Consider the following 72,089-nt stretch of genomic DNA (forward strand, 5'->3'; position numbering starts at 1 on the left):
CCATCTCTTATGAATGTATATATGTACCTATTTACTTCTAAAGGAAGTAAATAATAAATTTAAAAATAAGCTGATACCTCCTGCTCCCTCACATTCTCTCACATTCATACACACATGCACATATGCACCTATATGATATTTTAAGTGGAGAATCAATTATTCATATATTTATGTGCATATTATGTTCATGTTCATAATAAGATTTTCATATTTCTTATGTATATACCAGCCCAATTTGGCAGGCGAGAATTCTACTACTGAATCACCATGCATACCAGCCCAATTTGAAGTAACCAAGAAAAACACAGCCTAACACATGGGGAACAAATGTACAATGTATTTTTTTTAAGAATATGAAAATCCAGAGACTATAGATAAAGAGTATGGAGGCGTGATATTTGGTCTTGTGTCTGTTGTTAGGAAGAACTAAAGTGATAAGAAATCACTTGACAGTAACAGGAATGAAAGACTCCCCAACTCTCCTTGGCACAGATCAGGGGCAGCAGCAGCTTCTGCCTCCAGTTTCATGTTCTAGGACAGCCCTCCTTATACTCCTTACTTGCTGCAGCACTCAGAGCTTTCTTAAGTTCCAAACAAACTACACTGGTTCACACACACACAAAACATGTCTACATTTTTTATTACATGAATTATGGAATTCAGGAAAAGCATTTATTTAGAACAAATTAATAAAAATTAGACAGGCTATATAAATTTTTTATGTTTTTGCACTTATTATAAAGATGTTGGTATATTAATTTTTCCCCATCATGAAGTTATGCACCATAAATAATAGACTCATTGCAATGAAGAATTTTTCACTCTTTCTATACAGAATATTTTCCAGTAATTTTACTCATCAGATATCTGATTAAAACTAGCAAGATTATAATCAGCCAGAATCTGAATCAATTACATGTGGCAACTTTGCTATATTCTCCCAGTGCATGCATAAAACTGCCATTTAACATTGAACATTTGAAGTGTTTGGAAAAGCAAGTTGCTTTTAAAAGTTAAAAAAGAAAGAAAGAAAGAAAGAAATTGCCTCTACTATTCTTCCTAGTAATTTGTGTATAATCAAATTCATGTAACTTAAGCATGTGCATTTTTCTGACAACATAATTAAATTATTATGAGATTAAATACTAATAGAAACAAATGTAACTCTAAGAGACATTTCCAATAAGACACATAGACACACTTGACTCTGTCATTCATAACATATTTCTTGGTTGAAATGAATTATAGAAGTTTATCATGGCATGGTACACATTTTCATAATACTCATTGATCTAAATAGGGTTTGTACATTTCAGATAATTTAAAACTTGAGAAATTTCATCTTGAACCACATACGTCTCAATGAAGTTTAAGATTCTGGGGACATTAACCAATAAATTCTTTTAAATTTCTACTAATTAGTTTAAATTCTAAGGACCTAAAAATAATAATCTGAGAAATCAGAATCACTTATTTGGTATTTTTTTTAACTATTTGTGATACTAAGATAAATACATAAAATATGTTAACCTACTATTTCTTTGGGAAAAAATGATACTAAATTCTGATACTGCTTTTATTTTTTTCTTTCCCGAGTCAGCTCAATTCAATACAACAAATATTTATTTAGTATGTTAGCATATTTATAACCCAGGGACTTTTACTTCAAGGAGGAGTTCATAAAACTCTTGAGATGACACGCTTACATGTGAGTCAGAAATTACAAGGCTGCGCACAATATCACACTGTCAATGTCAGGTTGACATGCAGCTGTACCTGCATGCAGATGGGTACACACCACGCACACACACACACACACACACACACACACACAGGCATCCTCTGTAACAAATCTCTACAAGTATCTAACTCCAGAAATAACATTATGTCATTTATTCTGTAAGTTATTTTAAGCTAAGCTACTGCCAGGGCCACAAATTAGATATTTATTATCTTTACACATTTTTATCTTTTTCAAACTTCAATCTTCTTCTGGAACATGGTATAGTATTAATAAATCAATAAATACATGATGCATAAATAATATTATGTTTTCTCATCAGATTTTTTAAACTCACGATTCTGTGTTTTTGAGAGTATCTGATATTTCCATCTGTCACTGCATGTTTTTACAGTGACTCTAATGAAAGACAACTCAGAAATTAGCTCTCTCTTTTTTAAACTAATTCATAACGTATTGGTAGTTTCACATTTTTAAAAAAAGATGTTACCTGTGAGAAATGAAAGTATACAATTTAAAATCAAAACTTAGAAACTGTGAATATCTATTGAATTATCATACTGGCACATGGAGAATCTGTTCTCTCATTTTGTAAAAGTTGTATGAACAGAAAAAAAAAAATAATTACCAACCCTGAATGACCAATAGATTCAGTTGTACTCCTTTTATCAAATACCCTGAACAGAAGGTCTTTTGTCAATACTTCACTTTTATATGGAAATAGTACTCTCTGTTTCTGGAGAGTTCTGAATTTGTATCCCTAACTCACCAACTAGCTTGCTGTCTTGGCATAATTTTTGAGAGCAACCCCTTTCACTCTGAAGTGTGTCCTGATTTATATGATGAAGTACACAGTCACCTTACAGACATAGAATGTATGAATAGTAGTGCATGATTATTGCTCTGGTATAGACTTGGGGAAGATAAGAGCAAGCCTGGAGAAGGGATTCTTAAGATTTTAGCGGTCCTGGAAAATTTCAGAGAGTTGATGTTACCTTGCTGTTTCTTAAATCAAAAGAATATTGAGAGAAGAGGAAATAAGTAATAAGTGACTTAGGAATTAAGTGAGAAAAAGCACTTGTGTTCAAATGACCACTTGGCAAGAAATAAGAATAACGTTGGGAACAGGGCAAAAAGAAGCTTGAAATTTCATGAGGCCAGTTAGTAAAGTATGCTTATCTAAGCAATATGTCCTGCATTCTGAAAGTTACAAGAAACCATTGGAAGATTTTAGTTAGTGTTGCAGTGCAGACAGTATATCCTATGGGTTCCATTCCCCAAACCTCTCTGATTATGTCTCTCTATCATGTGCTAATAAAACCTCGGTGCCAGCCACGCTATCACTGTCACCCAGACCACTGCAGCAGCCTATAAAGGGGCCCTTTCCCCTCCGCTCCTGGCCTACAGAGAAGCCTGAGTCCCGATTGTAACATGCAAAACAGTCATTCCCCTGCTACAACATTCTGATAGATGACTATTAACAGTTAAAATGTTAACTCTTTACTGTGTGATCTGCTTCTTGTCAACCTCTCCAACTTCATTTCCCTCCCTTTCTCTACCTCTTTTATTTTCCTCACAGCTCTTAGTACTACATGATAACCTCAGTTTTAAAGTGTGTTTAGTAATTCCTTCTCACAAAAAAACTAAGAGAAGAATCTTTTGTCATTCATCATGGTAGCCCTAATGTGTAAAATTCTGTAATGTCATAAAAATCCAAAAAAACAGAAGATACTGGATTCGCTATTTAAGTTTCACCATATCATTGCCACTTTAATGATGAAAGAAGATTGCTAAACATACTTTAAAGACTTTCTATATATTTTTAACATTTATAAATTTCCATAAACATGGCTTATGCGTTTAATGATAAATCAGATCTAAGACTCTTACATGGATCAAACTTTATCCATTTCTGCTAGTATTTCTTGTCCTACCATTGAATGATATGTGTGTGTTTGTGCTTCTATTTGAGAAACAGACCGAAGATCAAATTTGAAAATTTTGTAATGAAAACTATATATAAATATGATTTTTAATAATTTCAGGAATGCAGGTAAAAAGAAAACACTACGTTATTCTATATTTTAAATATGCAATACAGTGTATTTTTATAATGATGAATACTTAGTTTTACATTAGTACATCTATAATGAATACACACACAGAAATTTATTCCTGAATTTGTTGTTTAGACATGATGATCTATGTCTCAATTCATAGTATTTTTAAGAAAAACAAAGGAATTTATATAAAAAATCATAAACTATTTTTGTCTTTTATCCAATAATTCTCATTCCAATAATTCATTTTTAAATCACTGAAAATGTACAAAAACATTTTGCTCAATAAGTATAATTTTAATTTTATTAAATGATGAAAGACAAAATCTTTAAATTTCTTAAAATAGCAGAAAGGAAAAAAAACCAGAAAGGTTAAATGTACTATAATACACCTAAAATTAAATATTACAGATATGTAATACAAGGACTTAGGAAGTTTTTTAATGAATAGGAAAATATACACATGTGTATATGTGCATATGTTTATATTTTAATATGTGTTTATATATATCCATTTTTATGTCTATCAGGAGAGCAAGAAAAATGAAACCGGAAAATAAATCTACCAAGATGTCTATAATATGCATGTTTTAACCTCTCTGGAACATGGATTCCTTTCACATTCAATGAGTTTCTACAATCGCTGACAGCTAGTTGGAATCATGTCATAGACGTGTGAAAATCTCCCTTAGCACCTTCTGGGGTAAAATCACAAAACCGTCAACATCAAAGCTGCTAAATTTTCATGGAGTATGACTTTATGATTAGAGCAAGGGTAATTTTTTTTCCTTTCATACATTTACACAAATTTTTCAAACAATTTGCATGCTTTTTATAAAGAGAAGAAATATTAATAAACCCTATGAAAAAGAACATAATCACAGAAATCACATAAACATAACAGTAAGTTAAATTTTCAAAAATAAAAAGGGTAGGAAAGAACTATACTAAAATATTATCTTCTTTAATGTTTTTGAGAAAATTAATTATAGATCATAAATAGGATTTTAAGTGAAAATATCAATAAACTTGACGTCAGGTTCAAGTCCTAAGCAACCCTTAACTATCTACGACCCTGGTCACACCACCAGTACTCTCTATTCATTTTTTTCTTCTGTGAAATAGAGAGATACTCACCTAGTTAGTTTTGAGGAAGTCTGTAATTTGAGGAAGTTTGTAAATTCAATCTCAGATATGAAGGTTTTTCAAAATCCCGATTTTATAGACAACTAGGTATTTTTTTGTCTTATACAACATTTGTGGTATATATATATACCACATGTGTGTGTATATATATACTATATGTGTGTGTGTGTATGTGTGTGTGTACACACACACACACACATATACCACATTTGTGATATATACATACCACAAATGTTGTATAAGACAAAAGAAATTACCTGGGTATCTATAAAATAAATATAATATTTGAAAATGTTATAATACCTGTTTGAAAAGAATTCCTAGGTCATCCAGATTCTGGCAGTTATTAGTGCCGTGTGGTCCTTACCTCAGGAAAACCCAGGTTTCCTTACAGATTTTTGTGGGATAACTTAAGTAACATAAAATTTACCCATTATAAATGTATACTTAAATGATTTTTACTGAATTTGAAGAGTTATACAAATATCACCACATTTTTTTGTGTGTGGTTTAAATGTGTTTTAAATATCTTAGAACATTTCCTTCACTACAAAAATCTCCCCCCTGTCTCTGTGCAGTTAATCTCCACTCCTTCTCTAAGATCAGGGCAACCATTGATCTGCCTTCTAGCTCTGTAAATGTGCTTTTCCTGCATATTTCATACATAGAAAGAATCAAACAATATGTGTCTTCTTTCACTAGATAATATTTTTTTACTGTGTTCCTTTCTAGATGTTTTATAGTTTCAGGCTTTATATTTAAGTCTATGGTAATTTTTAAAAATTTTTGTTTATAATGTGAGGAAATGGTCTGACATTATTATTATTATTAGTTATTATCATTTGCATGTGAGTATCTTATTCTGGGGGCAATTTTATTGAGAACCAATTAGTCATAAGGGTGTAGTTTATTTTCGGACTCTCAATCTTATTGCATTAACCTATTTGGTAATCTTGCATCAATACAACACTATAATGATTACTATGGTTTTATAGTAAGTTTTAAAATCAGGTACTATATGTCCTCAACTTTGTTATTTCTGCCCCTCCAAAAAAATTTGGATGCTTTGGTCCTTTGCATTTTCACTTAACTTTTAGTAAAATTTTGAGAGAATGTATACAAGTACGCACTGAAAATGAACATCAGTTGCTTTCACTAGTTCTCATCAGGTAGTATAGTTTTGTTTCTATTTTCTCTCAGAATTAGCTGTAATCTGACTTCTGTATCTGTCATTTCAGTGAGCCTACTCTTGTAAGACAATTAACTAAAATGTAAATAAATTTTATGGTGTTTTATGACTATTCATATTTTTTAATCTTTAATCAAAATGTACACATATAATTCTCTACTTTTTCTAGGAATTAAATATCTTCTTAAGTTTATGGACCCTACCCTGATAGAAATCTCCATAATTCTGAGAAAAAGATTGTCTTCTTTCTAGACTCCCATTTCTAGACCTCCTCCCAACCCAAAAAGTGCATGCTCTAAAACTTAGTTCTTGAAATGCTTCTTTTGGCTTTACTGAAGAGTTGTGCTGAATGTGTATTTTAGCTAAATGGTAAACAGCTGAGGGTGAGAGGGGTAAAAAGCTGAGGCCAAGGCTTATTCTGTCATCGCTATGAAGTCCTGCAATTATATTTTAAAAATTATTGATGGAATATTATTATTTAAAAAAATTTATTAAAGTAATTTTAAAATGTGACATTATAGTATAAAAACAAAAAGAAGATAATTATTGGGGTTCCCAACTGCTAGATAATTCCTGTCATCATTATATTACATAATTTCAATGCTAAATAGAATTGAATTTTTTTTAACTTTTTTAAATTTATTTGAGAGAGAGAGAGAGATAAATTTAAGCAGACTCTACACTGAGCACAGACTTGAATGCAGGGCTTGATCTCAGAACCCTGAGATCCCAAGGGTGAGATCACAACCTGAGCCAAAACCAGGATTTGGACGCTCAACCAACTGAGCCACCCAGGCAATCCAGAGTTCTTTTTTTTTTTTTTAAGATTTTATTTAAGATTTTATTTATTCATTTATTTATCAGAGAGAAAGAGAGAGAGAGCGAGAGCACACAAGCAGGAAAAGTGGCAGGCAGAGGCAAAGAGAGAAGCAGGCTCCCTGCTGAGCAAGGAGCCCCCCCGCCCCACCAATGCAGGACTCAATCCCAGGACCCTGGGATCATGACCTGAACCAAAGGCATACATTTAACCGACTGAGCCACCCAGGCGTCCCTAGAGTTTACTTTTAATTGAGATTGGTGAAGAAGTAAGATTTGGAGGCTAACTCTGTCAAGATACAGTACTGCTCATGAGTTTCCAACAAATTGAGAAACTTTCTTCCTCTTTAATGCTATATACTAAGTATTTTAAGAAGCAGATTCAAGAGAACTTCTTAAGACATTTTATTGTATTATATTGTCAGTATTGTATATTATAAAATGAAATACTATAGGGCTTAAAATAATTTTAAGCTACCTTAAAATTTAATATTACCTTATTCAACTGGGCACAAAACATGTTTTTAAAACTTGGATCAAGAATGTGCTAATTGAACAATGTATTTGGCTTTGAGATGATATAACATGGAATTTCCAGCTCTACCTCAAATGTTATTTCATAGATGTCAATTTCAGTGTATTTTGAAAAAAGTTAAAAAAAAAAAAACACCTGATTTTTCACTGGAGGCTCCAAAAGGAACACAATATGGACTAGACCTTAACCTTGGCCTAGGAAGACCTGTCAAACTTCTGATCTACAGAGTTGTAAGATAATACATTTATGTTGTTTTAAGCCACTAGGTTTGCGGTAATTTGTTCCAGCATCAATGGAGAAATAAAACAGATTTTGGTATCTAGAAGTCAGATACTACTGTAACAGATATAAATAAACACATTCAAGTGGCTTTGAAAGTGGGGAATGAGAATAGGCCGGAAGAATACTGACGAGTATGAGAGGATAAGCCTTGATTGCCTTGAATACAACATTAGTAAAAATATGACCGTTAACTCTGCTGGTAACATAGTTCGAAATGAGGTATGTTACAAAGTACATATCCTCTTAAAGAACACCTACATTATCATGACTAGACTGTTAGTAGAAATATGAACTTTAAAGACACTGGTGGTGATGGTGCATATGGAAATGAGCTAGATGTCAATGGAAACTAGAAGAAAGAAAATTCTTGTTTTATAATAGCAGAAAGCTAAGCTGAACTGTGACTTCTAGTTATATGAAATGCAAATTTTGTAAACAGTGAACCTGTAAATCGAGTGGAAGAATTTTCCTAGCAGATTGTTTAAGGTTTCTTGGTTCAAATAAGATATGAAGGAAAATAAATATATATGTGTGTGTGTATATATATATATATATATATATATATATATATTTATATATATTTATATTTATATTAGAGGACAGAGAACAAGGCAATAATTGTTAGGCAAAAATGGAACTGGTGCTTGATGTTGATTTAATAAATTCTTACTCTTATCCAGATTTAAAAACTTGCTATAATTAAGAGATTCACTGTCAGACAAGCATGATTTGGAGACTAGGCCAAGGATGTGGACAAGCAACCTTTAGCTAGTTTCTCAGAAAGACCAAAAGACCAAAAGAGCAAAGCAATCAGTCATACACAGGGCTTTTTGAATAAATTAGTCATGTGATTCAAGGATCCTTTCAGCCATCCCAGCAGAGTCAGGAACAGAGAAGGGATTATCCAGGAAACATCTGTAGGCAAGCCTGATGTCTAGTGGAGTGAATCTTTGTGAGAGAATCAGGGGTTCTTGAGAAAAGAACGTGTCAGTCTCTCAAAATTCTATTGGCTGGAAGTAGGCTGATAAAACTACTCAACTTAAATCACTTTCGACCCTTCAAAAAAAAGGAAGGATGACTGTGAGGGTGGAACTGTAGCCCACTGGAAGGAGCCATGAACCTAGAGGTTATGAAGTATAAAGGATTATTTCCAGGTCTCGAAGATTGGTTGGAGATTGACAGAATGAAATAAAAAATTTCTTATGGCTTTTTTATTTTAAAACAATTTATCTTTGTTAAATTTTCTAATTCATCACATTATATTGTTGTTGTTTTTTTTTTTTTTTTTTTTTTTTTTAAGGATTTTATTTATTTGACAGAGAGCACAAGTAGGCAGAGAAGCAGGCAGGGAGAGAGAGGAGGAAGCAGGTTCCCTGCCAAGCAGAGAGCCTGATGTGGGACTCAATCCCAGGATCATGAGATCATGACCTGACCCAAAGGCAGAGGCTTAACCCACTGAGCCACCCAGGCACCCATATTGTTAAAATATGTTTGGATGTATTTAATGTGAATAATTGGAGGGTTTTATTTTTATTTTTTATTTTTTTAATTAATTTATTTATTTTTTAAATTTTTTATAAACATATATTTTTATCCCCAGGGGTACAGGTCTGTGAATTGCCAGGTTTACACACTTCACAGCACTCACCATAGCACATACCCTCCTCAATGTCCATAACCCCACCCCCCTTCTCCCAACCTCCCTACCCCCAGCAACCCTCAGTTTGTTTTGTGAGATTAAGAGTCACTTATGGTTTGTCTCCCTCCCAATCCCATCTTGTTTCATTTATTCTTCTTCTATCCCCTTAACCCCCCATGTTGCATCTCCACTTCCTCATATCAGGGAGATCATATGATAGTTGTCTTTCTCTGATTGACTTATTTCGCTAAGCATGATACCCTCTAGTTCCATCCACGTCATTGCAAATGGCAAGATTTCATTTCTTTTGATGGCTGCATAGTATTCCTTTGTGTATATATACTACATCTTCTTTATCCATTCATCTGTTGATGGACATCTAGGTTCTTTCCATAGTTTGGCTATTGCAGTAAGGAGATTGAAACAGTCATCAAAAATCTCCAAACAAACAAAAGCCCAGGGCCAGACAGCTTCCCAGGGGAATTCTACCAAACATTTAAAGAAGAACTAATTCCTATTCTCCTGAAACTGTTCCAAAAATTAGAAATGGAAAGAAAACTTCCAAACTCATTTTATGAGGCCAGCATCACCTTGATCCCAAAACCAGACAAGGATCCCATCAAAAAAGAGAACTACAGACCAATATCCTTAATGAACACAGATGCGAGAATTCTCACCAAAATACTATCCAATAGGATTCAACAGTACATTAAAAGGATTATTCACCATGACCAAGTGGGATTTATTCCAGGGCTGCAAATTTGGTTCAACATCCACAAATCAATCAATGTGATACAACACATTAATAAAAGAAAGAACAAGAACCATATGATACTCTCAATAGATGCTGGAGGGTTTAATTCAAATACATGTGTTTAGATTTTTCAACTTGGTAGTAATAATAATTGTTTACGGTTTTAAAGTAATCTTAATGTTTCTGATTCTTAATGATGTAAATATATTAAAAATCTTCATTCCCCTTTACACTTAGCATTCTCCAAACTTTGTCAACAAACACATAAATACAAATTAAATACTTTTGGAACCACCAAGAAATTAGATGTCATTTTAATAATCAAACCACCAATGGATAAGAGCAGCCATTCTCAGTGAGTAGTCCGTATACCATTATGGATCTAAAAAACAATTTAAGAGGTTCTGTAAGGATGAAACTTGTTTCCTGAAAATGGTAAGATGAAATTTGCCATTTTCAGTGTGGTAACATTTGCATTAATTTTTCAAAATCTGTGATAGTTAATACTGCTGTCATTTCAGCATGAGTCTAGTCAGTGGCATCAAACTGCACATATATAGATATATAGAACAGACCATCAATCCCACCCACTTCCACCCCAATTCTTCCTTAACTCTTGTGTCCAATACTTCATCACTCTCAACTCCTAGCAACAACTGATCTATTTCCAGCTCATATAGTTTTGCCTTGTCCAGAATGTCATATAAATTCTATTATATAATAAAATCTGATCACATGCTCAGATTTTGTAGTCTTTAGTGTTTGTTCTCTTTCATTTAACATAATGGGTTTGAGATTTATCTAGGTTCCTATGTATATCAAGAGTAACTTATTTTTGTTACCAACTAGCATTCAATTTTGTGGAGGTACTTCAATTTATTCATCTGTTCCCCAGTTGAAAGAAACTTGGGTTAGATCCAGCTGGGGGTAGCGCAAATAACAACACTGTAAACATCTCATATAGGATTTTCCGTGATCAAAAGTATTCATTTAATTTTGTAAAAAACTTCTGAGTGAGAGTGGTTAATCTTATGCTAAACCTTATGAAATCTTCAAAATATTTTCCAAAGTAGCTGTACTGTTATGCATTTCCCCCAAGCATTATATGGGTGCTCTGATTGCTATGTATCTTTGCTAATATAGAATTATAAGTTTTATTTTTCTATTAACATTTTAACCATTCAAATATTTGTGTAAAATATCTTACTGTCTTTTTGATATTGAGCATCTTTTTTCTTAACCGTACATCTTCTTTGTTAAGAATTTATTCAATTTATTTGTAAATTTTTAACTGGACTGTCTTTTCTTATACTTAAGTCTTGAAAGTTCTTTATATATCCTCTGTCAGTCTGTGGCTTGGCTTTTCATGTCTTTAATGGCATTAATCAAAGAGCATTTAAATTTAATGAAATTGAACTTATTACTTTTTTGTTTTTCTTTTGAAGATAGTACTATTGGTACTGGTTCTAAGAAATCTTTTCATAAATAAGAATAAAAAAAATACCTCCTACATTTTCTTCTAAACTATTTATACTTTTAGGCTTAATATCTATTCCTCGGTCCATTTTTAGTTATTTTTTGTGATTTGGGTATGACAAAGATTTCTTATATGCAATACCAAAAACATGATCCATAAAAGAAAAATTGAAAAATTTGACCACACAAAAGTTAAAACATGCTGTTTTTTGATAGACAGTTTAAAAAGAAAAATCAGGGCACCTGGGTGACTCAGTTAAGCGACTATCTTCGGCTCAGGTCATGATCCCGGGGTCCTGGGATGGAGTCCCACATCAAGCTCTCCCTGCTCTGCAGGGAACCTGCTTCTCCCTCTCCTCTACCTGCCACCCCCTCTGCTTGTGCACTCTCTTTCTCTCTCTCTGTCAAATAAATAAATAAATATTTTTTAAAAAAATTAAATAAATAAAAAGAAAAATCAAACATTGCTCGGACTTGGAGAAAATATTTGCATATTATACATCTGATAAAAGACTTGTAATCAGACTATGTAAAAAAGAACAATAAGAAAATGAACAGCCCAATTTAAAAAAAAATACGTGTTTGAACAGGCCAGTCACCAAAGACATACCAACGGCAAATAAGCACATGAAAAGATTCTCAATATTATCAGTCATTAGTGACATTCAAATGAAAACATGACCAGATACCACTAACACTTTTTAGAATACCTAAAATTAAAATTATGTAAAATTAAAACTGAACATACCAAATGTTGGTGAGGATGTAGAATAACTCAACCGTTGTATAGAGCTAGTAGGAATGTAAGATGGTAACACCACCTTGAAAAACTGGCTGTTTCTCAAAGAATTAAAAATGCATTACCATACTCTCTAGGCATTTGCAAATTAAAAAGAAAACTTATGTGCACAAAAGGACTTGACCATTAATATTCATAGCAGCTCTGTTTTTAACAGCCAGTTTGAGAAACAATCTCATTGTCCATCAACAGGAAAATGTATACGCAAGCTGTGGTATAGACATACAATGAAGTACTATACAGAAAGTCAGAAACAGTACATATTATGTGACCCCATTTATATAAATTTCTAGAATATGCAAACTCTATAGTAACATAAAACAGATCTGTAGTTACTTGATAATGCTGATTCAAGGCATAGGAAGGTCCAGTATGGAGGGATTGCAAAGACTTACACATAACATTTTCAGGATGAGAAATATGTTCACATCTCAATTGTGATGGTCTCAAAACTTATCAAATTATACACTTTTAATATATGTTTATTGTTTGACAATTAAACCTCAGTAAATGTGATTTAAAATGGAATACAAACAATAAATCACACTTACTATGTCTTTGTTGTCCACTCTTAAACAACTCTTACTACAACAGGCTAGAAATCCTATTAAAAATAAGTCAGATGATATATAAATTTGTTTAATCACCTCCAGCTATTTCTCATATTATTCAAAGTCCTTCAATGGTCTAAATGTGCTGTATCATTGGTTCTTAATGTACTGACCACTAGAGAAATTTGTGGGGATATTTTTGTTTTACCAGTGATTGTGGAGATCAACTGGCCCTAGTAGGATACTACCTGTTCTACAATGTTTAGGGAAGTCCCACAAAATGATTTATCTTATTTTACCCATATTTGAATTTTTCTACTAGGCATTCATTAAGATAAAAGATTTTGAACCTAAAACTAAACTCTATTTTTGGATAACCACTAAGTTTTCTCAAATGGTTTTAACATAAAATAAATGCTCTAAGAATGCAGACTTCATGAAAATATAAGAAGGTTGTGTATTTGTTTTGTTTAGAATTTTCCCAGGTTTTTAATCATTTCAAAAAAATTACATCACAGAAAATAACTCTAGATATCTGAAGTATTTCAATCACCAATGCAAAAGACCTGTATCAGTTCTGTATTTATATCTGTCACATTTACACTTATTTTGCCTAGAGGTGTACATATCTGATTCTAGCACCACATCTCTTTTCTTTAAGCATAGGCTACACAGAGTGACTTCTTTCCAAAAGGTGCAGTATACAAATGGAGAAAAAATAGTAACTTTACAGTGGATAAACATGAGAACACTAGGTCATCCAGATGATAAAAATTAATATCAACAGTGATAAGTGGTATTGATTGCATGTACCTTTGATATGGTATAACTGAGAATGGCATTTTACCTCTGTGATTTTCCTTCCCTAAACCCATAAGCCCTCACACTGAGAAAAACAAACAAAAAAACAACAGGCAAACCCAAATTTAAGGAAAGTCTATAAAATACCTTATAAGTGTTCCTTCAAACTGTCAAGGTCATCAAAAAGTCTAACAAAATGTCAGAGTCTATAAGACCCTACAGAAACATGATGACTGCAGTGAAAAAAAAAAAAAAAAAAACTATTGAATGTTGAGTGGGATCACAGAACAAAGAAAGGATTTAATATTACTAAGATAAGTTTTTGAAGTTATCAGAAATTTATTTGCTTATTTTTTCCTCAAGTCTTGATCAAAATATGTCATTTTATTCTTTGGCAGAACATAATGTATTTAGGGGTGCCTGGGTGGCTCAGTTGGTTAAGCAACTGCCTTCCACTTAGGTCATGATCCTGGAGGCCAGGGCTCAAGTCCCACATCAGGCTCCCTGGTCAGTGGGGAGTCTGCTTCTCCCTCTGACCCTTCCCCCTTTCATTCATGCTCTCTCTCTCATCCTCTCTGTTAAAAAAAATATTGTATTTTTAGTCCAAAATACTTTTTTTTTTTTGCTATTATGATGTACACAATTCACCCTTGATGCTGACTTTCTTCTGTAGTGGACATATTATAGGAAGACTATTATTTCTCTTGCAATACAAATACTTCACAGCTAAAATATTTAAAATAAACCAAACAATTACATATTTCAAATACACCAAAGTAAAAACTGAACATACCAAATTTGGGACATCATTTTATTCTATTTTGGATAATTCTGAAGTGTTCTTATATTTCTTCATAAATTAAAAATCCTTTGTTAAAATTTATACATTGATTTGTTGTTGTTTTCAGCAAAGGCACAAAGAAATTTGGGGTACAAGAATAAATAGGTTATTTACATATGTAGGTTCAACACTACATATGTAAAATAATCTTATACCTTTCTGTGGGATAATTGAGGAAAGTTGTCACACAGGCACACAGGCAAGCATACCAACACGTATAAACATACACAATTTTAATCTGAATAATAATCTGATGCTGACTACAAGATTACATGAGTTTGTTCCTTTGTGTGTATGTGTTTGTGTTTTGGATATCCCCAAATGCTAGGAGTTGGGACAATTATAACCTGTGGAACCACAAGAATATATCTACACCCTACCTTGATTTCTATTGTGGAGAGCAGGTGAACCAGTTTTCCTGATCTGCATGTAAAGAAAACTTGAATAATGGCACTTAAATATAGAGGAGTTTATGGTTACAATGTCCAGGAGTCAATCCAACAAAAGAAAGAGGGAAATAATAAATTACCAGTATCAAAAAAGAATGGTGCTGGAGGGGTGTCTGGGTGGCTCAGTGGGTTAAGCCTCTGCCTTCGGATCAGGTCATGATCCCAGGGTCCTGGGATCGAGCCCCACATCGTGCTCTCTGCTCAGCAGGGGGCCTGCTTCTCCCCCCTCTCTCTCTGCCTGCCTCTCGCCTACTTGTGATCTCTCTGTCAAATAAATAAATAAAATCTTAAAAAAAAGAGTGGTGCTGGAGATCTTTACAGATCCAGAGACTTTAAATGACAATAAGGAATATTATGATCGGCTTTACACACATAAATTCAACCACCTGAAACAATGAAAGGATTTCTTGAAAAGAAACTACCAAAACTCTCCCAAAATGAAACGGAAAATAATTATACAGTAATCATTAAGCATGTTAAATTCATCACTAAAAACCATTTTGAGACATAAATCTCTGGACTGAGAGGGTATCACCAAAGAACTCTAATAAATGTTTAAGAAAGAAACCATTAATTCTATAGAGTATCTTCTAGAAGTTTGAGGTTTTTCAAGAACACAGATGCAAAACTTCTCAACAAAGTATTATAAGCAAATCCAATCTATTAATATGACAATGAATAATGTGCTACAACTTTTAACAAGAAATGAATGGTTCAATATTCAAGATTCATACATGCAATCAACACTATTACTAGCATTTAGAAAAAAATATAAAATCATATCAACTTTGATAAAAGAGGAAAAAGCATTTATCTGACTAAACATACATTTATGGTAAAATGTTTCCAAAAATAGATATAGAAAGGAACTTTTTTTAACCTGAAAAAGTGTGTTCACAGAAAACTTATAGCTAACATTACATTAAACAGTGAAAGGTTAAATTATTTCATCTTAAGTTTGGGAAAAAGTATTGATATCCTTTTACTACTTATATCCAACACCATACAAAAAAAGTCCTATCTAGTATAAAAAGGAAGAAAAATAAGTAAAAATTATCCATATAAGAAAGGAAGAAATAAAACTGCTCTTATTTACAGACAATGATTGTATATTGTGAAAATATTAAGTAATTTAACAAACATTTTAGAACTAATAAGTGAGTTGAGCATCACCTCAAAAAGACTTACATAAATAAAACAATCAGGGGTGTCTCGGTGGCTCATTTGGTTAAATGCCTTCGGGCCAAATCATGATCCCATGCTCCCGGGATTGAGTCCCACATTGGGTTTCCTGCTCAGGGGGAAACCTGATTCTCCCTCTCCCTGCTTCTCTCCACATTCATGCTCTCTCTCTGTGTCTCCCTCAAATAAATAAATACAATCTTAAAAAAACAAAAACACTAAAAAAAGAAACAATCATATATCATGTTCATGAAAGATTCCATATAGTTAAGATGTTAATTCTCAAATTGTCCAGTAGATTTAATGAGTTTTCAATCCAAATTCTAAAAGGTTTTGTAGATTTTAACAAGCTGATCCTAAAATCTATATTTAAGGGCAAAGAAAATAGTTAAAACAATTTTGAAAAAGAAAAATAAAATCACACTAACCAATTTTAAGTGTTACTATAATGCCACAGTGATAAAGATCTTAAAATATTGGCCAGGGACACCTGGGTGGCTCAGTGGGTTAAGCCTCTGCCTTAGGCTTAGGTCATGATCTCAGGGTCCTGTGATCGAGCCCTGCGTAGGGCTCTCTGCTCAGCAGGGAGCCTGCTTCCTCCTCTCTCTCTGCCTGCGTCTCTGCCTACTTGTGATTCTCTCTGTCAAATAAATAAATAAAACCTTTAAAAAAATAAATAAAATTAAAAAATTAAAAAAAAATATTGGCCAAAAAAAAGAACGGAAAATAGAGTCCTGAAATAGACCTATACAAATATAGTAATTTAGTTTTACAAAGATGCAAATCAAATAAATAGAAAATGATAATATTTAAATAATACTTAGCTATGAAAATTATTAAAGTATTGATATTTACAATAACAGATGAATCTGAAATGCATCATGCTGAGTAAAAGGAATCATTCTCAATGTGTTACGTACTATATGATTCTATTTTTATGACTTTCTCTATAAATACTGTGATGGAGAACAGATTAGTGGTTGACATGAGTTAAGCATGAGAATAGGGTTTAACAATAAAAGGATACATTAGGGAGATTTGGGGATTAATGGACCTAGTTTGTATCATCACTTGATGGCAGTTACATGAATTTAAATATGTGTTAAGTTTATAGGCCTGTACACACACACAACAACAACAACAACAACAAAATCCAACTTTATGATAATTAAAAAAATTAAAATAAAAAGATTGTTTCAATGGGAGAAGTAGATAGGGCTAAAATATGTAATTGAAAGTAAGGATATTATTTTTACTATAGTAATTTCTACACTATGTTTTTGTTATAGTAGTAAACTCAATAGAGTTTACAGAACCTATAACAACAAAGCTTAATTTATCTTTGTTTGCATTTCAACCATGCACTGACAAGGAGCTCAATCTCTTCTCTTACTCATGACAATATATTCTCCTTGGCTACCATTCACATTTGTCAAAGATAAAAACAAGAGACTTTGCAGAAAACTGATCAGCTAGCCACCAGATGAAGTATCTGGAATTTCCTATGCTATATGTGAAGTTGCTTTGTATATCTGCAGTGGTAGAAGTCAAACTCTATCATATTACTACCAATTTAGTTGTATGTACAGTACATATGTCTCTGCATTATCTCTTTAATTTACATTTGTTATAAAGCTTTTACCTTTGGCGACGTTGAGGGGGAGGATTTGGTGTGTTTTTCTACCTTCTAATTTGCTTTTGTTCCTTTAGGATCCCTTAATTTCAAAATTCTTCTTTTTTTCCATTCACTTCTACATGTCTATACATTATTGTTCCTTTTCTATTTTCTGCCTAGTCTCCCAGAAGCAATTGATACTTATGACTTCCAACTCAATTATTATAGTTGTTCCAATGTTTTCTCTCTATATCCTGCTGAGATCTACCGGGTCTCAAACTTGTTTTCAATGGGCTTTTTCATGTTGAAAACAAATTTTTCATTCTGGGATGATTTTACCTAAGCCCCATCTACCCGAAGCCCTTGTACCCACTCCCCTTTTCTTTTATCATGCAGTCTCCGGATTCCATGCCATCTTGACTCAGGGCTTTGGTATAAGCCATCCACTGAAATATCATGTTTATTTCTCTCCCTATACATAAATTGAGGATTACAGTAATCTCTATCTCCTGATATGTTGAGATATTGGCTATGTTTTGTTTTATTTGCTTTCCTCACTAATCTGTATAGTTTTATGAATGATATGCAGAGAAACTAAGATACAGCAAATTTTAGAATGACCTAGAAGGCAAAGGCATAACATTTTTATTGGAGCCGAATTCTTGTTCATTTTAAGAAGTTTAAAAAATATAAAAATGAAAAGTAAAATCAACTATAGAGATAAATGTGAATATTTTTATGCTTAGTGTTTTATGGCAAAATGCACAGATGTAAATATATATATGTAAATATATTTTTCATAGCTTTTATCATGTCATGTAACTTTTGTGTATTTTTCTCTTAACGCTAGATTTTTATAATATTCCTATGTTGTAATATTTTTCAGCATGCTTTTCCATAGTTATTTTACCAAATGTATCCTAGAAATATTACTCATCATACATTGCTCCACATCAATAAGTTTTGCACACTATCTAAAAGTATTTTTAATGTTATTATAAAACAAACACAGAATACCACAATGTGTAAAGATTTATGCTCAAGTTCAATTCTACTTTTCTTAGTAGCCAAAGTAGCTATTTTTTTTTTAAGATTTTTATTTGTTTATTTGACACAGAGAGAGAGATCACAAGTAGGCTGAGAGACAGGCAGAGAGAGAGAAGGGGAAGCAGGCTCCATGCTGAACAGTAAGCCTGATGAAGTGTTCGATCCCAGGACCTGAGATCATGACCTGAGCCAAAGGCAGAGGCTTAACCCACTGAGCCACCCAGGAGCCCCCAAAGTAGCTATTTTTATTATTAAGAGATGGTTACTTATCTTGTTGGTCATTAACAAGTTATGGCCATGGAATGGTTTATTTTACAAAAAACATTTTTAAATACCTTTGAAAAATCTAGGAGAAAGCCCATAAAACTGCAACAATTAACATTGCTGTGAAATTTTAAGAATGGATAAATTCTGCTCAGTTGCTAGTTTCATTATGCCATCTGTTCAATCTATTTTTCAAACAATCTGTTTTAATACATTACTAAATATGTCTCCAAAACTCATATCCTATCCTCAGTGAGATAAAGGAGATTTCTTAGTATGAAAACAATTTTGTTACAACTTTATTAATTTAAATTCAGAATATAACAATTAGCTCGGGCCTGGGAAGATTCATATTCTTACTACCTTTAAGTAAGTAGCCAACAGTGTTTATTTACCACTTTGTTTTCACTGTTTGAAGAATCTTTTTCTGTTATGTTTCATCTGCTGTGAGTATTCTATTTTTTGCACTAAGCAATAATATCTAAGTCACAGTTCTGCTTTCCAAATTTCACTGCAGAGGATGTTTTCAGAAAAGCTCTGACACTGGTACAATGGAACATGGGACATAGAGATAAATCATGTTCCTTTCCTACTTGAATCTGTGCCTAACGGAAATCCTGGGCAGCATATATCTTGAATTACTAGGGTATGATCTCTCTCAAGAAACTCCCTCTGCTTTTATTTTCTGAGACAGGACTTAAGAAAATTAGTATCATTTCTTCCTTAAATGTTTGGTAAAATTCATCAGGGACTCTATCTGGCCCTGATGTTTTCTTTTTTAGGAGGTTATTACTTACTGATTCAATTGCTTTAAAAATATAGTCCTATTCATATTTTTTACTTATCATTGTGTGAATTTTGGCAGTTTCTGTCCTTCAAAGAATTGGCCCTTTTAATTTAAGGTATCTAGTTTGTGGACATGGAGTGTCCATGATATCCCTTTTTTTAAATCTTTCTAGTGTCCACTGAATCTGTAGTAACAGCCTCTCTTTCATTTCTGATATCAGCAATTTGTGTCTTATCTCTTTCTACTTGGAAAACCTGGTGGAAGTTCAAATTTCCTCACATATGATAGTCTGCTGACTCCAATCTTAGACCCTTGAGGGCAAAGGTTTAGAAATATATTTTTGTAGAAATGTTTTGGAATTATATGGTTTAAATGAAATATAAATATTAGTACTTAACAAATTTTCTGTCCCTTCCTTTTCCTCCCTTTCTTTTCCACTCATTACTTTCCCAGCTCCTTATAATTAGTTTTATTTATGCTTCCTCACTGAAGACACAATTCATTCCATTTTCTAAGATATTCATGGCTGACAATGCTTGTGCTCAAACTCCTCTAGACCCTCCATTCAGTGGGGTTGGGAATTAGTCACACTTCCAGAGACTGGTTTTCTTGCTTCCTGTCAGACTTCTTTTGTCATGAAATAATAAAATATGTTCTGCTATTTTAATATCAATTCCAAGCATCACTGTAAGCAGCAATTTCAATAGCTCAAATACTTTCAATAGCCTAGTCCAGGGTTACCTTTTATGAGTTCAACAAAGGAGAAATATGTACTTTTAGTGGGGTTTTATATTTATTCATCAATAGTGGGAGTGTACAGGGGATTATGCTTCCTTTGCTTGTCTATGTGATTTAACCAAAACTAAAGCCACCTACTAGAATTCATAAGTCCCTTCAGGCCAGGGTAGTGTGGGCATTATAGGGACACTGGACTCACTTCTGCAATTTAAACTTAACACAATACCTTTCATTTTACCCATTCTATTTGGCATCTTGTAAATACAGAGTTTTTATTCTTTTGTTTTTGTTTTAGGATTTTTCCTCCCCTACTTCTTTCCAAATTAACACCTGCCTCCACTGCAAATTTCCTGCCTCCACTGCAAAGAGAAAGGCTTTAGATCCATGTATCTGTCCTTTTTCTGTTCTAATGGTCTTTGGTAATTTCTGTAACAAAGTGTCATATTAAATACTAGGCCCCCTGCCAGCTTTAACTGGCTAGCTCTTGCTCAGAGGCACTGCTGGTCTACTGTGATACAGTCACAATCTCTATTGTATTTATGGCTTGGGTCATCCCATCCCTACATTTTCAGTCACTTTGCTCATTCCTGCAGGAAAGGACCCTTACAATGGCAGGTCCACTGACTCTCTCTGTCTCCTAGAGGGAGCACACAGGAAAAGCTCTAATCTAAATTACAGGGGCTTAGAAAATAGTGGGCATAATCCCTGGTGGCCAATGTCTCTGTTGTGTCTGCTCCAGATTAACGTAAAAACATATTAAAAACCAGTTTTCTCACAGAATCCAAAATGACAATTGGGAAAATATCTACTGTTCTATTTCATTCAGACAGCCATAGCAAAATATCACAGGTTGTGTGTCTTAAGTAACAATGTATTTCCTCACCATTCTGAGACTGGAAGTCCAAGATCAGGGTATCAGCAAGGTTGATTTCTCCTGAAGCCTCTTTCCTTAACTTATAAATGGTCTCCCTTTTGCTGCCTCTAGATTGTTGTGGATGGTTTTTCCCTCGTGTAAGTGCACACCTGGTGTCTCTTTGTGTGTCCAAATTTTCTCTTCTTATAAAGTCACCAGTGAGATTGGTGCCACCTTAATGGTCTCATTTTAATTTAATTGTCTCTTTAAAGGTCTCATGTTCAGATAGGTTGCATACTGAAGTACTGATTAGGAAAAAAAAGACTTCACCCAAGGGGTGCCTGGGTGGCTCAGTGGGTTAAAGCCTCTGCCTTCGGCTCAGGTCATGATCCCAGGGTCCTGAGATCGAGCCCCACATCGGGCTCTCTGCTCAGCAGGGAGCCTGCTTCCCTTCCTCTCTCTCTGGCTGCCTCTCTACCTACCTGTGATCTCTGTCTGTCAAATAAATAAATAAAATCTTAAAAAAAAAAAAAAGACTTCACCCAAGAAGACAGATTGAAGACACAGCAATCATCCAAATCGCAGTAATAATTTCTGTGTAAAACATTTTTATTATCATATTATCAAACATTCCTAGAATTTACATAACAATTTAAATGTACCTAAACCAGAAAAGATGCAAAATCATACAGATTATTTATTCTTTACCCATTTCTAAAGTACAGAGTTGTCATAATTGGGTAGTGGAACTCAAATAAGTTGATCACAGTAGGTAGTTTAACAAAAGATAAGAGTTTTCAGCATCTTATAAATAACCAACAAGGAATCCTTTGTGCTAAGGTGTGCCATATGCAACTCTTATTACAGCAGAGATTTATATCAATAGATAGATAGATAAATAGGTAGATAATGGATAAGTAGGTAAGTAGGCAGTAAAACGTAGGTAGGTAACAAATGGTTGAATAGATAAATATGTAAGAAAAAACTGAAGAAATATATTCTTTGAAGATGTCTTAGGAATTCAGTATTTAAAAATCCTAAATATTTAAATGTGTGAAAGGGGTAAGAGGAAATAGCCAGGTACTGATTTTTGTTCCCCCATGTTTGGAAATTAGAATAGTTTTCACTGAAAAGTAGAAAGATTAGAATGAGTATATAAAGACTAAAATTGGCTACAATAACATTTACAGAGACCTGTTTCTCAAGTCCTTAGTTCTGTTAAGAATACTTTCTTTCAAGTAATTTTTTTTCAAATAATGTGAGGGCTATTAATTTATATATGACCATTTTCCCCTAAATTTATCATTTCTTTTTTCACTGAACTACCAGTAGTTTCCTTAATCACATAGCACTTCCTTACTAGTGAAATAAATGGGTTTTATATTTTCTGATGGAATAGCTAGCATCCATAAAAAAGGCAGGAAGGAATGTCTGTCTACCTTTCCTTTGGGGCAAATACATAGATTGTCGCTAGCAAACATGTGCTCTCCAGGCTTCCTGAAATATTGATTGCAGTAATGGGTTTTTAACTGATGTGTAATTTTTCCACAAGACAAATTAAAGATCTCAAGAACAAGACTGACTAATCTCTGTATAGGTGTTCTGGAGACTACTGTTGGGAGGAGTCTTATGGCAAGAAGAAAACTTCAGAGGAGTATAGAGGTCTTCCAAATCTTATTAAAACAGGGACTTTGACAATCAGTTGTACTCCTCAACACCATATCCTGGGAAATTCCCTGGTTGCTGCCTCCTCTACTTTCAAGCTAAATCCATCAATTCACACTCCTCTTTATCTCTTTCCCAATCCTGCATTTATTTAGTATAGCCTACATGCCCAGCATGAGTTTTTTCCCCCTCCCCTTCATCTCTTAAAACTACTTTCCATTTTCTCTTGTATCTTTGTGTTGTTATATTAAGACTTTATTTTATTTGGAGTAGTTTTAGGTTCCCCCAAATTGAGGAGAATGTACAGAGGTTTCCCATACAATCCCAGCCCCACACATGTGCAGCCTCTCCCGTTATCAATATCCCTCATGTGTGGCACATTTGTTATAACTGGTGAACTACATTGACACATCATAATCACCCAAAGCTCTTAACTTACATTTTGATTCACTCTTGGTCTTGTATATGCTAGCTACGGATTTGGGTAAGTGTATAATACCATGTATCCATTATTATGCTATGAAACAGAGCATTTTCACTGCCCTAAAATCCTTTCTGCTCCACCTATTCATCCGTCTCTTTCCTCTGCCCACCTGCAACCCCTAATCTTTTTTACTGTCCCCATTGTATTTGCCTTTTCCAGAATTTCAGAGTCGGAATCATGCAGTATATAGGCTTTTCAGATGGTCTTTTTTCACTTGTTATATGATTCTAAGGTTTCTCCATGTTTTTTCATGTCTCATAGCTCATTTCTTTTCAGCACTCTGTAATATTCCATTGTTAGATATAATAGTTTATTTATCCGTTCACCTTATGAGGACATCCTCGTTACTTCCAAGTTTTGGTAGTTATTAATAAAGCTGTTTTACAGATCCATGTGCAGGCTTTTGTGTGGACACAGTAACTTTTCAAATCTTGCAGGTGAATGCCAGGGGGTGTGATTGCTGGATCACATAGTTAAGAGTAAACCTCCAAGCCATCTTTCCAAGTAGCTGCACCACTTTGCATTGTCACTAGCAATGAATTAGAGTTCATGTTGCTCCATGTTCTCACCAGTATTTGGTGTTCAGTGTTCTGCATTTTGGTCATCTAATAGGTTTGTAGTGGTATTTCATTTTAATTTTCATTTCCTTGATGACTTGATATGGATCATTTTTCATATGCTCTCTTGTCATCTGTATATCTTTTTTAGGGAGTATATGATAAGGCCTTTGGCCCATTTTTTAATGAGGTTGTCTGTTGAATTACTGTTGAGTGTTCCTTGTGTGTTTTGGGTAATAGTCTTTTATCAGATGGTTTTTAAAAACATCTGCTCCCAGTCTACAGCTTTGTTTTCTTGTTCTCTTGACATGATCTCTCACAGAGCAGAAGTTTATTAAGTTTAATGATGTACAGTGTATCAGTTATGTTTTTCATGGATTAAGCCACATCTAAAAATTATCAACATATTCAAGGTAAACTAACTTTTCTCTTATGTTATCCTATACTTAGATATGTGATGTGTTTGAGTTAGTTTTTGTGAAGGGTGTAAGGTCTGTGTCTAGATGCTCTCTCTTTTTTTTTTTTGCATATGGATGTCCAGTTGTTCCAGCGCCATTTGTTGAAGAGATGATCTTTGCTCCATAGAAATGCCTTTGCTCCTTTATAAAAAAATCAATCAACTATATTATGTGGGTCTCCTTCTGTGCTTTCTATTTTATTCCAATGATCAATTTCCTGTTTTTTTTTTTTTTCCACCAATTTCATGCTTCTTTAGGTTCTGCAGATTATAGAGAGCCTTGAAGTCAGGTAGTGTCATTCTTTAACTTTGTTCTTCAGTATGTTGTTGGCTATTCTGAGTCTTTGACTCCCCATATGAACTTTAGAACATATGAATTAGAATTTCGTCCATATCCACAAAATTACTTGCTGAGATTTTTGACTGGTATTGAATTGAAACTATAGATCACGACAGGAAGAGTGAACATACCAACAATATGGAGTCTTCCTGTACAAAACATAAACCATCTCTGCATTTATTTACTTTTTCTTTTATACTGTTCACCAGCGCTTTATTAGTTTTCCTCATATAGATCTTATACAAATTTTGTTAGATTTATAACTACTTCATTTTTTGAGTGCAAATGTAAATGGCATTTTGTTTTTATTTTCAAATTATACTCATTCAACTACCTGTTCTAACTGGTAGTTAAACTGTTGTTTAACTACTACTACTATGTATCTACTTGCTGATAGATAGGAAAGTAATTGCCTTTTGTATAGTAATGTCTACTCTCCAACATTATTATAATCACTTTTTAGTTTTAGGAATTTTTTGCCAATTATTTCAGATTTTTTACCAGATTACCATGTCATCTACAAAAATAATTTCATTTTTTCCTTTCTAATCTGTATATCCTGTATTTCCTTTTCCTGTCTTACTGAATTAGCTAGAACTTCCAGAATAAGATTTTAAAAGAAAGGTGAAAGGAGACATCCTTACCTTGTTCTGACCTTAGTGGTACATTTTTGAATTTTTCATTAAGTATGATGTTAGCTGCAGTGTTTTTTTTTAAGATTTTATTTATTTATTTGTCAGAGAGAGAGAGTACAGGCAGGTAGAGTGGCAGGCAGAGGCAGAGGGAGAAGCAGGCTCCCTGTGGAGCAAGAAACCCGATGTGGGACTCCATCCCAGGACCCTGGGATCATGACTTGAGCCAAAGGCAGTCGCTTAACTGACTGAGCCACCCAGGCATCCCAGCTGCAGTGTTTTTGTAGATACTCCTTACTAAGCTGAGGATGTTTGGCTCTATTTCTAGTTTACCAAGAATTTTTTGTTGTTGTTATTGTTGTTTTGTTTTGTTTTTTAAATAAATGGTGGTTGAATTTTAGCAAATACTTCTTCTACATCTATTGATATGATCATGTGATTTTGCTTTATTGGCTCACTGACGGATTGAATTAGTTGGCTTTTGAATTTGTAAACTTGCCTTGCATACCTGGGATAAATCCCACTTGGTTGTGGCATATAATTATTTATATACATTGTTAGATACAACTTGCTAATATTTTGTTGAGGTGTCTTGATCGAAAGAGATATTGGTCTGTAGTTCTCTTGTAGTAACTTTGTTCGGTTTTGTTATAGGTGATGCTGGTCACAAAGAATGATTTAGGAAGTATTCTCTTTACTTCCATCCTCCAAAAAACATTGTGTAGAATTGATATGACTTGTTCCTTAAGTTTATTTTAAAAAAATTATTTATTTATTTGAGACACAGAGAGCACAAGCAGAGGAAGCAGCAGGCGGAGGAAGAGGGAGAAACAGGCTCCCTGCTCAGCTCAGTGTAGGCCTTGATCCCAGGACCCTGGGATCATGACTTGAGTTGCAGGCTGACATTTAACCTACTGAGTCACACAGGTGCCCCATTCCTTGAGTTTTTGGTGTAATTCATCAGTGAAACCATGTAGGCTTGGTGCCTCCATTTTAGAAGGTTGTTAAATATTAATTCAATTTCTTCAACAGATACAGGGCTATTCAGATCGTCTATTTTTCTTGTGCAAGTTTTGGCAAATTATATATCTTTAAAGGGATTGGCCAAAGGAGCCTGTGTGGCTGAGTTGGTTAATTTTCTGCCTCCAGCTCAGATCATGATCCTGGAGTCCCAGGACCAAGTCCCACATGAGGCTCTCTGCTCGGGGGGAGTCTGTTTCTCCCTCTGACCCTCTCCCTTGTCATGATCGCTCTCTTTCTCAAATAAATAAATAAAATCTTAAAAAAAAATAAAGACATTGGCTCATTCATCTAGGTTGCCAAATTTCTAGATGTAGTGTTGTTGTTCATAGTATCCCTTTATTATACTTTCAATGTCTATGGGGTCTGTAGTAATGTCCCTTCTTTCTTTCTTATATTTACAATTTGTGTGCTTCCTTTTTCTTCTAGTCTGGCTAAAGACTTATCAATTTATTTTATTTTTCAAAGAAACAGTTTTGGGGTTTGTTAATTTAATCTACTGATTTCCTGTTTTAAATTCCATTGATTTCTGTTCTAATTATTAGCATTTCTTTTTTTCTGCTTACTTTGGATTTAGCTTGCTGTTCTCTTTCTAGTTTTATAATATGGGGATTCAGATTATTTTAGATTTTTTCTGTTTTTTTTTATATATACAGCGCTATAAATTTCCCTATAAATACTGCTATAGCTGCATCCCACAAGCTAAATAAGTAAAGCTGATAAATTCTTTATTCATTTTTATTTAGAAAAAAAAAAAACTTTTTTCATTTTGCTTGAGATTTCTTCTTTGAGCTATATATTAAAGGGACACTTGGCTGATATTGCAGGTTCACTTCCAGATCATTGCAATAAAGCAAATCTCACAACAAAGTGAGCCAAATGAAGTTTTTAGTTTCCCAGTGCATATAAAAGCTGTGTTTATACCATATTATAGTCTATTAAGTGTGCAGCAACAGTATGTCTAAAAAAATGTACATACCTTAATTAAAAAATACTTTTTTGCTAAAAAGTGCTAACTGTCTGAACCTTCAATGAGTCATAATCACTGAAAACAGATCATCATAACAAATATAATAATAATGAAAAAGTTTAAAATACTGTAAAAATTATGTAAATTGGATAGAGAGACATGTAGTAAGCAAATGGTGTTGGAAAAATAACACCCATAGACTTGCTTGATGGAGAGTCGTCACACACCTTCATTTTGTAAAAAAAAAAATGAATTGTCTATGAAGTTCAATAAAATAAAGCAGAATACAATGATGTATGTCTACATTTAGAAGTGTGCTAGTTAGTCTCCACATTTTGTGGGATTTTCCTGTTATCTATTATTGATTTCTATTTTAATTCCATTTTGATCTGAGAGTAGATGTGGTAGGATTTCTTTTCTTTTAAATTTTAAATTTGTGTTTTATGGACAAAAATGTGGTTGATACTGGTCAATGTGAAGCTTGAAAAGAATGTTTATAATGATGTTGTAGGATTTAGTCTATAGATGTCAGTTACAATCAGCTGATTAATGGGACTGTGATCAACTATGCCCTTACTGATATTCTGGGTGCTGGATCTGTCCATTTCTGAGAGAGGGTTCTGGAAGTCTCCAGCTATAATAGTGGATTCATCTATTTTTCTTTGTAGTCCTATTAGTTTTTGCCTCCCACAGTTTGATGCTCTCTTGTTAGACATATACACATTAAGAATTGTTATGTCTTCTTGGGGAATTGACCTCTTTGCAATTACATAATGTCGTTCTTTAACTGTAATAAATTTATCTTTGAAATCTGCTGTCTGAAATTAATGTAGCTATTTCTGCTTTCTTTTGCTATGTATTAGCATAGTATATTTTCTCCATCCACTTACTTTTAATTTGTATGCCTCTTTATATTTAAAATATTTTTCTTATTGACATAATGCAATTGGGTTCTGTTTTTTTTTTTTTTTTATTCACTCTAAGAATCTTTACCATTTAAATGGTGCATTTAGACTACTGTTTTGCAGTGATTATTGATATATTTGGGCTCATATCTACCATACTTGTTATTGTTTTTTGTTTGATGCTCTTATATTGTTTCTATTCTTATCTTCCACTCTTTTTCTCCCTTTATGGTTTTAAATAAGCATTTTATAGAATTCCATTTTTTCTCATTTCTTAGAATATAGCACATATTTTTTGTGTTTGCCCGAGGATTTGCAATAAATAATTTACAGTTAATTTAAGTCCACTTTCAAATGACAGTATACCACTTCACCAGTAGTGTGAGTACCCTATTATAAAATAAACCTAATTCTTTTTTCTTGTTCTTTGAATCATTTCTGTCATTCTTTTCACTTATAAAGAAGCATATAGAGCATATATGGTATATGCATAAGCATACACACTGGAATACATTATTGGTGTTATTATTTTGAAAAATATATCTGTTGAATCAATTAAGCATAAGAAAAAAGTTTTTATTTTATTCTCACTCATTCCTTTTTTGATACTCTTCCTTTATGTAGATCTGGGTTTCTGACCTATATTATTTTCATTGTCTCTAAAAAAAATTTTTTTTTGTTCAGATTCTGAATTATCTTTCCATAATTAAGTTAATTTAGGTATACTGGCTTGTATTTCATAGAAAAGAATCTATCTTTAGGTTACATATAGGAATGGATATAATTTGCAAATGTTACAAAGATAGTTCCAAATCTCAGCTAACCTGTCCCACAAATTGCAAATACTCTTACTCTTCAACGAAAATAAAGACCAAAAACAAATGTTTAGGCCTATCACTGTTTGAGATTCTGGTAGCTAAGTAATCCCTGAAAGAACAGTAAGCCATGATTATTGGAAAGCTCAGAACACTAGCCAGCCTAACTGCAAAACATTTAACAGAGGGCCACAAATTTTGTTTTCCTAAGAAGAGCTAGAATTTATAGGTATCATTTGGTAATGCATTGGAATGGCATTACCTAGTATGAGTGTCGCACAGAAACTCCAGGTCACCTCTTCCTGAACTATTATTTTGCATAAGCGTCCACTATCAAAGCATGGTCCTGCTCTCCAACTCTATAGGCAGTCACTAAGGAATACCAGCCTCTTTCCTTCTGTAATCTGTTGGCATGTCCATGACCATCTTGAAGCCAGTGGCTCCAAATAGGTATTTCAGGGACAGCCATACACCCCAATTGTTAAACTTCTTTAAAGTAGGCAATCCAATCTTGTTTTTTCTAACCATGTATTTTTGTGCAAACACATTAGAATCCACGTCTTTCAAATTAGCCAAAATCTGACCTGAGAAAACTTGCTGAAATTCAAAAGCATCAATATCAGTTAATTCTGCCTTCTCTAGAATGTCTGGAATAGCATATGTTGTTTGAATAAAAGTTGATCTTTTGGATCCTAAGATACTTACACAAAATCCCTAAAAAATGACCTCCATTTATAACCCATGGCCAGAGCTTTTTCGTCTGCCATAATCAACACTGCTGATTCACCATCGGTCAGGAAAAAAGAATTTGCAGCTGTCGTTATACCACAGGGCTTGATGAATACAGGTTTTTGTTTGGCCATCTGCTCCAGGCAGAAAGGATGAGCGTAATTATCTTCGGTAACTGTATCTTTTCTTGGTACATTTTAGGATACAACATGGGAAAGGAGTCCTTCACCCTGTGTCCTTAGGGTCAGGCTGTGGAAATAAAGTACATACTCAGAAAAAGCCAAGGCAGTGACCAGTTGGTACGCAGAGTGCCCATCGTCTCACCAGAGGGTGCTCAAATGCTGAGAAATTCAATCTGAATTTAGAGGCTAAAGACAGTGACTGACCCAGAGTCTTGGCCTTACTGAGATCAAGAATCATTTTCCTCACCTTGCTTGAATGATGAATAGAGATGTCCAACATTAACTCTACACCACCTCCCACTGGCCAGAAACAATCAAGCCAACACCTATGGCCTTGGCTTGGCTGACAGAGATGCAAGCTAGTATGAGCAGGATTCCTGTCAGAGAAGCCAACTCCAAGGGCAGCCTCTCTACCACATTGCTTGTTTTTACTTCTTGTATAATTGTGTCAAAGATGATATAATCAACAACTTGGTTTGGAACACTGGTATGACGCATCAAATCCAAAAATGCTCTTCTAGCCTAATCATGCAGCATCACATCTTTAAATGAAGTGCCTGGTAGCAAAGGAGTGCAAACAAAATCCACCACCACGATATTCTTTATAGGTATTGGGGTTTGACTAAAGTCGTCTTGGATGTGGATGCCTGGGGCAGCTCATAGCTGGGAGGAACAGCTCAGAGTTCCTGAAGAAAATGTTAGTTTTGTTTGCTTGCTTGTTTGTTTGTTTGTTTGTTATGTAGGAATATTTTTAAATGTGTAAGTCAAGATGGAAGTAATCTTGAAATCCTCTCACCTTAGTTTCCACCATCTAGGCTCCTGCCAGGGTAAAGGTCCAGAGCCCAGTGACAGGACTCAAAAGGACCAAGAGCCTGTTGGCCTAAAAAGTACACCTTCCACCGGCCAGAGTCTTCTAGGGTTTTGGGTCCCTGAGGGCTGCCCTTTGACTGCCTAAAAACTTCAGCATCCCTCCACAGGCTTCCTTCCTTCCATTGGAGAAAGAGTCCTTAACGCCGCGTTACCCGGAAATGAGGAGCAGGATGAAGAGGCCCGCGACCACTTGGCATCAGGGGTTTTAGTCAGGAAGTGCTCGGGAGCCTGGCTGTACCGTGCGGCAGGACAAAAACCCTCTGTGGGCAGCCTCAACTTGAGGCGTTTGCATTTCCGTGCTCGTTGGGTGGAACTGGTCAACCTCTTCAGTGTCTCAAGGATGCTCCTCTTCTCAGGGGAGGCTGGCTGAGGGCACCCCAGAGTCCTGAGCAGAACGCCTGTGGAGACCCAGGAGGCCCCCAAACCATGCCCCCTGTGTAAATAACTGTTTAACGTTTCTTGCCAGACAAATCTCCTGGCCACAACTGCTGTCAGTTTTTGTTCGTGTGAGCAAGTGTTTATTTCTCCTTCACCTTTGAAGGTTAATTCCATAGGGTACAGAATTCTAGCTTGGTGGGTGGGTTTTTTTATTTGTTTTGTTTTGTTTTTTCTCCTTTAAACATTTAAAAATTTCACTCTATTCTGTTCTTGCATGGTTTTTGAGAGGTTGGATGTAATTTTATCTTTGTTCCCCTTTAGGTGAGGTGCTTTTTTGTTTCCTAGGACATCATTCAGGATTTTTTTCTTTATCTTTGATTTTCTGTAGTTTGAAAATGATATGCCTGGGTATAGGTGTTTTGTTTGTCTGTTTTTGTTTTTGTTTTTGTCATTTATCCTAATTAATTTTCTCTGAGATTTGTGGATCTGTGGGTTGGTGTGCGACATTAATATGGGGAGAGTCTGTCATTCCTGTTTCTTTTCCTTTTTTTCCTAAAGTTTTAGTTAGCAAGTTTCCTGGAGTATTTAAAAATGGTTCCTGCCTCCCTCTATTCCCCTCAAAGAAGTCCCAGATAATTTTTCTCTGGTATTTACTGTGAAAACCTGATAGAATTCACTGAAGTGAACCTTGACAGAGTTGTGGAGGCCCTTCTGATGACTGGGTTCCCTGGGAGCTTTTAACTCTCAGACTTGTGCACATCGAGTCTCCAGCAATTCTTCAGTTATAGTTCCAGTTTCCTTCCTCTCCCTTCCCACTGAGGTTCTCATCGTAGTTTCATCTCAGTATCCTGAGATTCCTTGTGTTCTCTATGGGGGCAGTGGTTTACCCTGTGCCCTCCCCTCTTTAGGGATCAAGGAACAGTTGATTTTTCAGTTTGTTTATCCTTTTAGTTCATAGAACAGCAAGATAACTTTTAAGATCATTATTTACAGAACAAGAAACTGGACCTAAATATGTCAGTTTAACATATAATCACTTGCTCATGATTTAATACCTATATAACAAGATCTGCATCCCTTCCTTGCGAGAGATATTATGGCGCTGCACCAATATTTCCCAAGCCAGAAGTCTAAAGTCATTCTGGACACTCAGTCCTCCTATTTCCTGTCTCATAAGCACAGAAAGCACTAGGAGAAACTGGTTTTTAGGGATTTTCTTTCTCTGCTTCCAGCTGTGAAACAATGACCTTTACCCTTTTCTCCATTTTTATGGTCTGCTTAGAAACTGAGTATATAAATATCTCTTGTTCCCAGAAGCTCACTGGTGAATAGCTTAACACGTGTGTGTGTGTGTGTGTGTGTGTGTGTGTGTGTATGGAGTGGAGAGGGGCATGGAGCAGGTTAAGTTATTCTTGTACTATAAATCTTTACATTTGTATTATAAATCTTTACACTTGATTCCCAGCTCTCGACCCCTTGCTACGCCTAAAATTATGGATCAGATTAATAACAATTCTTTTCATCTCTTGTCTTTAAATAGCTTAGAAGTAAACTTTTTAAATAATGAAAGGTTGAACTGTTTTTTCATTGGAGGCAAGACAAAGGAGAGAAGAGAGAAATTCTGAGCACATTTGTTTAGTCAAACTTAATGATTCTGTGATCTCACAAAGGTCAAACCCTATAGTCTCCATGAAACAATGCCTCAAAATATTATAACCAAGCCTGTCCTAGTCTGCTATTTTGTTGTCTCAAAATATACTAAAAAGTAGTTAGGATCAGGTACCAATTACTGAAGAAAGTTTGTTTATTAAAGAATAAATAAATAATTTAGTCTACTTACAAAAATGTCATGATGGTGGTGAATAAATATAACATCACTATATATAGCTAGAACAATAGTTTAATTTTGGTGTTGTAGAATATATTTCTTGTTTTCTTTGTGAAAGTTTAATTTTTTTTTTAAGATTTTATTTATTTATTTGACAGACAGAGATCACAAGTAGGCAGAGGCAGGCAGAGAGAGAGAGGAGGAAGCAGGCTTCCCTGTCGAGCAGAGAGCCCGATGCGGGGCTGGATCCCAGGACCCTGAGATTATGACCCGAGCCAAAGGCAGAGGCCCTAACCCACTGAGCCACCCAGGCGCCCCGTGAAAGTTTAATTTTTAACACAATTTTATTTGCATATCTTTTTGTCTCTTCTAGAGAAATTAAACATTAGTGTTTCTGCCTTATTGATTTGCAAAAAGTAGTCCTAGACAATAGCTCTGCACACTCACCAGTGTCCTGTCTATTATTTGCTGGACTTCAGGGATCATTTTATGTATTTATCACCCGGTAGTGTTATTCAGCAAAATGCTATGACAATATTTGTATAGCATACAGAGAACTAAAGAACCCTATGTGGTGATTTCTACTCTGATTGATTTGGGGTATATAATGGCTCTTCAATGGATAAAAAACAAGAAAGTAATTTTGCTTAACCAAATAGCTTAGTGATCACTACATTTCTTTATAGGAAAAGAAAGGAGGTCCAGGGGATTTTTCAGAGATATCTATTCACTTAATCCCTTACCAAATAAGCTTCTAAAAATCTAGGAACTGATTCTTCCCCCTCCCAGTAAACACATTTTATTTAAACACATGTCAATAAGTTACTCTAACAGAAAAAAACAATGTGAACCTAAGTATAGAAAGATGTATATATATGGGATCCTTGTCTAGATGCATAGGATCATAATTTAGAAAATAGAAATGATACTGCATATTGAAGTTATAAATTATAACTTCACTGAGCTAAATATCAGAAACATTTTCATATTTTCATTAAAATGCCTGCTACCATACAGCGTTACTATGAAGCTGTTTTAAAATTTATTAAGCTAAGCTATTGTTGAACTATATGCTATTTCTAAATTCTCATAATCACAACAGTGTTTCAGTGAATGTCATTTTATATAATTTTATTACTAACTTCTTAGGAATAAAGTTATGGAAGAGAGATTTTTGCCCATGAGTCATTTTATATTTTTTGGCACAGTCACCAGTCTTGTTATTAACATTATATTTGATAATTATTTTTTCAAAGGACAAATATAACAGTGATGTTTTCATTTGAATTATTTTTATAAAATGCAATGAAAATAAATTTAGTATGGTTAGATGTTATATTTTTATCCATTTAAGTTTTGTATACTTGGGGCGCCTAGTTGGCTCAGTGGATTAAGCCTCTGCCTTTACCTCAGGTCATGATCTCAGGGCCCGGGGATGGAGGCTTCTGTCAGGCTTTCTGCTTGACTGGGAGCTTGCTTCCCGCTCTCTCTCTGCCTGCCTCTCTGCCTACTTGTGATCTCTCTCCCTCTCTGTCAAATAAATAAATAAAATCTTCAAAAAAAATTTGTATATTCATTGCCTTTCCCCAGTTTCAACTGGAACATTCATTATCTTGTTTTGTTTTGTTTTTAACATTTTTATTTATCTATTTATTTGACAGAGAGAGAGAGGGAGGGAGAGCTAATGGGGGGAGGAGCAGCCAGAGAAGAGGGAGAAGCAGGCTCCCCACTGAGAAGGGAGCCTGATCCAGGGCTTAATTCCAGGACCCTGAGATCATGACCTGAGCTAAAGGCAGCTGCTTAACCAACTGAGCCACCCAGGCACCCCTCATTCATTGTTTTTATATAACTTCAATTATTTTCATAGTCTGCTAGATATGAGGCAAGTAGTATCCTTCATATTCCTTTTGCTTTTTATTTTTCTGTTAAATTTTACTTCACACTGAAATCTTAACATATTGATTTCTATCAACTATTTTTAATAATACACTTTTATTAACATTTAATTTGATAGCCCCTCTCTGTCCCAAGACCGAGTACATGCATATTGTAATTTATATTTTCTGTTGTTTACCTTTAGAGTTATTTATTTTTAACTTTTGCTCCTTTAAAATGTTTGACTTTTACACTGTTGTATGATGTAAGGTAGAGCTTATTTTGAAAGTTCATTTGTCTGTTTTTTTTATAGTAATTTTAAAGACTCCCTTGATTAATCCTTATTTATAAATATATATTTACTTTTTTCTACCAAATTAATGCTTTCAAATTATTTTATAAAATCTCTTTGCATTTTTAATGGAATATTATTAAGTATTTACATTTTTATGGTGATTATTATCTTTGTCTTTTTTTATATTGTCAAATCTTTTATATTTCAGTAAAATTTATGTAAGAATTTTCTAGCTTTTTTGTTTTTTAAAGTTGTATTATAAACTTTATATTTTTATATCCAGGGTAGAAACTGTATTTTCCATTTGTTTGATTATGCCATATTATTTTCCACTTATTTGATATAGAATATTATTTTTCCTCATTTGTCATTGATGTCATTAATTATATAAAGTTACTTTTGAATTGTTACCCAACCTTGTTTTCCTATAATAAACTAAACTTGATTACATTTAAAAAGATATATGATATGGATTTAATTGTTTATAAAATTTCTACTTGAATATTAATAAATTTGCTTAAGCTATAGATTTCATATTATGATAATATTTTCCAGGTTTGATATCAATTTTCAACATAATATGAAAAGCTTTTTGTTTTTTCTAAGTTGTGCTTATGAAATGTTAATTAAATGTTTCTTCAAGGGGAGCCTGGGTGGCTAAGTCTGCTAAGTGTCTGCCTTTGGTTTAGGTCATGATCCTAGGGTCCTGGGATTGGGCCTTGCATTGGGTTCATTGCTCAGTGGGGAGCCTGCTTCTCCCTCTCTCTGCTTGCTGCTCCCTCTGCCTGTGCTCATTCTCTCTCTCTGTCAAATAAATGAATAAAATCTTTAAAAAAATGAGTAAATAACAAATAGATAGATAAATGTTTCTTCAGATGTTGAAGTAGTATGCTTTGGGGTACCTGGGGGGCTCAGTTGGTTAAGTAGCTGCTTTGGCTCAAGTCATGAGCCCGTGGTCCTGAGATGATGCCCCACATCAGGCTCCCTGCACAGCGGGGTGTCTGCTTGTGCTTTTCCCTCTCCATCTGCCCCTCCCCACTTGTGCTCTCTCTCCCATTTATTCTCTCTCTTAAATAAATAAATAAAATCTTTAAAAAGAATGTTGAAGTAGTATGTTTTTAAAATTGGCTGGTAATCACCTTTAATTGTAATAATATTTCTATAAACTTACTCTTAATTTTATTTTTTCTTATTCTATTTATTTTTAAGCTCTCCTTGAGACAATATAATTTATTGATTTCTATCTTATATAAAACAACCGACTCTTTTCAGCATTTATTAGTATATAATTATGAAGAAAACTTATTCATAATTGAAACTACTTATGATTCTGCACATTGTCTGTCAGGCCCCTTTGGGTTTTAGAAACAACATATTCACACATAGTAATACTGCTTCAGTCCAGATAGCAGGTGAGGAGGAAGGCAACTAACTTTGAGTGAAATCTCGAGCAGAAAACTGTTATTTTCTTTATTATGCTACATAGAGATTTGTATATTTTACTGGCCTGAAATTTCAAACAAGCAGAAATTAATTTTTTAAGATTATATTTATATGTTGGAAAGAGAGAGAGAATGTACAAGCAGGTGGAGCAACAGGCAGAGAGAGAAGCAAGCTCCCCTCTGAGCAAGTAGACCGATGCAGGACCAAACAGAACTTAACTTTTCAAATGAATTCTATAGCTCATCTCTCTCTTTTTTAAAAATTAATTTTGCTCTCATTTATTATTATTTTCCTTTGTTTTCATTAAATTCATCAATTAGCTTTCTAACTTACTGAGTCTAATATCCATTTTTAATATTTTATATAGTAATAGAATATTTTATGTTAATTTCTCTCTGCTTACAAAGTATGTTATATGCAATATGTTTTGAAATTAGTGTTCATATTAATGTTTTCAAAAGTCCTTTTCTTTGACCTGAGTATTTCAAGAAAGTGTTTTTGTGTTTTATCAGTTTAAATCTTCAAACAAAATTCTTCCTAAATTGATTTAATTAAATATAGATTTAATGTGATCATAAATTTAAAGAGGAGCTGTTTTCATTTTTAATATAAGTAAGTTGACTTTATAATGCTTAGTCTTCCAAGGTCAACTTCTTCAAGGAAGAAGACACAAACACAGGTTTTGGTCTGCAAGAGATTTATTGAGGGAAAGTCCTTTTTTAAAATTTTATTTTTAAGTAATTTCTGCACTCAAACTTACAATCCCAAATCAAGAATCACATGCTCTACTGACTGATCCAGCCAGGCCTCCAGGAGGGAAACGCTTTCAAATGTTGAAGGGGAACAAGCTCGTGACACTGGAGAGATGTAGATCTGACATTGTAAAGGAAGGTGAGGTAAGAAAAAGTGAGAAAGAAGAAACTCAGAATGTAACATAGCTCTATGAACATTTTGGACAAAATGAGGAGTCCTCAAGCCACAGTCACCCATTGGAAGAATGCTACGTCTGGCAGGAATGGGCCTTCATTGCTCCCATTACCATGCTCAGTCATCATTCACTGGATGCTGGCTAAGAAAGTGTGGCCTCAGCGAATATATGATTTCAACACCCAAAAGGTGGCTGCTGGAAACTTTTCATGGCCACCACAGTCCATCATGCTTTTAGTTGCACAAATCTACTCTTTTATGTAGATTTATGCAGCAGCTCCTTGATTTCCATGACCTTTCTTTCTGAAAAGAAACTTAGAAGAGGGAGCTAGCCAATCATACTATATCCTTTTTTGCTACGTTTAATTTCTGTGTTGCAACTGGTATTTATTCTCTTCCTCCTACACTATTTATCCAAAATTATTCTTATCCTCAGACATGACTTTACTGGATTTTGGTAGCTCGCTTGGTACTGTGACCCAAATATTCATTTGTGATGTCTGTGCCCTTGGTAATCATGTCTTTTTTCAGACCAAGTTCATTGTCTCTGTCCATTTACAGTTACAATGGGTAAGTGAGTACAGGAAATACCAGAATGGATCACCTGGGTTCCATACATGTTCCTTCCTGCTGTCACTGTGTTCAGGCACCAAAATGTTGGTGATTTTTCTTCCCATCTATTGGATACAAAGGTGTTCAGAGACACAAAAAGTCCAGAGATCTTTGCAATATTTCATTGTAAGAGTGTGCCCTTTTTAGGGACCAAGACCTCTAATCCTTCAAGGCCCATAATTGTGGGAAAAGGAAGCACAAATTCCCTCAATTGGTAATTAGGAATGACCGTAAGTAGGGCCTCCTCTGCTTCTACCCCTTGTTTTCTTAACCCATACATCATTGTTTTTAAAGATAAAACACCATATAAATGTCTTTAACCCATATATTACACTCTAAAAAATGGCATCCTACTTTTCAGACTGCTCATTCTAAGATTAACTTGTGCCTTTAGAAGCATCTTATATTAAGCTAGCTGCTTCTGGATGATGCAGTATGTACGATGTAGTTGACACTTCAGACATAGGTCCACTCCCACAAATTCTTTGATATGAAGTGAATCACTTGATCATATTCTACATTGTATGGGATTTCATCCAGTAGAGGTAGATGAGGCATTCCACAAGACCCTGGATAATCCCTTTGATGGAGACTTTACTGAAAAGAAAGGTAAATGTTTAATCCAGAAGAGGAATCCATACTTCTGAAGACAAACCACAGAGACTTTCAGGATGAAAAGAAATCTAAGTGGTCACCTTACCATCAAGAAGCCATTGGTCTCCTTGAGGAATAGTGCTATATTTGAGGCTTGGCATTGATCTCTATTTCTTACAAGTTGGACATTCAAAGGTACCAGTGACTAGATTCACACTGATAACTGAGAGTTCATGCTGTTGGTCCCATATGTCTGTGGGACACTGTGTCTCTGTGTACACTCCACCAGTTTAATAGAGGACAGCAACAAAGACTGGTTATCAGCAACTGTCTTAAGTAATTTTGTCTACTTTGGGGCACCTGGGTGGCTCAGTCATTGGGCATCTGCCTTCAGCTCAGGTCATGATCCCAGGGTCCTGGAATCAAGTCTTGCATTGGGCTCTCTGCTCGGTGGGGAGCCTGCCTCTCCCTCTCCCTCTCCTTTAACCATTCCTCCTGCTTGTGCTCTCCCTCTCTCTCTCTCTCTCTGTCAAATGCATAAATAAAATCTTTTTTTAAAAAAGTAATTTTGTCTACTTAGTTGTTCAGTGCCCCTTTTCTAGTGAGCATTAACCTATAATACAAAAATTTTCATTCTTTTTCATTCTTTGTGCCCACTCCCGTATGTTCAACCGTGTTACTCTTGTCCAGACTTTATATATATATATATTTTTTTTTCTTAACTCAAGCCACTTTTCTTTTCATATGAAATGTATAAACAGAAGCATTGCTTGCAGCTCTGAAACACTGATTACTTTCCCCCTTTACTGTCATTTAACATCTTGCTGAAGTGAGACTGAAGTAGATCTGAGAGAAATTTTCATCTTTTACACATGTTTTGAGATGGACAACCAATTAAACCAAGTTCGACTCTTTTCCTCCTCCTTCAACTGATTGAATAGGACCTCCTGATTTTCAGTACAGCCAAAAGCACAAACTCAGGGTCATTGATGTAATTGTGCTGGATGACAGGAGAGTCATCTCAAAACTTATGTACAATAATCTGGAAATACTTAAATATTATGCTTGCTGGAGCACAGTTACTTGAATGATCATAGGTCCCTTTGAAGGAAGGACTAGTCATTAGATTTTACATTTGCAGTATTGTTGTGGATATCTTTCTCCAAGGACACAGATACCTTTTCAATTCATGGGCCCTAATTCTACAGTCTGAGAAATTAATGATGGATCATAGTTTTATATTGATACAGCTGCTTTTAGTCTACTGTTCCTATGTTCTTTTCTCTTACTAGATTCTTGTTGGCTGCATGCTTATCTTATTGTGGGGACTCCATTCATGCTTTATCAACCATTTTTATGACACTGTGAGCAAGCTTGTATGTCTTTATGGTGATTGTGGCCTGCTAGTTTCCAGTGGTCAGGCTTTCATTACCCAAGCTTCTATTACTTTGGTGGCCCTGTCATTCCTGTGAATATTAATAATTCCACCTGTGTGAATTTCTCTTCTCCTGTCATCTCTAGTCTTCAGAGGAATTCTACCACTGAACTTCTTAATAGTGATGGAGAATTTTGCATTTGGGCCTCCTTTGGAACCTAACCTTCTAGTGGTTTATCTGGGCTTATACAGTATTTCCACATTAGCATTCCCACATCCCTCAGCCTTTTATTGTTTTTTCATTCCACTAACTTCAGACACATTTTTTTCTAGGCTTCTAAAGGCCACTCTGGTGGAGAGTTTTCCCCATTCACAGGTATACCTGCCAAATGTCCCAAAGAAGTGTGAGTAGCCCCCAAATCAATGAATTCTTGCTTAATCTAATCTAACATTTGGCCTCTCTTGAAACAGTGTTCTCAAAATTCAATTCATTCATGTTTCCCAGGTTTGATCAGGAACATGTTAGGTAATCCTTGTAGCTTTTGTGGTAAATAATGTTTATCCTGCATCATCAGGCGCAGCTTGTCCTGAGCAATCCTATGATGGGATTTAGCCCTACCTGTTGGTTTGGAAGTCAGGAGAAGAGGTGAGGTATCTTTAGGAAGTAACCTGGTGACTTAACAGAGAGAGATTTTCCAGTGTCTACCAATACTGGGTGTGTTCTAGCTTTACTAAGCAAGAATGCATCACCTTTACGAGTTCTGAGGCTCAGAAGGAATCTTAAAAACAAAACATCCTTTAGACCATCCTTACAGATTTCTTCATTTCATGTTTCAGGATACCGATAATTCCCAACCACAGCCCTAATCACAGCATGACTGATGTGCTTTAGTTGAACATTTAAATTCCATGTGTGAATGTCTCTGGAATACCATGTCTCTAACTTTCAGGTACTCAATCTTTTGGTTGTTCTGTGTGCTTTTACTACTGGAGTTATGAGGCCTCATATGTATGTTAGAACTATTAATATACCTTAACAGGCATCAATTCAACATTAAGAATAATCAGCGAATTCCACTGTACTTGTCTCACACTACCCGCCATATCTTTCAAAATGCCTAAAATATTGCATCTGAAGGAGCATTTAGGCTTTCTATCGTTAAGGGTAAAAGAGAGGGAAGGGAACTGGGTAAGAAGAGATGAAGACTGCAGTTGGATGAGCCTCATATCTCGCAGGAAGAGTCTGCATTAGGACCACAACTGTGCCTATTCATTGGTGGGGAGAAACCATCGTGTACAAGGGGTGACAGAAAGGCAGCAGGAGGGACCACCAGTCAATTCTGCTCTCTGTGGCAGTAGATATGAAAAGCATATTTTTGTGGTTTCCATAGATACCGCCTAATATTCAATGAAAATTTATTTAAATTAGAGTGCCTCCATTCTTCCAGAGCCTTTAATTTTCTCCAATTAAAAGACATTCTGGGGAGGCCCTGCTAGGCTTTTCTCTATATACTTTCTGCTTTCTTTTGAAACAAGTTTGAGTTTTCTCTTTGTGGTCTTTAAAACCTTGACTTAACAGGGTAAACTTCCTGGAAGCTTGGGGTAGGAAGTACTGGCCTTTTCTGATTTTTACATTTATATAGAAACAGGTTTTTTTCTTCTTATTTTCTTTGATCATTTAGTTCTGGCTTTGGAAAGGAAGTTAGAGGGCATGCTCATGTTTTCATCTTCTTCAGAGGTTCCCCTGATTCCTGTTGAATCCACCAGCTTATTCAATCTATGTTTCTCACTGGATGATGGATCTTGTTCTTGTCCACATCCATATAAATGTAAATGAATAAGTTTTTGAACTGAGAAGTTGATTTATTTTAGGTAAAGTATCTGCTCAGCAATAGGTAAAATGGTTGAAAAATAAATGAACATATGCAGTCAAAATGAACATTGTTTTTCAGAAAGATATCATAAGTGTGGATCAGTAGAATCATCCTTCTATGTTTTTCACAGTTATGTGTTTTTTAAGATAATATTTGAATATTTGAGCTAATTAATTAAATTTGGAGTTATCTTTTTAGAAATTTAATGTGATCAAATTAAATTCTTGAAGTATTAGTTCATCTTTCAAGAAGCACATTGTTTATCCCTGCATTAGAAAGACCCAAAAGAAGGAAGTCATTTTAAAGAAAGTCATTTTATACTGAAGCCACTGGAAAAAAGAAGGAAGTCATTTTTAAAAAAGTCATTTTATACTGAAGCCACTGGAATTGAAACAATCACAAAAGTCTGAATTAAAAAAAAATGGTTATGCATACTTTTCTGATGATATTTAGCTTAAAGCATGTTAATGTATAGTCACTGGCAAATGTTTTCAAGTGAAACCAAAGAATTTTTATTAAAAATAGATCTATAGATTGGTGGTCGCCCCATATTTATAATCAAATGTGGTATCAGTGATTGCTATTTTTTAATTAAGTGAGGTGAGAAATTAAGGAGAAGAAATAAAACAAAACCAAAAATTAAAAGAAATTAACTCATCATTAAATTTGAGTACATATTTTTTTAAAAATTTATCATTTCTTCCAATGTTTTAGAGTTTTATTAACCATAGTTAATTTAACAGCACTTTATCTTTATATTATTTTTAAAAAATATTTTATTTATTTATTTGTCAGAGATAGAGAGAGTAAGCACAAGCAAGAGGAACAGCAGGCAGGAGAAACAGACTCCCCGCCAAGAAGGGAGACCGACACTGGGACTCAATCCCAGGACTCTGGGATCATGACCTGAGCCGAAGGCAGACACTTAATAGACTGTGCCACCCAGGTGCTCCTTTCCTGTTCATTTTAGAGTTATATTAGTCATAAACACTGAAGCTTTGGTGCATTTGAAAAATTATTTTCATGAATATGTAAATCCATAAAAAGCTTGAACTTAAAGTTTTAACTATTAAAATACATGTGTTGTTTCACATGGGGGTACTAAGCAGAATTATAATTACAAGTATTTGTGGAAACCAAAGTAGTTATTTGGATAAATTTAACAAATATACATGATATTTAGAAATAATTTAAAGTTCAAATGTCACTGAAACATTTCTTTAGGAATTCATAAGCATTTATTTCATAAAGGAAAAATACACAGGAAACTTGCTTTTCCATGTTTGAGAAAATAAACTTCTCAGGGATGCCTGGGTGTTTCAGTTGATTGAATGTCTAGCTCTTGGTTTCAGCTCAGGTAATGATCTCCTGGGTCTTGAGACTGAGCCCCACATCAGACTCCATGCTCAAGGTGGAGTTTGCTGGAGATTTTCTCCCTCTGCCCTCCTGCCACTTGTGCTTTCATGTTCTCTCTCAAATAAATAATCTTTAAACAAACAAACAAACAAACATCTCACTTATTCAAGTTATTGCAGAAATTCCAAGGAGAAAACCTCCCTAAACAAACAAACAAACAAACAAACTTGAAATCAAGAATTTGATTATGCAGTTCTGATTATTTAGAAAGGAACAAAAATAATTTCCATTCAATAGGATAGCCTATTTTCTAGTTATTCAGATTATTACGATAAAGCTGTTAATATTGAGAGATCTGAACTGGAGCTATGATAATAGACATGTTTGACCACAAAAGGAGCTGAAACTATACAGGAAAATAAAAGGGACAAACAGGACAGTATTCTTAACAAATGCAAAACCAATTTTTAAATAGCATATGCAAAATTCAAGTACAGTGGACCCTTGAAAAATGCAGTTAACACATATTTTTTATATGTATTATATACAGTATTCTTAAAATAAAGTAACTAGAGAAAAGAGAACATTATTAAGAAAATTATAACAAAGAAAATATATTTACAGCACTGTAATTGTATTTACTGAAAAAAATACATGCATAAGTGGATCATGCAGTTCAAACCCATTCAAGGATCAACTGTACTCTCTAATGTTTTATGTTAATTTTTAAATTTATTTCCTAGGCAGATAATTATTGCTACTAACTAATGAGATGTATTAAATTTCTAAATCAATTACTAAATGTATATGAATATTTTCTGAAAGTATCTCTTTCATCTATGTTTCTTCATCTCTTTGTCATTAAGAGTGATTATGTAACAATTAAGTACAATTATATAGCTTAAGGTGCCTAACAAACTGTATTTAATGGTTACATAATTTCACTGTCAAATACACAGAAATTAAATCGCTTATTTCTTTAAGTCTTTCTAGACACTACTATACATTTTTTCCTTGTGGAGAATGTTGATGTAGCATATCATCATATTGCTTATAAAAAAACCATAAAAATAAAGCCCTGAAAATGTAAAAATTGCATGTTCAGTAGAAGTTCCCCTAATCAACTAATTAAGCAACTTGCTGGATTCTGACCTATTTCCTTCATTCTCTCTACGATATTTGCTAATAGGCATGTCTTTGGAACACTAATAACTATTAAGTTACTTACTTAGAGATCTTGGCACTTGTAGTTACAATGAGTTGAGTGCCTACCAAGAGTCCACAGAAGTTATTCTCAACTAACTCATGCCAGTTAAAACTGTGAAAGGTATTAGCTGATTTAATTAAATGCTACATAATTTGCTGATATCTATGTGCCAAAGAAACTCTGTGTGTGTGCTTGTGTGCATGTGTGTGTTTACATGAAAAGTATGTCTAATGCTTTAGAAAGACTCAGTAAAAGGAAATTGATTTTAAAATCCTGTTAAGGATGTCTGGGTGGCTCAGTCAGTTAAGTGTCTTCTTCTCCCTCTCCCTCTGTCTCTCCCCTCAGCTCGTGCACTCTTTCTCAAATAACTAAATCAGTATCTTTAAAAAAAATGAACAGGAAAACAAACTAGTAAGTAAAATAGTAAATAAACTTCATCATGTACTTTTATCACAACTTTGTTGTCTTTATAGCTACTATGATAGCCCTAAGATGAGGATGCTCAGTACACTGGGCATAAGCAAAACTAGTAAAATTATTCCATGTGATATCAGAGTGTGCTTTTCTGGACCTCTGCTACTGATCTGCCAAGAATTTTAGATTAGCTGCTTCAATTTTATTACTATGTTATTGGAGATGTTTCACCTGTGCCCCTCACTTTCTTCTTGCACTACCTTCTTTATAAACTAACAAGCCATTAACAGTGGGGATAGAAAGCTGTGTTCATCTTATGAAATTATTTCCAAACGAGGTTTTCTTTTCTTTTTTTTTTTTTTTTTAAGATTTTATTTATTTATTTACAGACAGAGATCACAATTAGGCAGAAAGGCAAGTAGAGAGATGGTGAGGGGGAGGCGCGGGGAAGCAGGCTCTCTGCTGACCAGAGATCCCAATGTGGGGCTCGATCCCAAGACCCTGAGATCATGAACTGAGCCAATGGCAGAGGCTTAACCCACTGAGCCATCCAGGTGCCCCAAAACTAGGTTTTCAAAAATCCTAAAAACATACTTTGCTTTCTAAGGAATATTGGTTTCTTTCTTCTCTTCCCTTTCTCCCTCCTTTCCTTCTTTCTGTTCCTTTCTTCTCCTTTCTTCTCTTTCCTTCCCTCTCCTTCTCTCTCCTTTCCTCCCCTTCCTTCTCCTTCCCTCATTCTCCTTCCTTCCTCTTTCTTTTTCTTTCTTTCTTCCTCTCTTTCTCTCTCTCTTTCTTTTTTGTAATAACATATTACTGAATACCTCTTTTCTTAAAGGTACAAAAATGTAACACCTACAACTCATATATAGGATGCAGTAAAAATTTAACATTTCAAAACTATGGCTCTGAATATGGTGTTTTATGACTTTGAGGTACTACCTGGCTACTGAGTTCAGACTCCTTTCACAGGAAAAGGCAAGAAACCCCATAGAGAGAGTATTTGTAATTATGTCCTCTATAAATAACATCCAAAAGCTATTTTCTTAGAATATTTTCTGGGTGAAATAAATATTTTTTTACAATGCAGCAAGTTAGTTGTTCACTCAGATGTGAAAAGCAGATTTTACAGACTTTTCTAAGTCGAAGTACAAACAAGTCTTCTGTTAAGAGAATAAATGACCACCAAGTATTAAATGTGGGATAAAAATCTTATACATATAGCTGAGGACAAGAGTAAGTGATCAACCAATGCCCAAAATAGGTGTCTTCATACCGTTCTCCTTCAGTACACTTTTGCAGTCAACCATTGTGAACCTACTGTCTACAACATGCTTTAAAGACTAGCATCTTACCTTCCCCTGGTCATTGTTCTTTCCAACATGAATAAACTGCAGGGGCCAAGGAGACACACTTACCTAGAACCTATTGTTCCCCCACCCCCCTCTTTCATTGTGGAACTTAGACCTGGAACCATCTCTAGTGCCTCCATAGTCCTTTTCCTCAAGGCTACACAAAGGTGATTTACTGTTATTATGCTCACCACCCAAAAGCCTTGGCTTTTGTTGTTGACTAAGGCATTGTGAATGGAGCTTGGACTTGAGGGCTAAGATGTTCTTCTTAGTGAGAGAAGAAGAAATAGAAAGTGGTACACTCGGTGCCTACATTTGTACTTTTGACTTGGCTCTGCAAATTCTGATGTCATAGGTGGGCTAATTTTGTTAACTTCTTGAAGGACAAAAACCAAAAAAACCAAAATCCTTAATTATCTTTATATCCCAAGGCCTAGTTTTTTTGTTTAATGTTCTAAAGGTAGGCTTACTACAACCTGAAAAACTAGCAAACTTACCATTTTTAGGCAAGATCTGTCTTGTAGACTTTTTGTGTTAGGTCTGCATAGTATTTAAATTTTATTTTGAATAAATATTTACTCTTTGGGAAATTATACACTATAAACTGGCTTCTCAGGGAAAAAAGTCTGAAACCACTAAGCCCAGCTACATTCCCACATGGTATCTACAAAGAACAGTTTTTTTTTTTTTCTTTTTCCTCATTCCCAGTGGATCTTGTGTTGTTTATCCAGTTTGCCATGTTCAGAGAATCCTGTGTTTTCTCTTAACAAAATTTTCAATGTTGTCAGTCACCTGCCTGGCCCCTATAGGCATTTGAATATGTCACATCTATAGTAGACATGCATGAAAATAATGAGTAATCAAAGTATATAGGATAATATTAAGTCAGTATCAAAATTATTATAATTTAATAAATTATTTAATGTAATTTAAATTCATAGGCCAGTATTAAAATTCTGACCATCTCAAAATTGCTATTAAAACTCTCCTGTGAAAAAGGGATTGATTTTCACAAATGAACTTGCAGTAACTCTATCTGTGAAGTTTAATCTAATTCTTAAATTTTGTGACAAATTGTCCATAGGCTCATTAGTCTTAAACAACTCCTGAATGTTAAATATTCCTCTTTGAGGCTCCTAATCAGATAATTTTGGAAAGAGAAACCTTTGAAAATGTCTGCTTTGTATCTGAAATCAATTCCCTCTAGTTTGAATTTCCTAGTTCTCTAAAAACGAACTTTATGGAATGATGTCATAAGTATGCTTTTCCTTTTCAAAATATCACTTTACCCCATTGAACTACAAATTTTATTGTTAATATGTTTCTTATCAGCCCCAAATGCTAGGTAATTTATGATGGAACCATACGCTAAATACTTTGTTATACATGTCTTTATGTTTCATATTTCAGTTATCAAGTTACCTTTGGATGCATTATTTGATATCCCTTATTACAAATGAAATAGTGTACTTTTATATTACATCATTTACTTGAAGAAATAGTTTTCTAATAATGCTATGAAATATGTAATCATTCATTAAGCATGGCATTTGTATTATAGCTGTGACTATGGATAGGAAAGGAAGTAATGCAAAGGGGAGATATTTCAAAATAAATAATAAAGTCATTTTGTTCTCTGTGTGGTAAGATAAAATCAAAGAGGATGCCTAGTTTTTACAGCTGGAGTTAAACCACTTTTCCATTATGAACTCCTTCTTTAAATTCCCTTCCCAATGCCATCAAATAAGTCTTACAAATATACTACTGGTTTCAGAGACAAAAAAAAACATTATATTCTAGCTGAATTATAATCAGAGGAGATAAGCTAAATACAATTAAGGGTCTATATCTAAATATAGACTTTATTCAGATATTTTGTAAAACCTCAGCTATGCATTGTCAGTGCTGGATTCTGCAGTATTAGATTTGAAAACTATTTATTGGTTATGTATGATAATATTCCATGCAACTCTCTACTGTACTCTAGGTACAGAAAATTTGCTTAATGTGGACAATCCTAAAAATCTTCTTGCCCTTCCCACCTTTATGTATTTCCCTTGTCTATCTAAAGGTAGCATTACCCTCCTGCTTGGACAGCTGTAGCACAGACCGGTGCTAACAGCCTGTTTTCTGGGTTGGGAGCTTCATGCTGCATTGAAGCCACAGTCTGTCAGCGGGTCTCCCAAAAGATTCAAGGATGTTATTGATCTGGTTTGCCTTCATGTTATCTTTCAGTTCTTGATTTGACTTGACTTTTAGTGAATCAGTTAAAAGCTTACTGCTGAGGCATGAGAATTCGGTGACAGCTTTCAGTGCTGTACCCCTTATGAAGAGATTTGGCTGCATGTAAGATACGGTTTAGTTGTCAGTCCTTAGCACGCAACTGACACCTTAAAATGATCCATAATCTGTTACAGGATTACTCATGTGAGAGCTGTTACATGGACTGTACAGCCTGTTGGGATGACAGTGTCAATACTATACTCTGTACATAGGTATCTAACAATAAGTGGCCTTGTGATTTAGGAGACAAGGGCCAGAGAAATGACACATTTGGAGAGCAAAACTACTGTAAAAATCAGGCTAAAACTAATGACATAACCATCGGCAGGTTTGCCTTTTCCAAAGAGATAGTGTATGAACATACTATGTAGAAGACTTGGTGAAATACTTAATTAGTTACCATTGTAAATTAAATTTGGAATATAGAGAAATATGTAATCTAATTACAGTTTGTGGGTATAAATAAAGATTTGCTGTTATTAATGTATGGTGGGATATATGAAACTTATTTTTGTGTTGTTTCCTAGGAATAATTCTAGAAGATATAAAAAATTTTCAGAGATTCCAATGGCTAGCTATTTAAACCCAACATAATATTATTGTGAATTAGTTCAGTTGGTGGAAGTATTGAAATTAATATTGTGTAGCTTGGGAGACATTGGGATTTACTACGAGCAATGCACAGTCTTTGGTATTATCAAGATAGTATCCAGTGCTGCTACTAAGTCTCCTAGGTGGCTGAGGGTCCAGCAAATTTTTTGAATGTCTCTATCTATATATAAACAATTAGATTTAAAAACTGTTTTTGCAAAATTCATAGGACTATGTGAGCTATTGTGATCTGTTAGTGAGGATTTAAAAGAATGATAAAAGACAAACAATGGTAGAAGACTTTCTTTGCTTTTTTTTTTTAAGATTTATTTGTTGTATTTTAGAGAGAGAGAGAGCATGAACAGAAGAGGCAGAGGGAGAGGGAGAGAGAAACTCAAGCAGACTCTGTGCTGAGCTGTATTGAGTGTGGAGTCTAGTATGGCACTCAATCTCATGACCCTGAGAACATGACCTAAGTCAAAACAAAGAGTCAGATGTTTAACCAACTTCACCACCTATTTGGCCAATAGAAGTGGTTCTTAAGTATTTATCACCCAGCTAGTACACATGAAGAGTCTTCTTAATGCCTGTGCACCATCTTTTCTCTATTGTCAACTGTGCCATATCTGGTTAATTTCATATCTCTCAGCAAGAAATAAAGGCAACAGTGTTGTTACCAATCATTTCATCATGATTCTTCAGGACCTGTTGTATTTAAACCATAGATTTGCTAATGTTAATTATGTCATTACTTTTTTGTTTGTTTGTTTGTTTCTCCAGAAGATATACTCAAGTCCTAATCCCTAATAAATGTGACCATATTCAGAAGTAGTCTTTGTAAATATCCAAGTTAGGTTGAGGTCATACTGGGTTAATGCGAACCCTAATTAATGACAGAGGGAGATTTGGCCAAACACTCAGAAGATGAAGGGGAGAAAATATCATGTGAAAATGAAAGCAAATATTTGAGTGGTATGTCTACAAACCCAGGAATGCCAAGGAGCCAGCAACAACCAGAAGCTATGAGAGAAGTTTGGAACTAATTCACCCTCTGAGGCTCCAGAAGGAATCAGCCTTGTTAATACCTAAATTTGGAACTTCTGTCATCCAGAAGGATGAGAAAATAAAATCCTATTGTTTAAAAGCCACACACTTTGTGGTACTTTGTTATGGCATATCTAGGAAATTAATACACTTGTGAACTACATTGTCTAACATGTCACCTGTGAATATTGGCTTTCAATAATCCTCTTAAGGATTGATACTGTGATTTGTTAATGATGACTACAAATGTGAGTCTTACCCAGAGTATACAGGAAACAGTAAATAACTTATTTTTTGTCATGTTAAATTTACTGTTTGGAATTTTATAGCATAAATATAGAACAGCACATCTTCCAACCATGTCTTCTTTTGAACTCATAATTATTGCATACCTAAAAGATGATCTCTCTCAATATCGATGGCACCCCTGGCTTTCATCAGTGAGGAGGATAGGCAAAAAACCTGCGAGTGATGTATGAAGTGAAGTCCAAATAGCAAAAGGAATGCATTCTCTTTTTGAGCATGACTTAAGACTAACCCAGGACAACACACCACCACCACATCAATTGGAGGCAATTGAGGCTATCAGCTGGAAGAACCTTTTAGTGTTGTGGAGTAACAATTGCAAAAGCCCTTGCAGAAGATACTGAAAAATATATGACCCAGAATCTGTAGAAGAATGGGGTGAATTTTCCAAGTGCTTACATTAGGGATTGCAAAAGATAAAAGATGTGTTTATCCACAGGTGCTGTTAACTGAAATTGGCCCATGTCTTTGGTAAATAACAAGAGGCTTACACCTTCCAATCTAAGGGAAGTACTGAAACTATCTTTTGGGAAATGTTTGTTGTGAATATTACCTAGCATTCATTTATTTTCTTCTTCATCCTAACACATGGCATGCAGTTCAATGTCTAAGTGGAGACTGTATTTTCAGCTACAGGGTTGCAGGTTTTGGTCTAAGGATAACCAACCCCAAGAAATTGGTTCTGTCAGGCAATACAATGTAATTTTAGCCATTTGTACTCTCTTGCTAAATGTAAATAAAGCCATGGTTGTCACTGGCAACCATCCTAGAACCTTAAAGAAAAACTACTTTATGAAAAAATTGACAATATGGGAAGCAGAGGAAAAAGAGAACTTGCATTTTAAATGATCAAATCAGACTTCTAAATGAATTACTATAAAGCCAGCACTAGCTCTGTATTTCAATCTCCCTATTTATTCCAAGTATGGTTTGGGTAGTACAAATTTATCTAATTGACAATTCCATGAAGGGGAGTTGGAAAAGGGTATCATTAGGGGAATGGTGATCACTTAAAATATTATTACTGTTATTTGGGTTAGGGTTTGGACTATATAATAGAAACTGTGGTATTGGAGAAATCATATCAGGCAATGTATTATAAAAACTTGATACTTTATTTTTATTTATTTTTTAAATTAAATTTAGCTTAATTTTGTTTCTCTGTTTTTAAGTTTTATTTTATTTTATTTTTTTCAGTGTTCCAAAATTCATTGTTTATGAACCACACCCAGTGCTCCATGCAATCCGTGCCCTCCTTAATATCCATCACCAGGCTTACCGAATCCCTCAACTCCTCCCCTCCAAAACCCTCAGTTTGTTTCTCACAGTCCACAGTCTCTTATGGTTTGTCTCTCCCTCCAATTTCCCCCAACTCAATTCTCTACTCCATCTCCCCATATCCTCTGTGTTATTCCTTATGCTCCACAAATAAGTGAAACCATATGATAATTAACTCTCTGTGCTTGACTTATTTCACTCAGCATAATCTCTTTCAGTCCTGTCCACGTTGATACAAAAGTTGGGTATTCACCCTTTCTGATGGAGGCATAATACTTCATTGTATATATGGATCATATCTTCTTTATCCATATGTCCATTAAAGGGCATCTTTATTCTTTCCACAGTTTGGCGACTGTGGCCATTGCTTCTGTGAACATTGGGTTAGATAACCCTTCCTTTCACTAAATCTGTATCTTTGGGGTAAATTCCCAGTAGTGCAATTGCAGGATCATAGGGTAGCTCTATTTTTAATTTCTTAAGGAATCTCCACACTGCTTTCCAAAGTGGTTGCAGCAACTTGCACTCCCACTAAGAGTGTAAGATTGTTCCCCTTTCTCCACATCCTCTCCAACACTTGTTTTTGCTGTCTTGTTAATTTTGGCCATTCTAACTGGTATAAGGTGATATCTCAATGTGGTTTTGATTTGAATCTCCCTGATGGCTAATGATGATGAACATTTTTTCATGTGTCTGTTAGACATTTGTATGTCTTCTTTGTAGAAGTGTCTGTTCATGTCTTCTGACCATTTCTTGAGATGATTAACTCTTTCATGTGTATTGAGTTTGAAGAGTTATCTATAGATCTTGGATTTTGATGTGTGTTGAGTTTGAAGAGTAATTTATAGATCTTGGATATCAGCCCTTTGTCTGTAGTGTCATTTGTGAATAGCTTCTCCCATTCCATGGGTTGTCTCTTTGTTTTGTTGACTGTTTACTTTGCTGTGCAGAAGCTTTTGATCTTGATGAAGTCCCAAAAGTCCATTTTTGCTTTTGTTTCCTTTGCCTTTGGAGACATGTCTTGAAAGAAGTTGCTGTGGGTGATGTCAAAGAGGTTACTGCCTATGTTCTTCTCTAGGAATTTGATAGATTCCTGCCTCATGTAACAGTGGGGGATCTTAACATGCCACTCTCAGTAACAGATCATCCAAGCAGAAAATCAATAAAGAAACAAGAGCATTGAATGACATATTGGACCAGATGGACCTCATAGTTATATGCAGAACATTCCACCCTAAAACAACAGAATACTCATTCTTCTTGAGAGCACATGGAACTTTCTCTAGAATAGGCCACATACTGGGTCACAAAACAGGGTTCAACTGATACCAAAAGATTGAAATTATTCCCTGCATATTCTCAGACCACAATGCTTTGAAAATGGAATTCAACCACAAGAAAAAGTTTGGAAAGAATTCAAACACTTGGAAGCTAAAGACCACCCTGCTTAAGAATGTTTGGATCAACCATGAAATCAAAGAAGGACTTAAACAATTCATGGAAACCAATGAGAATGAAGACACTTCGGTCCAAAACCTATGGGATATGGCAAAGGCGGTCCTAAGGGGGAAATACATAGTCGTCCAAACCTCCCTCAAAAAAACTGAAAAATCCAGAATACACCAGCTCCCTTTACACCTTAAGGAACTGGAGAACCAACAAAGATTAAGCAATCCCCACACACAAGAAGGGAAATAATCAAGATTAGAGCAAAGATCAATGAGATACAAACTAGAGATACAGTAGAACACATCAATGAAACTAGAAGCTGGTTTTTTGAAAGAATCAATAAGATCACTAAATCATTGGCCAAACTAATCCAAAAGAAAAGAGAGAGGACCAAATTAATAAAATTATGAATGAAAAAGGAGAGATCACTACTAACACCAAAGGAATAGAAACAATCATCAGAAATTATTATCAATAGTTATATACCAATAAGTTAAGCAATCCTGGTGAAATGGATGCATTCCTGGAAACTATAAACTTCCAAAACTGAATCAAAAAGAAATTGTCAGCCTGAATAGACCAATATCCAGTAACGAGATTGAAGCAATGATCAAAAACATCCCAAGAAACAAGAGCCCAGGACCTGACGGATTCCCTGGAGAATCCTACCAAACATTCAAAGAAGAAATAATACCTATTCTCCTGAAGCTGTTTTGAAAAGTAAAAACAGAAGGAAAACTTCCAAATTCTTTTTATGAAGCCAGCATTACCCTGATCTCCAAACCAGGCAAAGACCCCACCAAAAAGGAGAATTTCAGATCAACATCCCTGATGAATATGGATGCAAAGATTCTCAACAAGATCCTAGCTAATAGGATCCAACAGTACATTAAAAAGATTATCCACCCTGACCAGGTGGCATTTATCCATGGAATGCAAGGGTGGTTCAACATTTGCAAATCAATCAATGTGATAGAACAAATAAATAAGAGAAGAGAGAAGAACCATATGGTCTTCTCAATTGGTTCAGAAAAACCATTTGAAAAAATACAGCATCCTTTCCTATTAAAACTCTTCAGAGTATAGGGACAGAGGGAACATTCCTCAACTTCATAAAATCCATCTAAAAAAGCCATAGTGAATATCATGGGTTATGATGGGGAAAAGCTGACAGCCTTCCCTTTGAGATCAGGAACAGGACAAGGATGTTTACTCTCACCACTGTTGTTCAACATAGTACTAGAAGTCCTAGCAACAGCAATCAGACAACAAAAAGAAATAAAAATATTCAAATTGGCAAAGAAGTCAAACTCTCTCTCTTTGCAGATGACATGATGCTTTGTATGGGAAACCCAAAAGACTTCACCCCCAAACTACTAGAACTCATATAGCAATTCAGTAATGTGGCAGGATACAAAATCAATGTACAGAAATCAGTTGCTTTCTTATACACTTTCTTGTACAGAATATGAATGCTTCCCTTATACAGAAAGGGAAATGAGAGAATTGATTCCATTTACTAAAGTACCAAGAACCATAAGATACCTGGGAATAAACCTAACCAAAGAGGTAAAGGATCTGTACTCAAGGAACTACAGAACACATATGAAATAAATTGAAGAAGACACAAAAAGATGGAAGAGCATTCCATGCTCATGGATCAGAAGAATAAACATTGTTAAAATATCTATACTGCCTAGAGCCATCTATACTTTCAATGCCATCCTGATCAAAATTCCACTGGTACTTTTCAAAAAGCTGGAACAAACAATCCAAAAATTTGTATGGAACCAAAGAGACCCCAAATTGCTAAGGATATGTTGAAAAAGAAAAACAAAACTGGGGGCATCACATTGCTTGATTTCAAGCTTTATTACAAAGCTGTGATCACCAAGACAGCATGGTACTAGGACAAAAACAGACACATAGACCAGACAAATTAGGAACAAATATCCAGTGGAAAAAAGACACTCTCTTCAATAAATGGTGCTGGGGAAATTGGACAGCTATGTGTAGAAGAATGAAACTCGACCATTCTCTTACACCATACACAAAGATAAAAACTTGATAGTTTAAAATGATCCATAATCTGTTACAGGATTATTCATGTGAAAGCTCCTGCATGGTAACTATACAGCTTGTTGAGATGTCCATGTTAATACTGTACACTGTACTGTACATAGGTATCTAAGAATAAGTTTATTGTGATTTAGAGAACAAGGTCTAAAAAATGACACTTTCAGAGAGCAAAACTATGATAAAAAATTAGACTAAACAAATGGTAGTACCATCTGCCAGCAAAAACAATAGTGCCTACATCTGTTGTGTCAGTCACTGAGTAAGACGCTTCCATTATTTTATCTTAATTATTCCTCTCTGAAATACTACCTGGGAAGACATTTTACAGATGAACAATCTGAGACACACTGAGTTTAAGCAAGTTGAAGAAATCATACACCTAATAACTGAGAGAGCTCAAATTCGATCCCAAATCTACTTGGTTTCTAAAGATCATATTCTTTCCATCATGGAATGTTTTGAAGAAATGAAAAGATTAGCTTTGAAAATATGGCTAATCATATCAAGCATTATATTTTGTGTTTTAATCATTATATTTTTTATCACTAATCTCAAATCTGCAGTGCTTGTATACTGAGGACCAGGTGAGAGCAGTTAATTATTTATCCATTTGTTTCTTGATGTTTCTACTGTCAAGCAAAGAGCTAATGCAAACATCTGGTACCCTTAAAATCAAGTTAAATGTTCCAGTATCATTTTTTGAAATATGGATTTGATGAATTACACAGATACTAGATGCTGCAATAATTAAACTCCAAACTAACATTTTCTTCTGAATTTAGGAAATGTACAAGTGTTTTGGGTCATTTCAGTAAAATGGTACGTGTGTGTGTGTGTGTGTGTATGAGTGTGAGACAGGGAGACAGGGATAGAGACAGAGACAGAGATTGGCTTAACCAAAGAACTCTCTTATTCAGCAGAAAGCAGCTAGCATACTGACTATGCCATATTGGCTTCTTGATATTTTCTGGGGTTGCTAAACCACCCATATCTTCCCAGCCCTGGGGTCACTTATGGTATTTTCACTTTAACAGATGACATTGCCTCTATGTCCTGAGACATGAGACTCAAGGATTAAAGAGATGTGGTTGTTACTCTAGGACATAGTCCACCCTCTTGAACCCCAGTTTTTCCAGATTTAGAAAGTGTTGGTTGATTTCTTCTCTGTGAACTGTCTTCATATAACACAGAAATTTCTATAGAAATTCACTCCGTCCAGTGAACACCCTGTTTTCTGTTCTTTTTCTAGAGCAGGGGCTTGTAAACTCTTTTTCCTAAAGAACCAGATGCTAAATATATTAGGCTTTATTGGCCAGATGTTCACTGTCATGACTATTCAATTATGCCATTGTAGTGTGAAAGGAGCCATAGAAAATATGAATGGATGTGATTGTATTCTAATAAAACTTTATTTACAAAAGCAGGTGGTCAAAGAAGTTGGGCCCATGAGTTATAGTTTTAGAGTATCACTATATTTTTTGTCTTTTTTTTTTTTTTACCATAAGTATATTCATCTTTGAGTTACCTTGAAATAAAATTTCAGGATTACAAAAACCAAAGAAATCAAATTGTCTTTTTTTTTTTTTTTTTTTTTTTAGATTTTATTTATTTATTTGACAGACAGAGATCACAAGTAGACAGAGAGGCAGGCAGAGAGAGAGAGGGAAGCAGGCTCCCCGATGAGCAGAGAGCCCGATGCGGGACTCGATCCCAGGACCCCGAGACCATGACCCGAGCAGAAGGCAGAGGCTTGGGACGCCTGGGTGGCTCAGTTGGTTAAGCAGCTGCCTTCGGCTCAGGTCGTGATCCCAGCGTCCTGGGATCGAGTCCCACGTCGGGCTCCTTGCTCTGCAGGGAGCCTGCTTCTCCCTCTGCCTCTGCCTGCCATTCTGTCTGCCTGTGCTCGCTCTCTCTCTCTCTCTCATAAATAAATAAAATCTTAAAAAAAAAAAAAAAAAAGAAGGCAGAGGCTTAACCCACTGAGCCACCCAGGCGCCCCAGAAATCAAATTGTCTTGACATAAAATACTCAAGAAAAAATATTCAGAAATATATATATTCTTCTTCTATTGACTAGTTATTCAACTGACTTTCAAACACTATCCTCATCATATTCCTTTTACCCCTTCTCTGTATACACAGAGAGTAACACACACACGCACACACACCCCAATCTGATATGAATTGCTGTCTCAGTTTGATTCACAACCATCCTTTCAGTGACATAATATTATGCCACTGTGTCTTTTTCTACCATTTCCTCTTCCTGGAATGCCCATCCAGACTTTACATACATAAATGCTGTTCATACTTCAACAATTAAATGTGTAGAATTAGAATGATCATGACTATTGTTTTCCTAAGTACTGCAATCCTTGATGATATTTATCTTAATATGGCATTTATTTTCTGTGACAAATAATTTATGTTGTGTGTGTGTGTGTGTTTCTGTTTAATGCTGGCCTAGGATGTGAGGATTCAAGAATGATAAGTCCCATATTTCTGCCCATGTAAAGTTTATAGTCTGGTAGAGGAGACAGTCATTTAAGTACTTTTTTTTTCCCTTATGTCTTCTTACTTTTATTAAACAGTATTGTATGGTATAACATTCCTTCTCATTAAGATTATAATTTACATGAAAATAGAAACCTGTTCTGTTTTATACACATCTCACAATAACTACAGTTAACACTCAAACACAAAATGATGAGTAAAATTAAAAGGTTAAATTTTTTAAAAAATTAACTTTATTTAATTATTTTCTTTTTTATTATGTTCAGTTAACCAGCATATAGTAACATCCCAAGTTTTTGTTGTAGTGTTCAATGATTCATTAGTTGCATGTAACACCCAGTGTTTATCCCAACACATGCCCTCCTCAATACCCATCACCCAGTTACTCCATCCCCTTACCCCCCTCCTTTCTGTAATCCTCAGTTTGTTTCCCAGAGTCCAGAGTTTCTCATAGTTTGTCTCCCTCTCTGATTTCTTCCTATTTAGTTTTCACACCCTTCACCATGGTCCTCCGCTCTATTCCTTATATTCCACATATGAGCGAAATCATATGATAATTGTCTTTTACTGCTCGATTTATTTCACTTAGCATAATCCCCTCCAGTTCCATCCATGTTGATGCAAATGGTGAGTATTCATCTTTTCTGATGGCTGAGTAATATTCCATTGTATTTATGTACCACACCTTATTTATTGATTTATCAGATGAAAGGCATCTCAGATCCTTCCACAGTTTGGCTATTGTTGACATTGTTTCTATGACCATTGGGGTGCATGTGTCCCTTATTTTCACTACATCTATATCTTTGGGGTAAATACCCAGTAGTGCAATTGCTGGGTCATAGGGTAGCTCTATTTTTAACATCTTGAGGAACCTTCATACTGTTTTCCAGAGTGACAGCATCAGTTTGAATTCCCACCAACAGTATAAGAGGGTTTCCCTTTCTCCACAACCTCGTTATTCTAATTTGCCACATTTCCCCAGTTGCTTTGTTTGTAAGATACTGTGAGTCTTACAACTGCCAGTTACTCCTTTAGTTTCCTCAAAAGTTAGAGTTTCAATGAAGAGTCAACCACATTCACCCTGATGTAAGGGAGCAGTGGTGCAGGTTGAGTGAAGGGTCAGTAAGCTAAGAAACAAGTGTGGGCTGACTGAAAAGAGACTCTCTTTTAACTTGCTGGTTTTCTGATAGTTGGGGGGAAAAAAAGACTTTCTGTGATGAAACCATTGCTAAATCAGACAGAGAGAGAGAGAGAGAAATTGATTGATACAAACTTTTTTTTCTTGATTTCTTTCCTCTATACATGTGACATAAATATTCAGAGAAAATATGCAACCATAGACCTAATGTGGGTCACTTACAAGAGGATTCACCACTCCTTCTCTTTAAACCTTAGTGTCTAATTGTGAAATTAGATTTTTAATTTCTAAGTCAAGTGAAAAAAGTGTCAAAATTATATATAGGTTGGAAAGAGTTTAATTCTAAATTACATGAATATTTTTACGAAGGTGTACTTCTCACTTTGTCTTATGATTATTTTGACGTAAGTCTGCTGCCTAATTTGCTCTCAACATAATGGTGATGGCATGAGCCCAGTGCTTAATTAAGACCTATCTTCTGATAACTAATGGTTGAATTTGACACCTTTTTGCTATGTCCTAACATGGTTGAGATTTTGTCAAGGTTTTGGCTGAGATCCAGTTATCACAGCTGTTCCTGTATGATCACTGCTTTGAGAAAACTGTTTTTCCCACCTCTAAATACCTATTTTTAAATGTAATTTTGCTGTGAGAACTTCTTTTATCCTTTCCTATGTATAAATACTTTCCTTTTGGGGAAATTCTTAACTTTGGCTACTAAATGCTATTCATAATTTTTACTCATCTGTGATATCATTAGTAAGTAAATCATCAAAAACTCCGAATTTAAGTAATACAGGGAGGGTAGTATTGTTAGATTAAAGTAGAGAAGCTTCTAAACCAAAGGAGCAGCACATATCATGAACATATGATAATATGATTAAGTTGGTATAAACATATTAAATTCATGTCTCCATACCATTTTATTCTTTTACTTTTATAGACAAGTTATAAACTTCATATTGAAATAGGAAGGCAAGCCTACATTATCCTGAATGTGTGTTTTCTTTTTAAAATGAATAGTTAGCATTTATTTATATGTTAAAAAGGAAATGCTCCCTCTTCTCCATAGTGTCCTTAAGTTATGCTTTCTAATTCTAGATACTGGGTTTATTCAGAAGTAGGACACATAGAATGGGATTTTAAGGCCCTAGAGTGGAAGCATGAACAAAATGGGTTTTTGTTGGAGTAGCACGTAAGGGTAATGGAATAAATCCAGGGTTTAAGTGTGACATTGCACAACTAATTTAAATATAGCTTTCCATTGGAACATATGTAGTTTTACATTAGATGAAACATACTATGGGCCTCTGGGTGGCTCAGTCAGTTAAACATCTGCCTTTGTCTCAGGTCATGATCCCACGGTTTTGGGATGGAGCCCCCTCCACCCCCAGAACCAATGTGGTTCACAGCAGGGAGCCTGCTTCTTTCTCTCCCTTTGTCCCATCCCTGTTTTGCACATATTCCCCCTGTCTCTCTGTCAAATAAATAAATAAAGTCTTTAAATATACTTATATAATTACTGTGATCACTACTTATGGGATTGTGATTATGTAAACTCTATAAACTCCAAGAAAGATCTGGGTTCTGAATTGTATGCAGTTGAATTTTGTATTCTGACTCTGCTAAACTCACCTCTATATAATGTGCCACAGTGCTCATAGAAGCTATGCTGTAACAGAATTGCAAATATGACAGTAGCACCAACATTTCTCATTTGATCCATTATGTCTCATTTTACCTTTTATTACTCCAATTTTGAGTCTTGATTAACTCTGTCTCCTCTTCTGCTTAGACTGCTTAGCAGTCTTAGACTGATTAAGACTCCTCTTCAGTCTTAGTTGGAATACCGATTCTTTTTCACAGTTTTTTCAACTTTCAACTTTGTCCCTCCAATTTGTATGATATCTGATTTTACCAATCCTGGGTGTCCACTGGGTGTTACCACCATTAGCTATCACTGCAATCTGTGTTAAAGTCCGTGTTTGTAGTTTTGAGATATAGTATTATTAACATGTACAGAGAGCTAATAGTAACATATAATTAACTGTGAACTTGGAGGGTGTATATTTTTTTATTTTAAGAAGTGTGTCCTGAATGGCAATGTTACCCTATCTTGGGTTCCCAGTAATCTTTTTTCTTACCTGATGATTCAATTAATACACTTTCCTAAAACAAACTTGTATCCCAGTTTTGATCCCTTTTATAGCCAGTTATCTAAAAGTGATGTTATATCTAGGAATGTTAAAGAATATTTTCTTTCCTTATTGGTTATTAAAAGTCTAAATATAAAGGATTTCAAACATAAAGGGCTGACTTTGTAGGTGTGAGACCCATGCAGTTGCACAGGGCCCAACACTGACAGGTAACCACATGTGGGATAATGCTTTTCTGTCTTTGTCCTGAAGTTCTTAACAATTTTTAAAACAATTTCTTTTTTCACTGGGCTTGACAAATTATGTAGCCAGCTTGCTTTTGAAATTTGGCAGAGACAGTAAGAAATCTACTCATAGGTGATTTGGGATATTAATTAAGGAGAGAAAAACTCTCGGGATAAAGGGAAAGCTTTAATTCAATAAATACTAAGTGCATACTTTTCGGCAGATCTATTCTCAGAACTGCAGATATGGTAGTCAAGCAGACAAGCAAAATCCTTGTGTTATGGAGCTTGTGTACTAGAGAGGAAACAGGTAATAAGCAAATAAAGAGACTAATACATAGTATGGAAGGCGATAAGAACCAGGAAAAAAAAAAAAAAAGTATAAAAGGAATGAAGAGAGGCGCCTGGGTGGCTCAGTGGGTTAAAGCCTCTGCCTTCAGCTCAGGTCATGATCCCAGGGTCTTGGGATTGAGCCCTGCATCAGGCTCTCTGCTTGGGGAGCCTGCTTCTTCCTCTCTGTCTGCTTCTCTGCCTACTTGTGATCTCTGTCTGTCAAATATAAATAAAATCTTTAAAAAAAAATGAACAAAGAGAGAGAGGAGGGAAAGACCACCCAGCAGAACAAGATGGGATAGAATTGTAGCATCAGCCACCCTGTCTGCTAAAATTATCTCTGCTTTAGGCCAAACATGCTCTACTCTGTAACCCTTTCATATGGAAGGAGATGATTAGTCCATCATTTAGGTGAGAAAATGGAATTGGTGGGAGGTTTCTCTGTAAATTTATTGAAATCAAATGTGTAGTTCATTAAAATTGGTCTCTAGCTCAGAATAAATTTTTTACTTCAGCAAATTATGGAGGTGGGGGTGCCTATCACCTATTTCTGCCAACTTAATTGTTTTTGTCCTGAGAAGCACATCCAGAGAGGTGATGGGTCTTGGTATTTTTAACAGATACATGATAACTTTGCAAATATATTTGAAGATTTAGAAGAACATCTGAGTCAAAAATAAAGGATGATCAATTTTCCAAGCTATTTATCACTTTTAAAAGATGAAGTACTGAAGACTGATCTTATGATATTACATATTTTTAAAATATTATATCACTTAGGAATATATGCTATTTTTATTGTGCAGATACATTATGTATGTGCCAAGTTAATGTACAGGTAATGAAATTAGGCCATGAAGGGACGAGAACAGCTGTCATTGCAACATTCTATCCATATCACCTAATTATAGCATCTTCACTAAAATGAACTAAACTCTTTCCAGATATAAAATAAATGGTATTTCATACATTCTCACAATTTAGGCAAGTATATTATCAACATGCTTTAAGAGCTCACCATTACAGACCCAGGAAATGGAATTAACTTTGGTAAGGTTATTTAGTAAGTAGGTAAGCTGGTAAATGTGTGGATCTTCAAAAGATTGAACTGCCTTAATGACATCAAAAACCTGTGTTTATCCAACCTTGGCATCCTTAAAGTTTATATACAGAATTAAATTTAATAGAATTGTCCATCGCCAATCAATGGTTGAATTGTGTGAAGTTATAAATCTGTTCATACTAACTGCAGTATCATAAAAAGTAGTCATCATTACTTAAAAACAAGCTTCATTAAACACTATTGCTTTTGGCTGGACTTTGTGCCACTACCATAGTTTATTAAATAGATACAGTCACCTCCGTGTATTACCATAGTTGTTGTTATGTGGATTGGATACCCTTCTATCTGTCTTTAATTTTCTCTATTTTTTAGGTCCTTTTGCATTTCTTGTTTTGCCTTGTATTAAAAAAAAAAAGTAATCTGTATTTTCAAATTTCTACTACTTTTTAAATTTTCTTAAAAGATTTATTTATTTATTTTTAGAGTTAGCAGGATGGGAGAAGAGGGGCAGGGAAAGAGAGAATCTCAAGTAGACTCCCTGCTAAGCACAGAGCCTGACCTAGGGCTCTATCTCATATCCCTGAGATCATAACCTGAGGCGAAACCAAGAGTTGGACAGATGCTTAACCAACTGCACCACACAGGCACCCCTACTTTTTAAATTTTTAAACCTCTTTTCAATAGGATTTGAAGCATTGTATATTAATTTGCTTTTATTTTATTTTATTTTATTTTATTTTATTTTATTTCTTTTCAGTATTCCAAAATTCATTGTTTATGTGCCATACCATGCAATGCATGCCCTCCATAATACCCACCACCAAGCTCACCCAACCTCTCACCCCCTCCCCTCCAAAACCCTCAGTTTATAATGTGCATTTTTATTTATTCTGGTTAGGTTTATGTTGTTTACATTGCAGTCAAGCATCTCAACCACCTAAACTAATAAAAATGTTGGGTAGTTTTATTATTACCTTTGATATAAAATTAATTGCCATAATTACCATATTATTACCATTAAAAGTAAAATATGTGTTGTTTAAAATCAGAAGCATTTAGCTAAAAATGACTGTTATAAAGTAATACAATAAGGTTTGAAATTCATAGGATTTAGTAACACCAATTTAAAGCTAGAAATATGAAAATTAAAATGTTAACATTTTTCTTTGTTTTTAGCCTATTTTAAATTTTAAAACTACATTGGCAAACAAAACCCTAACAGTTCAGATAAGAGGGGGATATGATAAAATATTACTTGCAACATATATAAAATCATTGAAAATATTACTTTTCCTAGGTTGTGTGGGTGACTTAGTTAGTTAAGCATCTGACTCTTGCTTTTGTCTCAGGTCATGATCTCATGGGCTGTGGGAGCATGGGGTTCTGTCCTCAATGGGGAGTCTGCTTGAAGATTTTCTCCCTCTGTATCTCCCCACACTCATCTCTCTCAGATAAATGGATGAGTTTAAAAAAAAAAAAAAAGAAAGAAAAGAAAGAAAGGAAAATATAACTTTTCCTGTCCAGGTATACCATAACTTGGTCATAAATAACCTACATACTTTACTCATATTTGTAACAATGGTTAAAAACAGTGGTTCATGGTGGTAACTTTGTTGCTATTGTTGTTTCAGGTTTTTATTTAAATTCATTAGTTAACATATAGTGTAATGTTAGTTTCAGGTGTAGAATTTAGTGATTCATCACTTACATGTAACACCCAGTGCACATCATTATAAGTGCCCTCCTTAATACCCATCACCCATAGAGCCCATCCCTCACCCACCTCCCCTCCAGTAACCCTCAGTTTGTTCCCTTTAAAGTCTGTTTCCTGTTTTGCCTCTTTTTTTCCTATCCCCAAGTTTTATTTCTTAAATTCTATTTATGAGTGAAATTATATGGTATTTGTCTTTCTCTAACTTATTTTTCTTAGCATAATATATTCTAGATCCACCCACAAGATTGCAAATGACAATATTTCATTCTTTGTGTAATAATTGATTGTGTATATAGACCACAGCTTCTTTATCCATTCTTCAGTTGATGGACATTTGGGCTCTTTCCATAATTTGGTTATTGTTGATAATGTTGCTAGATAAGTATCAGAGGTCTTGTGCCTCTTCAGATCAGTAATTTTGTATTCTTTGGGTAAATACCTAGTAGTGAAATTGCTCAGTCATAGGGTAGTTCTATTTTTAACTCTTTGAGGCATATCCATACTGTTTTCCAGAGTTACTGCACCAGTTTTCATTCCTCAGGTGGTAACCCTGAAGGGTAACCAGCCTTTCATTATGAATAACTTTCATTGGGAAAGTGCCTCTTCTACCATAAGGAGAGCCATGGCTACTGCTTGAGACTCTGATCTTAAAAAAAAAATTTTTAAATGTATTTATTCATCAAAACACAGAGATTTTTCAGTACATGGTTGTAATAAATCGTGTACCTGCTCTTTCTTGAGCTGCTTTCATATCCTATGTGCATATTGGAAAATTCATCAGTCTGCCATAAAACAAACAAGCAAACATCACAGTAACAACAAGAAGAGAAACTTTTATGGCTAGAAAATCCAGGACAGAGTAATTGATAACCAATCCGAGTGTTTCTATCTAGTCTTTATACTACATGCCTACTCAATGACAAACCCTGCCTTGGGGATAGAGATAAAATTGTAACACAGATATGTCTTCCCCACCCCTAAAATACTGATCACAAATCTGAGTGTTTCTATCTAGTCTTTATGCAACATGCCTACTCAATGCCAAACCCTGCCTTGGGGATAGAGATAAAATTGTGACACAGATATGTCTTCCCCATCCCTAACATACTAATCACACAGAGTGGAGATACATATTCCTGTCCTCCCCTCTAGTAGGAGCATATTTAAAAATTTAGTTGAGGAAAACTTGGGACTATTAAGGGACTGAAATAAATTCAGTGATAGTTGCTGGATTATAGAAGGTAAAGGATACTAGTTTAATAGGCAAGGTTGGAGAGGGAAGAAGGGACCAGGCCATGATGGCACTTGTAAATCAGGTTTAGAAGTATAGACTTACTCCTTAAAGGAAATGGAAGACTTTAAAAAGTTGCAGAGAAGTGCCACACTCAAATGAATGTCTCTCATGTTAAGCAACTGGGTAGACATAATACTATCATATTACAATAAAAAGAGATCACTGGAGAAAAGGTAAGTTTGAGAGATGACGAGTTTAGATGTGCAGATCTTGAATATGATGTTTCTTTCTTTCTTTTTTTCTTATTTATGTATTTAATAACATGTAATGTACTATTAGCCCCAGGAATACAGGTCTTTGAATCACCAGATTTACATACTTCACAGCACTCACCATAGCACATACCTTCCCCAATGTCCATAACCCAACCACCCACTCCCTACCACCCTACCCCTGGCAAACCTTTGTTTTGTGAGATTAAGTGTCTCTTATGGTTTGTCTCCCTCCTGATCCCATCTTGTTTCATTTATTCCTTTCCTACCCTCCCAAACCCCCTACGTTGCCTCTCAATTTCCTCATATCGGGGATATCATATGATAATTGTCTTTCTCTGATTGACTTATTTTGCTAAATATAATACCCTCTAGTTCCATCCACATCATCGTAAATGGCAAGATTTCATTTCTTTTGATGGCTGCATAGTATTCCATTGTATATATATACCACCTCTTCTTTATCCATTCCTCTGTTGATGGACATCTAGGTTCTTTCCATAGTTTGGCTATTGTGTCCCCAATACCTATAAACATTCGGGTGCACATGCCCCTTCAGATTACTACATTTGTATCTTTAGGGTAAATACCCAGTAGTGCAATTGCTGGGTCATAGGGTAGCTCTATTTTCAACTTTTTGAGGAACCACCATGCTGTTTTCCAGAGTGGTTGCACCAGGTTCCATTCCCACCAACAGTTTAGGAGGGTTCCCTTTTCTCTGCATCCTCGCCAACATCTGTCATTTCCTGACTTGTTAATTTTAACCATTCTGACTGGTGTGAGATGGTATCTTATTGTGGTTTTGATTTGTATTTCTCTGATGCCAAGTGACATGGAGCACTTTTTCATGTGTCTGTTGGCCACCTGGATGTCTTCTTTGCAGAAATGTCTGTTCATGTCTTCTGCCCATTTCTTGATTGGATTATTTGTTCTTTGGGTGTTGAGTTTGATAAGTTCTTTATAGATTTTGGATACTACCACTTTATCTGATATGTCATTTGAAAATATCTTCTCCCATTCTGCCAGTTGTCTTTGGTTTGTTAACTTTCCTTTGCTGTGCAAAAGCTTTTGATTTTGATGAAGTCCCAATAGTTCATTTGTGTCTTTGCTTCCCTTGCCTTTGGCGATGTTCCTAGGAAGAAGTTCCTGTGGCTGAGGTTGAGAAGGTTGCTGTCTGTGTTCTCCTCAAGGATTTTGATGGATTCCTGTCTCAAATTGAGGTCCTTCATTCATTTTGAGTCTATTTTCGTGTGTGGTATAAGGAAATGGCCCAGTTTCATTTTTCTGCATGTGGCTGCCAATTTTCCCAACACCATTTGTTGAAGAGGCTGTCTTTTTTCTTTTTACTTTTTTTTCTTTTTTTTCTTTTTTAATTTTTTTAAATTTATTTTCAGCGTAACAGTATTCATTGTTTTTGCACCACACCCAGTGCTCCATGCAATCTGTGCCCTCTCCAATACCCACCACCTGGTTCCCCCAACCTCTCACCCCCTGCCCCTTAAAAACCCTCAGATTGTTTATCAGAGTCCATAATCTCTCATGGTTTACCTCCCCTTCCAATTTCCCTCAACTCCCTTCTCCTCTCCATCTCCCCTTGTCCTCCATGCTATTTGTTTTCCTCCACAAATTAGTGAAACTATATGATAATTGACTCTCTCTGCTTGACTTATTTCACTCAGCATAATCTCTTCCAGTCCCATCCATGTTGCTACAAAAGTTGGGTATTCATCCTTTCTGATGGAGACATAATACTCCATAGTGTATATGGACCACATCTTCCTTATCCATTCGTCCGTTGAAGGGCATCTTGGTTCTTTCCACAGTTTGGTGACCGTGGCCATTGCTGCTATAAACATTGGAGTACAGATGGCCCTTCTTTTCACTACATCTGTATCTTTGGGGTAAATACCCAGTAGTGCAATTGCAGGGTCATAGGGAAGCCCTATTTTTAATTTCTTGAGGAATCTCCACACTGTTCTCCAAAGTGGCTGCACCAATGTGCATTCCCACCAATAGTGTAAGAGGGTTCCCCTTTCTCCACATCCCCTCCAACACATGTTGTTTCCTGTCTTGCTAATTTTGTCCAATCTAACTGGTGTAAGGTGGTATCTCAATGTGGTTTTAATTTGAAACTCCCTGATGGCTAGTGATGATGAACATTTTTTTCATGTGTCTGATAGCCATTTGTATGTCTTCATTGGAGAAGTGTCTGTTCATATCTTCTGCCCATTTTTTTATATGATTGTCTGTTTTGTGTGTGTTGAGTTTCAGGAGTTCTTTATAGATCCTGGATATCAACCTTTTGTCTGTACTGTCATTTGCAAATATCTTCTCCCATTCCGTGGGTTGCCTCTTTGTTTTGTTGACTGTTTCCTTTGCTGTGCAGAAGCGTTTGATTTTGATGAAGTCCCAAAAGTTCATTTTCGCTTTTGTTTCCTTTGCCTTTGGAGACATATCTTGAAAGAAGTTGCTGTGGCTGATATCGAAGAGGTTACTGCCTATATTCTCCAAACTTTCAAAGAAGAAATAACACCTATTCTCATGAAGATGTTTCAAAAAATTGAAGCAGAAGGAAAATTTCCAGACTCTTTCTATGAAGCCAACATTACCTTGATCCCCAAACCAGGCAAAGACCCTACCAAAAAGGAGAATTTCAGACCAATATCACTGATGTATATGGATGCTAAGATTCTCAACAAGATCCTAGCAAACAGGATCTAATAGCACATTAAAAAGATTATCCACCATGACCAGGTGAGATTCATTCCTGGGCTACAAGGATGGTTCAACATTCACAAATCAATCAATGTGATAGAACAAACTAATAAGAGAAGAGAGAAGAATCACATGGTCCTCTCAATTGATGCAGAAAAAGCATTTGACAAAATCCAGCATCCTTTCCTAATTAAAACACTTCAAAATATAGGGATAGAGGGAACATTCCTGAACTTCATAAAATCTATCTATGAAAGACCCACAGAAAATATCATCCTCAATGGGAAAAAGCTTGCAGCCTTCCCGTTGAGATCAGGAACATGACAAGGATGCTCACTCTCACCACTCTTGTTCAACATAGTATTAGAAGTCCTAGCAACAGCAATCAGACAACAAAGAGAAATAAAAGGTATCCAAATTGGCAATGAAGAAGTCAAACTCTCTCTCTTTGCAGATGACATGATTCTTTACATGGAAAACCCAAAAAACTCCACCCCCAAACTACTAGAATTCATACAACAATTAAGCAACGTGGCAGGATACAAAGTCAATGTACAGAAATCAGTGGCTTTCTTATACACTAACAATGAAAATACAGAAAGGGAAATTAGAGAATCAATTTCATTTACTATAGCACCAAGAACCACAAGATACCTGGGAATAAACCTAACCAAAGAGGTAAAGGATCTGTACTCGAGGAACTACAGAACACTCATGAAAAAAATTGAAGAAGACACAAAAAGATGGAAGACCATTCCATGGTCTGGGATTGGAAGAATAAACATTGTTAAGATGTCTATACTGTCTAGAGCAATCTATACTTTTAATGCCATTCCGATCAAAATTCCACTCGTATTTTTCAAAGAGCTGGAGCAAATAATCCTAAAATTTGTATGGAATCAGAAGAGACCCCGAATTGCTAAGGAAATGTTGAAAAACAAAAATAGAAGTGGGGGCATCACGTTACTTGATTTCAAGCTTTACTACAAAGCTGTGATCACCAAGACAGCATGGTACTGGCATAATAACAGACACATAGACCAGTGGAACAGAGGAGAGAGCCCAGATATGGACCCTGCTCCAAGAGCAATGGTCTGAATGTGTCATGGATCACAATTTAAGGTAACCCTCAGTTGAGAGCTTACTCCTCTCTTCTGTCTTTGTAGCCAGCTTCCCTGCTCTAAGACCTGCAAACTCTGTGATACTCATACACCCCCAATCCTTCTGTGACCCCATGGGACCTGAGACCATGCTATCCCTGTGAGGCCTCCTCACCTGCTTAGCCTCTGGAGCAATGTCCCTCAGTGGAGCAGACTTAAAAGTTCTGATTTTGTGCTCCGTTGCTCCACCACTTGCTGGGCACTGGCCCCTCCCGCTGCAGTCTATCTTCCTGTTGCTTTGGATTCACTTCTCTGCCAGTCCTACCTTTCAGAAAGTGGTTGATTTTCTGTTTCTAGAATTGCTCTTCTTCTCTCTGATCTCCTGTTGGATTTGTAGGTGTTCAGAATGGTTTGATAAACTATCTAGCTGATCTCCTGCTACCTGATGTTTTCTCAGCCTGCTACTCGTCCCCCATCTTGACCATGATGTTTCTGAAAGACACTCACACATACATGTGTAATAGGCAGCTGAAAATACACCTTTAGCAAATGAGAGTGGCTCAATTTGAGATAGCTTTGTAGTTTCATAGAAAATAAAAGGAGTGATTAAAAAAAAGTGGCTTAAACTTCACTTATATGTAAATAATAAAGGAAAATGACTTCAGTGAATTGGGGTAAACAATTTAAATGATTTGGAGCCCATATTCAGTGGAATTATAGGGGCAGAAAACTAATAACAATCACATGAGGAGGAAAAGGAGGCAGTGAGTTTAATAAGTCATTTCAAGAAACTTAACTTTATTCTGGAAAAGAGAAAGAAACAGCTATATGATGATTGGGTTAATGAAAGGCTTCTTTGAGAGAAAAGTTTTAGTACTTGAATAATGATGGAAAATAACCAGAATAAAGGGGATATTTTTTTCCCTTTCTTTTCTTCTTTGTCTAAATGCAACAATTTTGAGGATAACCATAACAATTATGTAGGTTTTCTCCACATATGTGTTAGAAACATAGTTAGGCTTTCGTTCTGACCTTGTTTAGTGTGAAAAAAAGAGATATCTTTTTTTTTTTTTAAAGATTTTATTTATTTGTCAGAGAGAGAGGGAGAGAGAGCAAGCACAGGCAGACAGAATGGCAGGCAGAGGCAGAGGGAGAAGCAGGCTCCCTGCAGAGCAAGGAGCCCGATGCGGGACTCGATCCCAGGACGCTGGGATCATGACCTGAGCCGAAGGCAGCTGCTTAACCAACTGAGCCACCCAGGTGTCCCAAAAAAAAGAGATATCTTGATCAGATCCAACTGTATTTCTTAAAGAAATGTGAAGAATGATCTTAATTTCAATATACATTAGGGAAGAAGTAAAGGAGAACTAACTGTACCTTGAGATTCTTAATGAGAGGATATCCTGGCCTCCAGCAATTTCTTGCCTCTGACCTGTTGGAATCCTCCTTTACATATTATTTATATTCTCCCTGAATTCTCTGCCAGGGCAGTGTACTAAAGGCATCTCTAATAAGATGTCCTTGCTAGTTCTTCTCTGTTTCTCTAAAAGGTAAAACTTGTGGTTCTCAGAAATGGTCCTCCTGCCAAAGTTGGGCCAGAAAGAAAGAAAACAAATGGAAGAGGATCAGGGAAGGGATACCATTCCAAGTCAGAAATTGAATTTTTTAAGTCCCATGATATGACTATTTATGTTCACTCTACCCTAAAAAAAAAAAAAAAAAAAAAAAAATCCTATATAAGAAAATATTTTTAAAAATTAGGTATGAAGAAAATTCACATAAAGTGTAAATATGTTTTAACTTAAAAGAAGGATCAAAGGGGCACCTGGGTGTCTCAGTGGGTTAAGCCTCTGACTTCGGCTCAGGTCATGATCTC

At 35.2% G+C, this 72,089-nt stretch overlaps 1 pseudogene; it reads right to left on the reverse strand.

Annotated features, from left to right (window-relative positions):
• Positions 1 to 29,720: 29,720 nt before the first annotated feature.
• On the reverse strand, positions 29,721 to 31,132 carry LOC116865711 (annotated as a pseudogene).
• Positions 31,133 to 72,089: the final 40,957 nt, after the last annotated feature.

This window comes from Lontra canadensis, unplaced genomic scaffold (genome assembly GCF_010015895.1).
Source record: "Lontra canadensis isolate GAN:19392208 unplaced genomic scaffold, GSC_riverotter_1.0 scaffold1, whole genome shotgun sequence".
NCBI classification, from domain to species: domain Eukaryota; kingdom Metazoa; phylum Chordata; class Mammalia; order Carnivora; family Mustelidae; genus Lontra; species Lontra canadensis.